The 65,827-nt window shown below is 34.7% G+C and overlaps 9 protein-coding genes, 1 long non-coding RNA gene and 1 other non-coding gene across 17 annotated transcripts; 8 read left to right on the top strand and 3 right to left on the bottom strand.

Moving 5' to 3' along the window:
• Nucleotides 1–5,248: 5,248 nt before the first annotated feature.
• Nucleotides 5,249–11,016, bottom strand: LOC102626139 (sphingosine kinase 1). Its single transcript, XM_006467826.4, has 10 exons — nucleotides 10,404–11,016; nucleotides 9,694–9,816; nucleotides 9,487–9,587; nucleotides 8,784–8,856; nucleotides 7,969–8,055; nucleotides 7,741–7,818; nucleotides 7,499–7,569; nucleotides 6,782–7,069; nucleotides 6,008–6,130; nucleotides 5,249–5,650 (listed from the first exon to the last, which is right to left on the bottom strand). The coding sequence occupies exons 1-10, from the start codon at nucleotides 10,720–10,722 to the stop codon at nucleotides 5,459–5,461; spliced, it is 1,455 nt and encodes a 484-aa protein (XP_006467889.2). The 5' UTR covers nucleotides 10,723–11,016; the 3' UTR covers nucleotides 5,249–5,458.
• A 2,252-nt stretch (nucleotides 11,017–13,268) lies between these two features.
• On the top strand, nucleotides 13,269–15,733 carry LOC102626437 (ribosomal RNA-processing protein 17). Its single transcript, XM_006467827.4, has 4 exons — nucleotides 13,269–13,594; nucleotides 13,695–13,800; nucleotides 14,665–14,788; nucleotides 15,296–15,733. Exons 1-4 carry the CDS (start codon nucleotides 13,476–13,478, stop codon nucleotides 15,544–15,546), a joined length of 600 nt encoding a protein of 199 aa, XP_006467890.2. The 5' UTR covers nucleotides 13,269–13,475; the 3' UTR covers nucleotides 15,547–15,733.
• Nucleotides 15,734–16,787: 1,054 nt separating this feature from the next.
• Nucleotides 16,788–21,957, top strand: LOC102626942 (hypothetical protein). 2 transcript variants are annotated; one of them, XR_003063769.2, is made up of 9 exons: nucleotides 16,788–17,407; nucleotides 18,238–18,313; nucleotides 18,464–18,522; nucleotides 18,872–19,365; nucleotides 19,468–19,628; nucleotides 19,712–19,915; nucleotides 20,315–20,552; nucleotides 20,747–21,383; nucleotides 21,566–21,957. XR_003063769.2 is itself a non-coding variant. In XM_006467829.4 (8 exons), exons 1-8 carry the CDS (start codon nucleotides 17,307–17,309, stop codon nucleotides 21,298–21,300), a joined length of 1,887 nt encoding a protein of 628 aa, XP_006467892.2. In that variant the 5' UTR covers nucleotides 16,789–17,306; the 3' UTR covers nucleotides 21,301–21,957. The 2 variants fall into 2 exon arrangements, 1 of the variants encoding a protein (XP_006467892.2); XM_006467829.4 differs by having other exon boundaries at nucleotides 16,789–17,407; nucleotides 20,747–21,957.
• A 265-nt stretch (nucleotides 21,958–22,222) lies between these two features.
• LOC102627214 (anaphase-promoting complex subunit 4) lies at nucleotides 22,223–29,861 on the bottom strand. Its single transcript, XM_006467830.4, has 19 exons — nucleotides 29,620–29,861; nucleotides 29,390–29,501; nucleotides 29,197–29,288; nucleotides 28,568–28,651; nucleotides 28,090–28,329; nucleotides 27,833–27,913; nucleotides 27,564–27,694; nucleotides 27,195–27,355; nucleotides 27,006–27,106; nucleotides 26,840–26,914; nucleotides 26,242–26,421; nucleotides 25,538–25,620; nucleotides 25,360–25,458; nucleotides 24,697–24,801; nucleotides 23,984–24,116; nucleotides 23,585–23,803; nucleotides 23,346–23,498; nucleotides 22,815–22,896; nucleotides 22,223–22,477 (listed from the first exon to the last, which is right to left on the bottom strand). The coding sequence occupies exons 1-19, from the start codon at nucleotides 29,686–29,688 to the stop codon at nucleotides 22,383–22,385; spliced, it is 2,295 nt and encodes a 764-aa protein (XP_006467893.2). The 5' UTR covers nucleotides 29,689–29,861; the 3' UTR covers nucleotides 22,223–22,382.
• A 19-nt stretch (nucleotides 29,862–29,880) lies between these two features.
• Nucleotides 29,881–29,952, bottom strand: TRNAD-GUC (transfer RNA aspartic acid (anticodon GUC)). Its single transcript has one exon. It is a non-coding gene; the product is annotated as a tRNA-Asp (tRNA).
• Nucleotides 29,953–31,617: 1,665 nt separating this feature from the next.
• LOC102627498 (uncharacterized) lies at nucleotides 31,618–34,126 on the top strand. The gene is made up of 3 exons (XR_369476.4): nucleotides 31,618–32,468; nucleotides 33,280–33,456; nucleotides 33,639–34,126. It is a non-coding gene; the product is annotated as an uncharacterized LOC102627498 (long non-coding RNA).
• Nucleotides 34,127–37,771: 3,645 nt separating this feature from the next.
• Nucleotides 37,772–41,551, top strand: LOC102627707 (bifunctional riboflavin kinase/FMN phosphatase). Of its 2 annotated transcripts, XM_006467831.4 has the most exons (10): nucleotides 37,773–38,090; nucleotides 38,185–38,371; nucleotides 38,803–38,933; nucleotides 39,066–39,135; nucleotides 39,250–39,315; nucleotides 40,053–40,207; nucleotides 40,288–40,383; nucleotides 40,648–40,799; nucleotides 40,915–40,998; nucleotides 41,103–41,551. In XM_006467831.4, the coding sequence occupies exons 1-10, from the start codon at nucleotides 38,021–38,023 to the stop codon at nucleotides 41,241–41,243; spliced, it is 1,152 nt and encodes a 383-aa protein (XP_006467894.2). In that variant the 5' UTR covers nucleotides 37,773–38,020; the 3' UTR covers nucleotides 41,244–41,551. The 2 variants fall into 2 exon arrangements, with proteins under 2 accessions (XP_006467895.2, XP_006467894.2); XM_006467832.4 differs by lacking the exon at nucleotides 39,250–39,315 and having other exon boundaries at nucleotides 37,772–38,090.
• Nucleotides 41,552–42,039: 488 nt separating this feature from the next.
• Nucleotides 42,040–47,607, top strand: LOC102628189 (uncharacterized). The gene is made up of 14 exons (XM_006467833.4): nucleotides 42,040–42,558; nucleotides 42,661–42,723; nucleotides 42,909–42,964; nucleotides 43,191–43,271; nucleotides 43,424–43,497; nucleotides 43,766–43,848; nucleotides 44,178–44,284; nucleotides 44,375–44,517; nucleotides 44,598–44,645; nucleotides 45,366–45,418; nucleotides 46,259–46,343; nucleotides 46,469–46,535; nucleotides 46,677–46,781; nucleotides 47,271–47,607. Exons 1-14 carry the CDS (start codon nucleotides 42,356–42,358, stop codon nucleotides 47,393–47,395), a joined length of 1,293 nt encoding a protein of 430 aa, XP_006467896.2. The 5' UTR covers nucleotides 42,040–42,355; the 3' UTR covers nucleotides 47,396–47,607.
• Nucleotides 47,608–52,344: 4,737 nt separating this feature from the next.
• On the top strand, nucleotides 52,345–53,702 carry LOC102628480 (F-box protein At1g61340). Its single transcript, XM_006467834.4, has 3 exons — nucleotides 52,345–52,889; nucleotides 52,986–53,060; nucleotides 53,148–53,702. Exons 1-3 carry the CDS (start codon nucleotides 52,632–52,634, stop codon nucleotides 53,382–53,384), a joined length of 570 nt encoding a protein of 189 aa, XP_006467897.1. The 5' UTR covers nucleotides 52,345–52,631; the 3' UTR covers nucleotides 53,385–53,702.
• Nucleotides 53,703–54,918: 1,216 nt separating this feature from the next.
• On the top strand, nucleotides 54,919–60,080 carry LOC102628781 (uncharacterized). 5 transcript variants are annotated; one of them, XM_052435151.1, is made up of 10 exons: nucleotides 54,919–55,158; nucleotides 55,568–56,301; nucleotides 56,406–56,594; nucleotides 56,695–56,803; nucleotides 56,926–56,984; nucleotides 57,062–57,236; nucleotides 57,323–57,423; nucleotides 57,608–58,013; nucleotides 58,392–58,485; nucleotides 59,819–60,080. In XM_052435151.1, the coding sequence occupies exons 1-10, from the start codon at nucleotides 54,999–55,001 to the stop codon at nucleotides 59,922–59,924; spliced, it is 2,133 nt and encodes a 710-aa protein (XP_052291111.1). In that variant the 5' UTR covers nucleotides 54,919–54,998; the 3' UTR covers nucleotides 59,925–60,080. The 5 variants fall into 5 exon arrangements, with proteins under 5 accessions (XP_052291111.1, XP_006467898.2, XP_006467900.2 ...); XM_006467835.4 differs by having other exon boundaries at nucleotides 54,920–55,158; nucleotides 55,538–56,301; XM_006467837.4 differs by lacking the exon at nucleotides 59,819–60,080 and adding an exon at nucleotides 58,823–59,399 and having other exon boundaries at nucleotides 54,920–55,158; nucleotides 55,538–56,301.
• Nucleotides 60,081–62,530: 2,450 nt separating this feature from the next.
• On the top strand, nucleotides 62,531–63,938 carry LOC102629429 (uncharacterized). Its single transcript, XM_006467838.3, has one exon. The coding sequence runs from the start codon at nucleotides 62,759–62,761 to the stop codon at nucleotides 63,560–63,562; it is 804 nt and encodes a 267-aa protein (XP_006467901.2). The 5' UTR covers nucleotides 62,531–62,758; the 3' UTR covers nucleotides 63,563–63,938.
• The last annotated feature ends 1,889 nt before the right edge of the window (nucleotides 63,939–65,827 follow it).

Below are 65,827 nucleotides of genomic sequence, written 5' to 3'. Positions count from 1 at the left end.
TTTTGTGGTCACGTGTGGGAAGGTTGTTGGGGCCATAGAGTATGATCTTTGATGCGTGATTGACGGATGAGATTTTGCGATGATTTACGGTATGGAAAGATTTTTCGAATTGCCATAGGAAGAATTGCAGATTTGCGGTTTTAAGGATTCTTGTCGTGGGGGTCAAAAAGCGGTGAGAACTGAGAATTCGAACAGGGGACTTATACTGGACTTACAGCCCATCGACAACTGGTTTGCTTTCAAATTTGTAAGGTATATGCTCCAGCTACAGTGTATTTAATGATTTTATTCTTTTATTAATTAAATATTTAGATTGAAGTAGACATTCATTCTATCTAAGATAGTCCCAATATTTTTTAATATGTTGTAAATGATGGTTTTACTATTTGTTGAGACAAAAATTTAGCATTTCCTCCTCTTGTTTAACCTATACTAATACTAGATATGTGTATTTTGTCTTAAGATAATTATCATAAAAGAAATAAAAATCAATAAATTTTAAGGTTTAGATAAAAGTCATTTATAAGGTATAAATATAATACCTTTGTTTTTAGTCCAAATTTTTTCTATTTATTTACTTCATAATCATCAATATCAATAAATATTTGTCTTCTAATATACATATTAATTAGTGTTTAAAAAAAAGTCAAATCCTCTGTAATTATTTTCTACGTGAAACGTCATTCATCGTATATTCGTATATATGACCGTTAGATAAATTAATTATGGCAAACACTACCTTACAATCAATGTATGGTACATCCCTCACTCATGAACAGTGTATGAGTGGGACCCACTCACTGTTCATGTGAGAGATGTACCATACATTGATTGTAAGGTAGTGGGATCTATTAATTATAGAAGGTAATGATTAAATAAGGGATTTGTTAATGATAAAAAAAAATTGTTATGAATTCTAAAGAGAATAGGGTAATTAAGGTTATTGGGTTAGTGAAAATGCATGGATTGCTATTAAATAATTGTGTGACGTGACGTACGAATCTAGCCATGTGGCGGGGTACGTCCACCGCCACAATTTTCATAATAACTCTAAATATGTAGTATTGTAGTTTTTAAAATAATTATTGTTAGCTTTTCTTTAAAAATAATCAGATATGAAGAGAATCAATTAAACATTTTATAAATTTTACTTTTAAAGATACTGTAAGTTTTAAAAATAGACGCATATGTTTAGTAAATCTTATTATTAAACTGCTGCAAAAATGTAAATGTCTGAATTTGACAAAATGTTGAATAAAATAATTTAAAATATACTTTTATTGTGCATATATAATAATTGATAATAAAGATAAATAGTTTATATTATTAATTTTAATTTTATTTTGTTATCTCAATATAATTTGTAATAATAATTATCTCTTTAAAAATAATAATTTAATTTCCTAATTAATAAGTATAATTTTAATTTTTTATTATATATATAAGGATATATATGAAATTTTATTAATTATAAAACTGATTTTCAAAATCCGATTTTAAAAAACTATTACTTCCTCTCTTTTTAAAATTTGCCGGAGGATGAGGTGATTCTAACAAATGTAATTTATAAGAAAAAAATATGAAACACCAAAATTAGCTTATAACTCAAAATCACTTTTGAATCTCGCATAAGTAATTTCAAACAAGCCTATATAATTATTAGATCATGGCAAGTAAACTTTAGTTTCGAGCACTTATGTATCGTCCATCATGAGGTCTGTTTATTTGCTAATTGTTATACACTGTTTAATTGCTAATTGTTATACTTCATTTTAAGATAAATTTCATGCAAGATGTGACATTTACGTTTGAACGCAATGAAGCTACTCGACTATGAAAACTCCTTAAAGATCTGAATTAAATTAAATTAAATTCAAATTAATAAAATTGTGCAATATATGATACTGTGTATATAAAAGTACCCTCGCTCTTGCATGTATCTAAACACAAGAAAAAAAAAAATTAAAGAAAATGACATAGAAAAATATGGCAGGATATATCACTTATGGAGAAGAACGTAAGAGCTAGGAAAACTCTAGAGAAAATTGTAGAGACAAAACAAGAAAGGCATAGATTGAAGATATTTAGGGCATCAATGAAAACTTCTAAACTTGTTGATAACTCAAAAACGAGCTAGCATCGAGTCTCGGCCACATCTATACATACACATCATTAACTATATATACCCATACAATAACTATGCATTATTTCTTGTAACTATTGTTTGACTTGATTTGATTTCCTAGGAGAAAGCTAACAACTTTAAAATGTAGCGATCTTGGACGGAAAGCCACATGTAGTTAATTATTCTCATAATGATATTGCCACATATAGCATAATTAAGACTTAAGAGATCGATGGGGAATCTCACGCATGGCTCTTTACGGCATGGCGTCGGTGATATTCTTGGAAGATAATTAGAATCTAAGTATGACGTCAAAATTGATTCTTGTTTGTCTTGAAGAATACATTTGGTTATTTTGAGTAATGTTTAATTGTTTATATTGTTTGGATGTTCATAGGAACTTTTTATTGGCGTTGAGAAGATAAACAAGAATAAGATAAGATGAATAGATGATCGTGAGTCACCACGCTTAAGCTTCAGCTCGAATACGTTCTTATCTGGATGTTTAAATTAAAGTATCAATTTAGCATGGTAATCAATTAGTTAATTTGCTCATAAGTAATCTTAATGACATACATCCATGTTGTGTATATACCACATTAATCATTATATCATATAAGTTAATACGGGCCGCTTCAATTTCTTTCCACTTTTTCCTAAACGTGAGATTTATAATAAGACATATTTCATGTCATACAAAAATTAAAATAAAATAACTCAAAGCCATAGAGACAAAAAAATATTCAAAATCTTTAAATCCGGTGAAACATACAGGTAGAGCTGGCAAAACAGGTCATCGGGTCGTGTTCGTGTCGTGTCAGTTTCGTGTCGTGTCAAATTTAGGTTGACCCAAATCCGACCCATTTAATAATCGTGTCAAAATATTGAGACCCAAACCCGACACGGAAAAATAATCGGGTTACCCAATAACCCGTTTAATATCTATATATTGAACAAAAGTTACATAAAATATTTACACACTATCATACATACGTATGTACATAAATACATACATACATACATACATAATTTATCGATATTATAAAATATATATATCTACCAATATATTACACATTTACACTATTGAGGTTTTAATTATATATATATATATACTATTATATATCAATATTATAAAATATACATGTCTATTAATTTTTACACATTTACACTATTGAAACTCTAAATATATGTAAAATTTTATAAATAAAACACTGTGTTTATATTCACCCTTTTAAAGAATAAAAAAAAGAAAATCATCTCTAATATTTGAGTTTTAATTATAAGAATATGTAAATTATTTTAAAATAGAAAATATAATCGGGTCATTGATCGGGTAAATGGGTCAAGAATTTTAACCCAAACCCGACACGGAAAAAAATCGTGTTGACCCGGACCCGACCCATTTAATAATCGTGTTAAATTTGACGACCCATACCCATTTATTTATGTCGTGTTCGTGTCGGGTAATCGGGTCGTGTCAAATTTTACCAGCTCTACATACAGGTGAGCAAAGAAAATCGCTCACAGGTAACAAGAAGGCCAGATCTACTCATAAGGGTGAGTGGGCAATTAACTACACAAGTAAGAAAATTTTTCTTATTAAATATGTATTTGTTATAATGTTTAAAAAGAAAATGTATAAGATTACATTAATAGTTTATAAAATTGCCCCATTAATTTTAAGTATTCTTAAATGATACAAACTAAAACGCTGAGATTTTTTTGAGATTAAGATGCTATAACTTAAATATAGAAAAAAAACTATAATTATGAAATAAAAATTAATAATTTATGGTAAATAATAATTTTGATAAAATTATTAAAGATATAATAGATTTATCATAATACAAGTAAAAAATTATATTAACATAATTTTCAAGACACATCAATTAATATTTACTAAGTATTTTATTACAGCTATTCAACCTCAATTTCAAATACAACTTAACTCTAATAGTGATGTTCACATAATTACTCCTTACGAGCCACTTTCATGGATCCTCTCATAGGTAACAAGACCTTTAATTTAAAAGAGCAGCGTTGTCATGAAAGATTTCGGCCAGAAGAAAGAAACCAACCTAAGCAATATAAGTGAAAACACGATCCCCGACTAATAAATCTATCAAAGATTCAAAGTAGGAAAAAAAATCCTCACGAGAAGGACAGACAAATAGCCTAATAAAAATAGATAGAAAACTCTCATAAAAATTAAAAAAAAGCACACAATAGTCAAGGCCCAAGGGATTCGAACGTAATTAGCAAGTTTATTTCGCCCTTTATAGCATCACGACAGCAATATTTTTGTTGCTGACCTGGCCTCTAAAACGTGTATAATTGGGTTGTGTGACTTCGTAACTTACGACAAACAAAGAGCCTCGAACCTCGTCAACAATCAGAAAGGTCAAGAATCTTTTAGAAGCGCGCCAAAACACGTGTTGTTGCTACGCGTTGCCGGTCCAATTTCATAGCTTCATTCGTTCACAAGGAAGCGTACTCGGCACTCGTCAATCCCTACCCCTAACTTATTAATCATGGACCTGTCTACGTTACAGATTCTGTAACAAACATCTCCCGTCATCCCACCATCCGATTTTCTTTTGTTTAGTTTCTCACTCCACATCCAACCACATCCAACGGCTGATGCTGCAGTCTGTACCTTACAGATTCTGTAACGTAGTTTTGTCCTATTAATCATAAGATATTTGTCGTTTCCGTATTCCGACGATAAGACAAGTCAGCCCAGAAAGTGAGTTGATCCTGTCATGCGTCGTCTTGGAGGATGAATAGTAGCAGGAACAAAGTATGAGGAGAATAGCGTAAGGTTCACATGTTGCCCGACAAATAATATACCTTCAGCAAACCACTAAATTCTATTTAACAATGGATTGAATTAACACTACGCGCACACGGGATCAACTTTTGAGTTTCGAAGTACCAGATTGAGCTAAGAGTGCATTTAAGCTCAATTGAAATCTGACTTTTTAGATTCATGGAGGCAAATAACCTGAGCATTTTGCCCGTAAGGCTTGAGCTAAAAGCTTCAACAATCATTCAGCAACATATCAAATTATTATCAGAACCGACTTCCCAAAAAAAAAAAAAAATGAATTTCATGGACCAAGAGAAAAGAATGCACAATAACTTTTGTTGAAAGTATAGTGAGTAATTCACATTTGCAAAGCCCTTTCAGCAAGTAACTTTCCATAATTTTTCTCCCTTTTCAATTCCCTTATTTCTGTACAGGCAAATTTTAAATAAACAACCCATTAACATTTCTCCTGCATGTTTGATATGCATGTAACTACAAACTTGAATACATACGTAGGTTAATTTCTATACTGGGGAAAATAGAGTAGCTAAACCTTGATCCACAGTTATTTGTAGCTTATCATAGGACATCAGGGACTTCTGATCACACTGGTACGTGCCTTTTCCTCTGGCCAGGACCTCACCATCACAGTCTATGATCCCTTCCCTGTTTGGTTCCTGAGTCAATGCACCAGGCTCCAAGATGAATGCTTTAACCTGTAGTTCATTTGCATAGTTTAGAAAATGCAATGAGATTCATGAACAGAGAATAGAGGATTCTTTAGACCTTGTGAATAATGAAACAGAGAAAGATCTCCTTCGAACGGTGAAGGTTGATAAATCTTGACTCATGAGCATAAACCAAAAGACAAGCAGTTTCATTTTGTTAAAAGAATGTACTCCCTGTTTCTCTTATCGTTATCAATCTTTATATTTTTGGCTGTGATGAGCAATCTTCTCCACCAGGCACCAGCAAGTGATATGGGGATTTCTTTATGAGCTTAAATATTTAAATAGAATAACAAGAAAAGGTGCTGCCACTTCAGTCAACATTCATCATTGCTATGAGCTCACCTTAAGATATGCGACATACGGTGATTCGACATGACCTCCTTTGTTCAAGTTCGACAGCAAACTAAATAAAGCTAACTTTGGGCAGTCCTTGATAATAATCAGGTCCAGATACCCATCTGAGAACTGCACATCAACCAGAAAAAATATTATTAGATATGCCTAGCTAACAGGCACAATATTATACAATGACATCAATGACAATAAATATCACAGTGGTCAGTCAAAACTTATTGTGCAACAGGTGCACCAGTGCTCGTGCACATAATGCAAGCCAAGAACAACACAAGGGAAAACCGGTTTAAAAAATGCTCAAACTGTACCACCTATGGAAGCGCAAGACCAATTCTCCAAATCTCATCAACATAGAAGGCAAAAACATAAGAGGAGAAATGATATATTCAGCTTGACAGTTGCCCAGTCACTATCTCCAGCAATCCAATTTTATCTTTTTCTAAAATTAAATTAATTAAATAAGCATAAACATATGTATGCATGTGTGTGTGTGTATAAAAAATAAAGAAAGAATTATCTCAAGAAAAATAGTGTTCTCAGAAAAAATTGTAGTAAAGAAAGATTGAAATCCAGTCAAGCCTTAAGTTTCACTAAAAATTTCCAATCATCCTAATACACGTACCATGTAAACAAGATTAGCTTGCAGGTTTACAACATTTACAGAAATTAAACCAATGAAGAAATGAAAAAAAAAAAAAAAGGCAAAGAGAGGACTGTATTTCGCAAGGTAGTGTATCCCAGAAGGAATGCAAATGAACTAACCTTTGCGTCCGGAGCAGCCATGGTGTTTTCGCTGCCCCATGGTACATTATGAAGCCACACTGCAACAAATGGTCCATTAATTATCCTCCATTCTAGATTTTTCAAATCAACATCCGGTCCCTGGTAGCCATGCTGCAAAATCTTAATGGGCTGCTGTTGGCTTGGAATTGGATTGCAGATATTCTGTTCACTATAAGTGGACGGTTCCCCGTGATTCTCAAAGCCAGGTGCAGGCACAAAAGAAACCCGTCCGTTATATTGCCTCAGATACAATATCCTTTGTAGAGCCTAAACCAGAAGGGACATAAGTGATTTGATATTGGTTCCTTAACAACAGTTAGTAGCAAAGTAAAATTTGTCTTTTCTTCCACATCTTGTCCAACAAGATAATTAAAGAAAATCACACAATACTAGCATTAAAAAAGTACCTTATCCTAAAGAATTATATGCACCAAATTCCCATTCACTCATCTTCCAGCAGCATTTATCGGGATTAGGATGATACAGTACTAACAATTAAAAATTTCCACACTTACTCCAGTATTTGCAACTTACAAGCAAAATGTTAGATTCAATGATAAAATTAATACTAATATAGAACATAGCATGCACACACAGACATCTGTATATTTGAATACATACAAGTAGGCATATTTTAATTTATATATGTGTCTGAGCATGCATATAGGTAAATACAAGAGAGGAGTAAGAACATACATAGAAATCAATGCGAGCACTCCCCATCCATCTATATTTCTCAGACTCAATATCAATGTCTGCCACAAGACCTAAAAAGAGCGAGAGAATTTGTGAGAAAGTGAATACTAAAGCTCACTGCTATGGTTAAAACCAGAATAGTTAGCCTAAAACTTAAGCCTGCAATAGAACTAAGGTAGATAATATATGAAGAAGCTGTTCAACTACATATCCAGCTGCAATATAAGTAATTATTTACGTACCCCATGCAAGCATCAGGACACTATGAAATCTGGTCTTGCCTTGCAAGATAGTAGCTACATCTAGAAGACGCTTATGACCTGCCGGTAATCAGCTCGAAATTAATAACATTTTATCACGATAAACCACCAACTATTAAATATAAATAGGCACATTTATATGTATTTAAACTCAGGAAGACGGGGAAAAAATCTTAGAATGAAAAAATAAAAATAGACGCCGTCTGTAACCTCGAATAACAGCTAGGATGGCATTGGAAGCTTTACACGGTTCACCAACCAAATCCAGTAGTGATTTGATCATGCCATTTCCCGTGCCTGCATCCAGAAAATCTAGGTGTCATAGATCAAAATATAGTATATACGTCAGCAAAATGCCTAATGTACATGATGAAAGGGGGAAAAAAGAAGAAGAAGAAGAACTCCAATAATTAAACACGGCATGCATTAAGAAAAGAAATTCAAAGTCATCCATAATCATACAAGCACGCAGGAAATGGTAGAAAGGGTTGGACTGAGTGAATAAGAAATAATGACTTCAATGAACAAATATATTTGCCAGGTAAATGGCTCCTGAAAATGATTAAAAAATATTTCAAGCAAAGATCTAGACAAGAAGTGAGTGTTTCACACATAAGAAGAACCAATGCTATATATGGCAGCAATCAGAGACCAAAAGTGTGTTTTCCATTATTGAAGAGATCCTCAATTGCAACACCGCAAAATCTAATGTTGGTATTTTAAATATTGATCACATCTTGAGGAGCACAACCCAATTCTTTCCAACCAGAAAAGGAGCAAGCTTCCAGCTTTTTACTCATCCTATAATCATGAATGTTTATCTCAGAAAGATAAAACCTGTTTCGCTTTTGCTTCGATTGCCTTTATAGGCCCAGAGTCGACAAAATCATAGTCAAATTGGCAATGAACATGGTGCTCTGTTCCATTCAATTCAGATTAACTCCACATACTTTCCAGACTCATCAAACACTCCCACTTTGAGAAGAAATAGCACCAAATTAGAATTAAACATGAAGAACGCAAACCTGCAGGAACCACTCCAAGAGGCACTTTAATTGCATCATTCCAATCCTCTCTCTCAAGCAGTCCATTCACTACCTACTAAAATGTGCCAACACTTATTAGAAAGACAAAGGAATTAAAATGAAGAAAAAACTACCATACTTCAGAAAATGTGATATCGATTCTTCAAGGCAGACAAAAGAATATTATCCCAAAATGGCCATCATATAATAAAGTCAGAGATGCTCTAACTACTTAGGTAAGAAAAGTCACTCAATAATATGCTCTGTGCCACACTCTTTAAGTGATGTAAAATCCATTCAGGCCTTTAGGTAATATACCAAACAAAAATAAGAACAAAACCCACAGGTTCTCTAGAATAAAAGGAAAATACAACAGTATGGTAACGATTTTATCATGATCTTTTGGCCTGACAACCCAAGTCTCAAGACGGGATAAATGATGAATACAATCTGCAGCCAAATTCATAAAGACTAATTTTTTTTTAAACAGAAAATTGTGCTTAATCTCTGAGGGTACCACAAATCAGAGGGAGACATAAAAATGAGGGTCGTTGATATTTTAATTTTTCTTAATACAGAGTATACAAGTTATTACCATTTTTGTATAAACTACATAAGAAAGCACGTTAAACATAAAGGAATAGACAGTGAAATAGAAGCATCCAAGTGAAATAGATGTCGCAGCTAAACATATCTAACTAACCTCAACAAGTATACCATCACCACTGACACAAACTATGCCGTCATACTTGGAAAGATCCAGCACTTTGACAATCTCCTTGGCATGCAGTTGTTGCGTAGTTTCTAAGCATGAGTTAACATATTAAAAAAGTATGAGCTGCAGTCCAAATCTAAGTAAATGTCTCAATTCAGTATCAATTCATATCACATAGAAATCAAAGTCCCAAACCTTGCACTGTAAATTGTATGTTGGCATCCTCCAAGAGCGGTTTCACATCATCAAGAAAAATCTTGGATGCAATTTTCTTCCCACCAAATGGATTCACAAAAATGTATAGCCTCTTCGGCCGACCTATATAACATAATGAAAAAGCTCATAACATGATGGAGTTCGAATAACCAATAGATTCTAAACTATCTTTAATTCTCTATGCTTTTATCTTTCCCTATTTTCACTGCAATAGAAGACAATGTTACTATTGCAATGGAGGAGCTATTAGACAGTCACTAAATGCTCTCAAAGTAACCGAAAGTCCTTTTGAGAAATAAATAAAACCATCACAGCCCTCTTTAGAAGAGCCAAAATGAGATATCTGAACGATATAAATACTTCAAGCGCTTTTAATCAAGTACACTTCTTAAAAGAATTAATTTCAGGCGTTTCCGTATTTTTCAAAAGCAATATCTAGACTGTACGCTCCCTAAACCACCCCACATTTGCCTAGTATATCAGACATAATATTATTACCATATATATGTAAACACATTTAACTGCTAAGTTTAGAAACAAATACCATTGCAGTTAATTTCCTCTGTTTTTCAAATCAAATCCAACAAACAAATTTCACCAAAAAAGAAAAAAAAAACAGCATGATACTCAATACCACATTAACATATTAAACAACGTACAGAATAACAACAACAATAACATGAACTTACCAAAAGAATCAATAAAATCACGAAGTTTTTCGCACCAGAGTCTTTTAGAATCCTCAGACAAAGGCTCGAAAACAAAATCTTTCCTCACGACGCTTCCCGCCCTCCCGCCGCAGCAGATTTCATCTCTTCCATCAACAACCGCCCTGATTCTGATTTTACTACCCTCCACGACAAAACCGAGAACCTGCTTCTCCAGAGTCAAACTCCGTTGATGTCCATCCGTCCACCGAAGCCTCCCGTCTCCAGTCAACGTCATCGCCGTTATCCTGCCGCTAACACGGACCCGGTCCGATAGTGTGTCTTGAACTATTTGATCCATGAGAACGAGAGAAAGAGTTCAGTTCCGTTTCGAGCTTCGATTTTATCGCGTGTTTAAGATCATTTTATTTTAAAATTTTTATTCTTTTCCGTTGCTTTGACCCTCACGCCATATAATAAGAGTTGGTTGGCTTGATTGTTTGATATGATAATTAATTACGAAGCTTGGTTGATGCGTAAACACCACGCGCCTTGACGGCGTTGGCGTTTACCAGGGTCAAAGGAGATGAAGGTGGATGGATTTCTCCAGTTTTGATGGTTTCTTTGTTAAAGGATTTTGAATTTCTGTTAAGTTTGTCCTCTTTATATGCCAAATGAGAGAAACCTGAACGAATGTATACATATATATAGTTATATACACACATGCCAAGTTTGTACTCTTTATAAGCTAAATAAGAGAAAACTGAACAGATATATAATTTGGAACTAACTAAAAAAAATCAATGCAAAATAAATAAATAAAATCATAAAAAATATAAATACATTAGTGTTAGAAAGACTATTGGCCAGCAACACAAAATAAAGAATAAAATGATAAAACAATATATTATAAAATAATTTTATTCATTTCAATTGTGTACAAAATAAAGAGATGAGTTTTCTTTTTATAGTTACATAATCACTCCATGAAATTAATAGAAACATTATGGGTTATAAATCCTCACGAGATAGTGAGAGTTATAGAGAAGTCAAAAGTTACTATTGAGAAATAGTGGGGAGAGTAAGAAATATATGTTATGAATATCCACATTTATTTTTATAAATTCATAACAGTGGAGCTTTTGTTTTGTGAGATATATATATAATTTTAGCCTTTCTTAAAATTTGAGAAAGTTATTAAATCATATGGTTTAATAACATAATAACGTTTTTATATATATGTGTTTGGGAACTTTTTTTTATGAAAATACGTTTTATTATATAATGACAAAAAATGGAGATAAGTTTAAATTTTCTTTTATTTGTGTATTAGGATTTATGAAAATAAGATATAATTTTCTTTTGAAGGTTGTAATCAAAAAATAAAAAATGTATGTTGACTTATGTAATCAGTTATTTACAAGAAGTAACCCCATACCTAACTTTTAAGACTACTATTAAAAAAAAAATTATGAATAAACAACTTTTAAAAATTTAACCAAATGTCATTTTATCAAAACTCATGAAATAATGTGCTTACAATGTTCCAACATTAATTCCAAATGCAGCTTAATGATAAAATCTCTAGAAAATCAAGATGATTTGTGATGACATTAATAAAAATGAATTAAAACATAAGAAGATGCAATTTTAATTGAATTAATCAAAGCAACATTATTCTTTTGACAAATTAAAAAAAATTTAAAAAAAAATCCTTCGACAAAGCACATCAACTCCTTGTATACAATACTCTTCTATTGAAACGAATCAATCATGCCAGCATTTCAATTTGTCGATAATAAATAGTATCGACTTTCGATGAATGATTATTTTTTTAGCATGAATTGTGTTTTTTTTTTTTTTACACCAAATGATTACTTATTTTTTAGGAAAAAATGTTTGTACGGGCTAATCACACCACTTCAATATATGAGATGGGATTATTGTTTTGCACGTTAATATATCGTGTACATTTTATTATAGCGTGCCTTAGTAATTTGCAACACTATATGCTACTAAGAGCATGTGTCCTATGTGCGTCCTATCTAGGAAAAGAATTATGGTTCTCTCTTACTAAAGAGAGATATGACCACCATATCAATAATATGACATGATATAAAGAGGCCAAACTCAATGGAAATTCAAAGAACAATTTTATATTGACTATTCTTAACATTGATAAAAATAATGAAAAGAAACATAACATTTTAAATGAGATTAATCATTTAGAATTTTAATTTTGGTATTGATCTAAGTTATCCCGATCTTCCAAAGATTTCGTATTATATATGCATTTATAACAAGACAATATAAATAAGAATTATTAACTCATTTTTCTTATTCAATAACTGTTAATTATAAAATTGTAAAAAGATTAATACAAAATTAAAATTAACAATGAAGGAGAAAACTATGGTGCAACGATGATACGGTATCACCGTTGCACCGTAGCCGGACCCAACAATGAATCGAAATTTATATTATTATATATGTAGATATTCTTTTTGGGCCTTCAGGGGCCAAGGCCAGTGCACCAGTTGGCTGCCTCCGCCCCCCGGTCGAACAAATTTCGTATTATACTTTGCAAAATAATTTTATATAATTTAATTTTTTTTTTCCAGAGTATGATAAAATGATTATATTCTGTAATTATGATTGTGTAGCATTTTCTTTATTTATTTACTAAAAGGGTTGATATCAATTTTGAGATAATTCAAGCTAGGGAACGATTTTGTGATTTGTTATCGTCTCATCCTCTCAAGTCTCAATCAGACAGACTAAAAGCAATAACTTTAATCCCATTTAATTTTTCTCCTTAATCAGCGAATATTAAAGCTTTAACTCCGCAACTTTCGAGTGCGAAAAGCGCGTTCTCAATAATCGTTCACGGGAATCTGGTTAAGCCCAATTTCGTAATACTTGATGGGAGGTGTATTTAGAAAATGTTTTAAATGTTTTTAGCAGCCTGCAAATTCCAAACTTGATTAGTCCAAAATAGTTCCCTGTAAGCGAACACCCTTACAGAAATTAGACCAGCCTCAATGACCCAAATAACCCGAACCTAATTGTTTAACCGAGACCTGAGACAAGCAATACACTGAAAGCTGAGCTGCGATGGAAGAACACATTGAAGAGGAAACGCTGCAGGTCCCAAAAGTTCGTGGCCGTCACATAAAGAAAAGGGCTCTCAAAAACAAAGCTCTCTCCGTTTCTTTCGACGAGAAGGACCTCAAGTACTAGCGCGATCCCTGCTTTTTCTTTCCATTTATTTTTAGCTGAAAAGGAAGAGCTAGTTCTGTTACAAGTATTATTAATTTTTATTGCTTCGATCAGGGACTACGTGACTGGGTTTCACAAGAGAAAGAAGAAGAGGAGAAAAGAAGCTGAGAAGAATCAAGAGGAGGCGCAAAGGCGTAAGCGTCTTGAAGAACGCAAGAAGGTTCGATTTTTATTTCTCTTGTTTCCCTTTGAATGTCTCCCGTTTATTTCGACGCAGTGATACTAAGTTTGTGGTTGAAGCTAACACTCTCTTAACTCATAACAACGGTTTCGGACCAACAAATGGACCATTTGTTCCAAGTAATATGTTTTCTTATTTCTGTCTTTTTTACTCTGCAGTCTGCATATAGTAGGAGTAAGAGGGAAGTAGTTAGTTTGCATGATGTTGCAATTTGCAAAATTCAATGGATCGTTTTGGTTTCAATTGATATCCTGTGATCTATTGGTGTGTCTTTATTTGATGTTGCCTTGATTTGAGTTTGAAGGTTGTTGAGTATTGGTTACTTGCTGGTATCATACCAAGCTACTCTTCCCCCCCCCCGCCGCCCCCCCCCCCCCCCCACGTGATGTGTCACTGGACATCCAGCCCCCGAAATGGATCTACACACTGGAATATACAATATAGGCTGCCTATGCTAGTGGCTTGAGATAAAAATTGAACTTATGATAACTTATGTTGACTGTGGTCTGAGCTTCTCCCGTGACCTCAATTGAACTTCGTTCTATATTCCTAAGTTTGTGTTTCTTTGCAAATAGCCTAAACATGTCTTGGCCCGGGTTAGACCTGAGACAGCAATAAGGGTTTGGTTTAAATAGTGTAAATTTTGCAAATAACCAATATATCTGTACATTTCTTGTTAAAACATCCTTAAGTCAACTAAACTTGTCCTTTAACCTTAGGACTAAATGCTGGTGGACATCAAAAGCAATTACATATCTATATTGGATTCATGTGTAGTTTGACAAACATTTCCAAGGTATGATTGCCTTAATTATTAACAGCTTTGTCTCATCTTTGTGGCAGAGGAGATTGGAGAGAGAGATTGTGCTATATGGCGGAGCTCCGACACCCGCTGACTCGGCACCTGATGAAGGTGAGGAGTACTGTGAGGATGATGAAGAAAGAGAGCCAGTTGTTCCTATTACAGGTTTTTTTCACAAACTCCAAAAGTGTTATATTCCAAGACGGCCATCTTCATTTAAAATCACCTATATTGGCCAGATATCACAGTCACTGTCTGTTCACTCCACTTACTGATCAATGTACCGTGCAAATACAAATCTTCTGTTTTATTGGATGAGCTTATTTATGAAGTTGCGAAACAATCAGCAGCCTACTTGATTGGAATATCCCCATTGTATATTCTCGTCATACTGTTTTAGCATCACAGCAACGTTGATACTGGCATCTTGTTTCTTTCTGCCTTCTGTAAGCGTTACTAGAAATAGCAGTAGCATTATTCACAGATTTACTGGGTGCTGGATATTTTCCGCATCATATAAATTTTAATTGTATGTTCTGTTATTTTGGGTGCTGCATATGTTGATCTGGACACTTTGGTTGCTCATGTTGATCTGGCATACATTCTTGCATGATGAGCTTAAGCTTTACACTTAGCTAATAATTGGCTCTTGTATTTGTTTATTGGTCAAAGGAACAACAATGTATGACAATGGGGACTTGAAAGTCACAGTAACGACTAGTGAGATCTCTCACGAAGCAGAAAACCTTCCTAGTGAAAAGACACCCGCAGCTGTTCCACATTTTATTGGAGTTGATAAAAAGCACCAAATACCCGTAAGTAAATGTAAATCATTCAAGAAAGTTGCAAAACAAAAATCCCGGAAGCCACAAAGTAAGAGAAACAAAAAGAAAGGGAAGAAAAAGAACCAGAAAAGGCGGTAGGCGGTAGCTGTCTTTGCTTCAACAAGTCGTTTGAGTTGCGGGATCGAAATGTTCTGAAAGTATTATAGAGATTAACAAGTGCAGCCTTGTTAGATGTCTGCATAGCCATGTAGAGTTTTAGTTGGTTACTGGTTGTTGCTAACTTAAAAATATATTTTTGTATCAATGAATTGTTTCTTCTTGGGAACCTTTTGATTTCTTTGACTTACTACTATGGTTTCTTGTTAAAGTGCTGCGAGTTATTGTATGGTTTCTTGTTTATATGCTTTCAATTTCCTGCAGTTATTGAATTTTACAGTTCAGTTTAGTATAATTTTTTAAATAGAACTTATTTAAGTTCTAATAGAGCTTTTACTAATAGAGTGTATACAAGTAGAGCTTTTACTTAAAAATATATTATGATTATTATCAATGAGAGCTTTTATTAAATATTATACAATTACTTCAATAAATAGGTTTTTTAAAATTATGTTATGAAAGAAATGAAATAATATTGTGAAATAAATTAAAAGTATTTTAAATAATTTAATACTTTGAATAAGTTTTATAACCTCCATTTCTAAAAGTTTAAAATTTAAACTTTTACTAGTAGATGTAAGATAATTTATTTAATTCTTAAAAACTCGGTTCAAATAAACTAAACAATGCTAAAAGTTTTGAAAAAAAATTACGGAATTAAAAAAATATTTTTAATTATTAAATAAATTATACTAAACTTGCCCTAAATATATTTACATTTACGTTATGCATACTATATTTTAATTCCTTTCTTTTAATTGCAAATTGGTTGATCACAATCTTTTGGTAGTTTTTTGACTTTAACTCTTGGGAATAAAATTATTTAAAAAAAGAATAAAAAACATGGGAATTAAAATAAGAGGAAAAAGAGAAAACCAATTTGGGCTCCTTTCTCCGGAACCAATGCTGGCATGAAGTCCCCCAGTTTTGACAAATTGATTTGTCGAGGCCATCCTAACCGTCCCCCTTTTTTTTGTCTTCTCTCCCTTGAATTCTAAGGCTATCCTAAATTTGGTTGGCGGTCACTAGTCAGACAGATTATTAAACTTGTCAAAGCCTTCTTATCTGAATAAAAATCTAATTCCTGTTTGAAGAATTATCTAGGTAGTCGGGGTTTGAGATTTGATTATCAATCTTTTTTTTTTTTTTAGTAAATTGATTATTTGTCATTAACTAGTGCTTTCTTCTATAAAACTGAATTCATAATTTTTAATCAAGATAAAATCTACAAAATCCAGGGCACAGTCAGTCCCCACGCTTCATAATCCACGAAGCCCAATCACGCACGTGTCAAAACCTTAAAACAATCAAAAGATTCCCAAACTTCATCATATCGAACGGTCCAGATCAACCAGTCCTGGATCTCAAATCATCACAGCCACCGTCCAGGCGTTCAACGACCATCCTGTTACGAACCCATTCGTTACAGTGCAAAACCGTCACAATAACAGAACTCGACAAAAGAAAAAACACTAAAAACTGAAAAGCGGAGCGAAAATTCGCAGTCGTTTCGTCGAAACTTCTTACATACTCAAAAATTAAAATTCCACACTCTCGGGTTTTACTTTCCCGCTCGCTTTTTCACCTTCCCTTTTCCTTTATTTTTTCCTGTTCCCTCTAAATTTTATTCTCTTTTTGAAGCCGAATCAAATATCAAAGCACTTGAAATCTTGAAGGAAAGGTTTCTGAATTTGTTTTGAGTTCGTTTCCTTGGAGTTTCTGAGACAGTATCGTTTCGGAAGATGCAAACGAGGTACATGGAGAGATCGAATAGTAAGAGAGGTTTGGATTCAAGTTCGGCTGAAGAAGGCCAGCCGGACAGGAAACGACCTGCTTTGGCCAGGTAATTATTATTATTATTTTTCCTTAATAAATAATTTTTTTATTCATTTTTATTAACTTTGGTTGGTTAATTTATTAGTCGGTTAGCGAGTAGAATTCGTTTGAGTTTGTTCGTTGAATCTTGACTTGGATATAAGTAACTTTTAATTTGGTTGAAAATATGCAAGTTTGAAAGAGAATATTCTTAATTTAATTACAGAGAGAACCGAAATCTAGGAACTGATTTTGGCTTCTAACGGACAAGAAGTAATAGTATGAGCATTTTTTTTTTCAAGTTCGTATTCTGAAACTTGATCCTGTAGAGACAGAAAGGTAAATTTGAGTAATTGGTTGACTCTGGTGTCAGTCATATTGATTCTGTGATGAAATGACCTAGGACCTTTGCATTTGTTTGGCATAACTAGGAATAACTGAGGAGCTTTTAAGAATGTTTTTGTTGCTAATCTTGTTGTTGTGGTGATGGTTGCACTTGCAGTGGTTGTCGCTGTATTCAGTGCAAAATGGCTGACTAGGTAATTTAACATAATTTAAGCATGAAAAGGCCAACAACTTCTTATCTTAAGGTGCATGCTTTTCTTAAAATTAGTTATTTAACAAAAAGGCTTTCTGATTTTGTTATGTTTTACTTTTGGTAAAACCACTTGTTTTAGGGTGTTACTGTGTAGGTCCCAAATTTATTATTTCTAGTTGCCAAGTTAAAGAGAATATATTTGAACGTAAAATTTGAATTGTGAATATTTCTGCTCCATTCTTTAGTTCTTTAGTTACTGAATTTCAACTTAATTTACTTAGTGGTTTTGATGGCTAAGTCAGACATTGTTTAATATGCAGCGTAATTGTTGAGGCTCTTAAGGTGGATAGTTTACAGAAGCTTTGCTCGTCATTGGAGCCTATTCTTCGGAGGGTGGTAAGATTGAATACTTTATACTACTTGTAGAGAAGTTTCTGTGCTAGTTGGTCAGAGATGCATCATTAATGAAGTGCTCAATTTTTTATCGGGATGCTTGTGTACAATGCTGGATGGTTCTGCACTTTTATTGTCTTTGACTTTGAACAGGTGAGTGAAGAAGTGGAACGTGCTCTGGCAAAATTAGGCCCTGCTAAGCTTACGGGGAGGTATGAAATCTATTCCTCAGCCTATAACAACGTATTATCAGAACCAAATTCTGTCTCTATCTATCCCTGGACTTTTCTTAGTCCATTGGGGAACCACGGGGCCTTTTCTTGAATTCTTCCGTGCCTAGTTAGTGGGGCTTGATCCCAGTTCAACTGTGCAATGAAACCTCACCAAACATGCTAGTATCCTACACCATGATATTTAAGTTTGCTGAGACATCAGCCATTACCGGAGACTGATAACAAACTAGGACTTAGATCGATGAAAGAGTAGCATTTGTGTACAACTTCTTTGATTCTTGTGCTTGCTGTTATTGCCCTTAAAGTGATGCTTGGTATTCTGATTCAGGTCTTCCCCGAAACGTATCGAAGGACCTGATGGTAGAAACTTACAGCTGCACTTCAGGACTAGGTTGTCGCTTCCTCTCTTTACTGGAGGGAAAGTGGAAGGGGAACAGGGTACCGCAATCCATATCGTCTTGATTGATGCAAACACTGGTCATGTTGTCACAACTGGTCCAGAGTCCTTGGTGAAACTAGATGTTGTGGTTCTTGAAGGTGATTTCAACAATGAAGATGATGATAATTGGACGCAAGAAGAATTTGTGAGTCATGTGGTTAAAGAGCGTGAAGGAAAGAGGCCACTTCTCTCTGGGGATCTGCAAGTGACTTTAAAGGAAGGAGTAGGAACATTAGGGGATCTCACATTTACTGACAATTCAAGCTGGATAAGGAGCAGGAAGTTTAGGCTAGGGCTGAAGGTTGCCTCTGGTTATTGTGAAGGCATTCGCATTCGTGAAGCAAAAACAGATGCCTTCACTGTTAAGGACCATCGAGGAGAATGTGAATTCCTAATTACAGCCTATTCTAGATTTTTCATTTATTGTCTATTCTATTTTTATTTTTTGATGAAGATGATAAATCTGCATTTTTTCCCCTTTACAGTGTATAAGAAACACTACCCACCTGCGCTTAATGATGAGGTTTGGAGATTGGAGAAGATTGGTAAAGATGGATCGTTTCACAAGAGGCTCAATAAAGCTGGAATTTTCACAGTTGAAGACTTCTTACGACTTGTAGTTAGGGATTCACAGAGATTGCGAAATGTAAGAATGTAGTTTCGGTTGTCAAATCAGTGATGAAATCTGCATTTCCTGTTTGTAATTGTTTTACTATCCATTTTTTGTAGATCCTTGGAAGCGGCATGTCCAATAAGATGTGGGATGTTCTTGTGGATCATGCAAAGACTTGTGTGCTCAGTGGGAAACTTTATGTGTATTATCCTGATGATCCAAGGAACGTTGGTGTTGTTTTTAACAATATCTATGAGTTCTGTGGTCTTATTGCTGATGGACAATATCATTCAGCTGATTCTCTATCAGAAAGTCAGAAGGTATATAATCCTGTGGTTTATATTCATAAGTTACCTTGCGTCTGATATGTTGTTGTAACTCACTTTTGGTTCATACTTTAAAAATGAGTCTGCTACGGTCAGCTACTTTTGTTTTTCTGGCTCGTTAAACCACCAAGCTGTAAATCAGGATTATTTACTCATCTATGTGACTGTTCACAAGCTTGTCTTTTATATTAACATTGATAAAAAGTAACTCAAATATTAAAAAACATAAATGAATATTATATGTTGCATACGTTGATGATTTCGTTAAATGCTGAAGTTCTGAACTACATCATCTTCTGTTCCTTCAAAGTGTAAACTTCTGTTAAAGATATGTTTGTGTTCTATTAGAAGGATGATAACTTGAAAAATCTATGAATGATTTGGTTCTTGCAGGTCCACGTGGATACCTTAGTCAAGAAGGCATATGACAATTGGATGCATGTAATAGAGTATGATGGCAAGTCTCTGTTAGGCTTTACACAGAATAAGAGTGTAGATGCTCCTCCAACTGATTTTCAAACAGGTCCACCAAATTATACAAATCCATTTAGCCAACAGCTCGCTCTACCAACCCTGTCAGTTCCGGTTCCTCCAGAGCAGCCTTCTATGGATTCAGGTTTAACAGTTGGAGGTACTATATTTTAAGGGGAAAAAAATTGTTAAATGTAGCACCAACATTACTTGAAATTTGTTTGTGATGGGAAGAGAAAATTGATTATAATGTGGTAGTTATTTTGAAGCTTTCCATTTTGTTTTTCTAAGGCTGAGCTTGCATCTGTTCACTTGTTTGATCACTAAATTGGTGACTGTTCTTTCTCCATGTAGGTTATAATGATGGCATTCCTTCCAGATTCTCACTGCAGTCACAGAATGTAAATATCAATTCTCAATTTGATGGCACTTCATTCCCTCAACAGAACCCACTGGTCAGTGTTCCACAGGAAGCACATATTCCAAGAAGTGAAAATGTTTTGGCCCTTGGTCCACCACAATCATCCTCATTGGTCTCCCAGACTATTGGTACATCAAATCCTGCTCCTTATAGGGGAATTGAGGACTTTTTCTCAGAGGAGGAAATTCGTATGAGGAGTCATGAGATGCTTGAAAATGAAGATATGCAGCAGCATCTGCTTCGTATTTTCAACATGGGAGGTCAAGGGCATCCCTCCTTCAATGTTGCAGAAGATGCATACCCTTATTCCTCTCCATTCATGGCCAATCCGTCTCCAAACTACAGTTTTGATGATGATAGTTCTCGTTCCTCTGGCAAAGCTGTTGTTGGGTGGCTGAAGCTGAAGGCAGCCCTGAGGTGGGGTATTTTCATCAGGAAGAAAGCTGCTGAGAGGCGGGCGCAACTTGTGGAGTTGGATGATTCTTAGCCCTGGCCTTTGCAGCAAAGTTAATCTGGTTTTGGTGTTAATAGGCTACCTCCTCTGCCCTGCTCAATTCTAGTCCAATCAGAGTAAGGACAATGGTCATGGAGTTGGATTATAATCCTGACATCTTGGCATCGTTCTGGTTGTACAGTTCGTGCCTGTATATTAAGATTGTATCTTCTACTAACAGCTTTATCAAGTTCGCTACCCACGAACATCTTATTGGGAAGTTCACAAGACCGATAAAGTTGTGCTCTTTCAATTGCAGATCTATAGCATGGTGCTTTAAAGGGGAAAGCCTTTCCAAAAGCAGGAAAACTTGGCATGGGTCTACCTCATGAAGCCAACTGGGTGGAATTGAGTCCGTTTCACTTCTAAATTTGGCTAATAATCTATTGTATCTGTTTTTCCTTATTGCATTGTGCGAGGCCATAGCCAAAACAATAAATCTCAGTGCTTTGGCCTTGTAACATAGACAAATAATGGTTAGTGGTAGTGCTTATCTTGCTTCCGTTATGAAATTGTATTAAGTTGACTGCTCTCGACTTTCACTACCCTCAAAAAGGTTGTGGTGCAGCAGTATTCCAGAGTTATTCTAGAATTTCTTGTAATATGACTTCCCATCCATTGACAATAAGATACTGCTTTCAAGTTGCTTAACTGCTTTGTATTTGTTCAGAATCGAGCAATGGATCTTCTACAACGTTCCAGTCATTTCGTTCTCCAAATCTAATTACCGTACCTTCGTTGCATTTTAAAAAAAATCCGCCCTATCGTGCAGATGATGTTCTAGTGCCTAGAGAAAAAGCTCTTACGACAGCAGCAGGAGAACCGACCTTTTCTTCAAGCAAACTTGCAATTATTAATTGAACAGGAGGTGGCCGATAACAATACTTAATCCTAATTAAATGCCATGAAAATGAAGTGATTGCAAATAAATGCTTTGAATAACTAATGATTCTAGCATTTACCACTGATTAGCTCATTAAATACCAAGCATAAGTTACAATCAACCAAACCTTTTGTCAGAGTAATAAAATCTCATAAAAACGACTCATAAAGTAACAAAAAATAAAAATTAGCTATCATTCTGTGTCTGAAACTTCATCTTCATCTTCCTCCAGGATGTATACCAAGGCTCGCTTCCTTGTGGCGTAAACAGAAGCAACACCTCTGGATGCTGTAACCATAATATCCACAGAAGTAGTCAAAATATTTGCAAAACAGCTTTGTTTACTTGAATTTACAATAGTTCTCTTTGTTTAACAGGCTAGGCAACATTTGAGACAATTTGGTTCTACAAGGACTGGAATTATATATCTTTAAGATACTGATGATGCATTGAGAGCTAGGAACAGCAAGATCAAGAATATCATGATTTATTATTTACTTATTGCCATCGGTCAGCACAGCATGTACAGAATTGTGGTTTTTTTATCTAAACTGTACCTCATAGGACAAACTGTCCCCAGAAATGATTATAAGGAACTAATAAAAAAAGATTATGTTGCACTTACCACTAACCGCCAAGGGAGCAACTACAGAGTGAGGAATAATGCGAACTTTTGCATTTCCCATTTGCAGATAAAAGACAGAGTCCTAATGGTAAATATTTCCAACTGTAAGTATTTGAACGGGAAAAACTTGGAAATATACAGGCAGCAGGTAAAAAAACTTGTGGAGATTCCATACTTACAGAAAAATGCAAAACAAACACATGATGAGGATTTTCAAAAGCAATAGCATAAATAAAGATTTCATCTTGAAAGAAGTACATTTCATCTGGAAATTAATGCAAATTAATTTACCACCATCTTGACTAATGTGAATTCCGAGAAAGAGAGGCCAGGCACAAGAGAAGTAGTCCAACCATGAGAAGAAGCTCAGGGCTTAAAAATGTAGAGGAAGGACATGCCAAAGTATATAGTTGCACTAATGTTAAGCAGTAAATGATTCAGGGTATTAAAACCATTAAAAATACACACCCCCTTATTATAAGTTATTTACACCAAGACAAATGGAAAATGAAAACCAAACATCATATATACCTTTAGTTGATGCAACTCCCAGTGATCTAGATAAGGTGATCTTGAGACAGATACAAATGGAAGGTCGCTAGTTCGTACAATCATCATACAAGCTTCTCCCGAATTTTCAGAAGAGGTGCATGCTTCATTTAATAGTAAAACAATTTGACCATCCTGTTTTAGGCATAAAAGGTTACAGGACATCCCAAAAAATTGGAACTGAAGGACTGCACTGCCGTATGGTATGTCTTAGGTCCTACCTTATATAGAGACAGGTCCACACAATGATAACCTGAAGGAACAGATAACAACACAGCCTCCAATGAAGTGTAGCCCTTCTTTATACTGCTCATGTCATGCATAAATCCCCTTAATATGCCTATACAATTTGCAATATCTGAGAAAGGCTCATTGGGTACTTGGAAAGATACGTAATCAATAAAATCATGGTCAGAAGCCTGGTGTGGTTGTGAGATGCCCTGCACCAAAATGGAAAAAAACCATTAGAATGCAGGACGCATAATCAAGATTGAAGATATAAAATATACAACATTTACCCAAACATTCTTAACAACAATATGTATAAATCATCTGCTGACCAAGCAAAAGTAGGAGTTAAAGAGTAAAGTTAGAGAAAGAACCTAGTCATGATGAAGTACCTTGTAGTATGACACTGACATAGGAATAAAGACAGACGTTGGTGAAGATGGGAGGGGGAAGAGTGGCAGAAAATCCTCGCAAAGTATCTTCGTTGAAATCGTAGTAAAGGGCATCAGGAAAGCTTCCTTGAAGCTGAAATTGTCCAGTCATTAATAAGAAAAAGAATTAAAACTAAAATGAGGCAAAAACTTTTAATAAAAACTACAATTGCAGATTAACTTATTTTTCCACATTCAAAGGAGCAGCTTTTCGGGGATAGGGGTCAGTGTTCAACAATAAAAATTGCAAATGAAAGGCACTTAATATACCTTTTTTTTTTCTTTTTTTATGGCTCAGAAACAAAATAAGTATATTAGATGTAGGAAATGTAAATAGAGGAGGGACAGGAAGTCCACAAAAGACAAAAATCCTCAAGCCGAAGAACAACAAATCCTATAACAAGGGTGGTGAGTTAACTGGCTGACTGTAAAGTGCAAAATATTATCATGTAATTCACCAAAATTTGTTGACTATGGTGTTAACAACCCCAGAATACATAGTATCTACATAGGATAAACCATAACAAAATCTTGATTACACCTTAACAGTAATTCCATCATTCTTTGTGTTTGGAGCCTCAGAAGTACATTGATGAGTTCACTGTGATAACATCTCTATACTAGGTCAATTGCACTCTAAAACAGATGAGAGAGAAGGAGAGGAAAAGCGATACCTGGACTCCAAAAGTTGAAACTCCTTCAGTAATGTCCTTCGCAGATAGTTGCAGTCCGAAAATCCCCCAAAATTAACTAGATCTCTAACACTTTGCATTGTTTCCCTAAGGATTGAGTGACATAAACGATTCAAAGGATGAATAACAAGTTCACAGTTGTATAAATATTTGTGTGCATATGCACTTATAAGTTACATTGACCAAAATACTGATACACAAATTAGTGCATGCATTAAGATATGAGGGCATATGTAACCCCAAGAAATAGGATCCTGAGACAGTTAATCTCCAATTTGTCAAGGTCAAAAATAAAAAAGCAAATGTGTAGCTTGTTCTGTATTTCATTAGATCTGTCAAGGCAAATCAAACCTTCTAGTCAGATTGACCAATCTCAGAGCATTATAAATTATAGTTGACAGCTTTCTCTCAACAGCCTCACCAGGAAGTTATGGATTAAAATCTAATTAGGTTTCATAATAGCTATCTCCAACATAGGAACGTAAAGGTCTAGCCAGGTTTGGCACGAGCTCCCGGTCCTCTACTCTACATTAATCCCAACTTTGAATTCAAGATGCCAGCAAGAACCTTTCCATGGTCATCTAATACATAAGGTGAAACAAGTAGAATGACGGTAGGATGCTTGTAACAAATGAAAACACTCACAGATCAACGTCAACGTCGTGATCAACTTCAGAAGGCTCTAGTAATTGCCTAACAGGATCTTGATCATATAAAAACTTCAAGAAGATGACAACAAGTTCACTGCAAAAGCAGGAAAGAGTAAAGAGAATATAAATGTCAATAAGGAGATGGAACATCAAGAAAACCTAATAAAACAAACCTATTGTATCTTGGAAGCTGATCACTTGGTTCTTGCATAAGTAGTTTTATGCATTTTAGAAGCCAGTTGAAGAAATTTGAAAACTGAAAAAAAAAAAGACAAATATTAGAGATTCAGATTCACAAAATTCCAAGGGGAGAAACACTTTTTCATTTTAGCCAGTGTCAAGATTTTCATTAATGTTTACTAGCACACATCCAACAAGCAATGCATGTTTCTGTTGGTCAAGAAATACAAAAAGACTGCACTAGAATATGCTAAAACTGTCTCCACCACTTTGAGCCAATCTCTTTCAGTTATTCATTCGCTAGATGTGTCATAATGACTGGGATTATACTGAGTTAAGAAACCAAAAAATTATGCTATTTATAATGAAAGTTTCCATAATTCCAAAAAGAAAGACTGCACAGGTATCCATCAAGAAAATCAAGAATTCATATTTGAACCTATATTTATAGCGACAAGACATAATATGAATCCGGTAAACTTAATCATTTGTGTTATTACTAGTCCAAACATAAGGCTGATTCCCCAACTAAAAAATTAGATATATTGGACGTCAATATTCAATGGAGCACGACAACAGAAAGAGTCTTTAAAATGTTTATACATAAAAAAGAAATGCACATTGAAACATATATGAATGTGAGAATAGATTTGACTACCAAATCCAAATAAAATATCGGACATTAAACTTAGCATACCTGCTGCACCACAGATGAAAGCACCCTCATAAACCGTTCGACTTGTACTAGAAACATACCAGAATTTTCTGTTGCATTATTTATTAGTTTCTCGTCCAACCCAATACCATGAAAGCGTGCTCGCCATCTTGAGAGGCCCCTTAGTTCTCCCATCCTAAATCCAATAATTTCTGCAGCAGGCTGGGAAATGGATATTTATCTTTTAGATTCCACTCAAGCCCTTGATATAAGGTACACAGTAAAACAAAAACATATCAGTCACACAAAATAACTGAGAGACAGCATGCCAGGAATACACATAGAAACAGACCAAAATTTTGATGAGCAATCATGTGCAAAGCTCCAACTCTTAAAGCAAACACAAAGGTATATAGACCTACACTTTTGTGTCTTAAGTATGAGTTTGAATGTGTATAAATGTGTTTAAGAAAATGCATTTAATTGTGACCCTTCATCCTCTAGTTGGGGGTACATACACATATAGTCAATCTATTAACTATTCCACTCAATTCAATAGGATCTTTCAGATTTATAGAACTAGCTTATTAGTAGTTCTCAGATAGCATCATTTTAATAGAAGAGAAAGATATTAGAATACCTGAAGATGATTAAGGACGATAAGCTGAAGTTCTTTCCCAGCACCACAAACTGCTTTTGACACACGCTTGACACCCTGTCATGTAATAAAATTTGACAAATGAAATATACAGTCACAATATCTTCTGAATTCTTTCATGAGAAAATCCAAGGAAGACTGAGCATACTGCTTCACCGAGAGAGTTAGCTAGAAACTGATGAATTGGTGGACTTGTACGAGCACCGCCTAAAAGGCTTAAAAACTCCTCTTGGGGAGATGAGTCAAGACCTATATGGAAAAGGTGATTCAATCAAATGAAGAAAGATATAAAAATACCACCAGTAAACTCCAAGTTAGTGTCACAATCTGAAGTTACCATTGTCAACAATCAAGGTAGAGAGAGAATCAAACTTCTCATGAAAAGTATGTGTGGCATCTGTCCATTGCTTACACATAACTGTCAGTGATTCCCGAATAACCTCAGTCAAATCTTCAATGTTAGAAGCTTGCAGGGCAACCTGATAGAGCTCATCTTTCCTGCAATGTGGGGAAATGCATTGCTTCCAATACATTGCAGAGCATGTCTTTTCAAATTTAACCTTACACCTTCTAATCTCTAGCGGCATTTGATAAGCAGGTAGCATGTAAGGTTTAAATTTAATGAGAAAATATTGAAACAAACATAGTTTTAACACAACATAATCTGATACTAAAAAAATTAGATATCTTTCCCAAGAAATGTTACCTCTTCGAAAATATAGATGTATCAAGCACTAAGCAATGCAAGCCATGCATACCATGTCCGCCCAACTCCTCTTGACTGAGTTGTCCTGAACACAGGACTGTCAAATGAAAAAGGTCCTTTGACAAAGCGACCTAATAACAGCAAACACAAAACAACATAAGCTAGCATCAGGAAGAGTTGAATGTTAACCATTGCAATTGTTATCAACACCATTTTGTAACATTTATACAGCAAGTTTGAAAGGCTATCCATATGAATGATTAAAATACCTTATAAATGGAAGCATTCAGAAGGCGGCAAGTACCCTGCTCATCCGCATTGGGAATAGCAACATGAAATTTGTGTATATTCTGACATTATTTTAGAGAGCGAAAAAATTAACATAGAAGAACAGAGGTAATTAGGTGAAACTGAAAACATAAAACTGAAAAAAAAAAAAAAAGGATTTCTGCAAAAGGAAATAAAAACAAGGAAATTGAATACATCAGCAAATAATAGATCACATCGTCATTAGGTTATTACTTACAATTTTCCCAATTGGAAATATTCCAAAAATATTAAAGCATATGCTTCCATCTTTGTCTCCACTGCACAGAATGCTAAAACGTTGGTGCGACGAATTTGCCAGCTCCCGGAATGAATCTTCACTATCATCCGTGAAGCCAGTATCTCCAGACACCAGCCCAGGCATCTGAGGAATTCTTGGAGCAGGAGGGAAGAAACGAGAAGTGCGGTCTTCATATGTTGGGATGTTACCAAAATCATTCTGACAACAAAAATTAAAAAAGGGAATGGAAATGAAATGAATTTGCCATCGAAAGAAGTGAAATAAGCTATTGATCGGCTATGAAAAGAGGATGTCTTATGAAAAAAGATACAAGCTTAGTCAGAGTCCTTAGGAAAAGTTTAAAAATGCAATACAATTGAGAAAAAAAAAAAAAATCAAAGCCAAGTCATGCAGTTAGCTGAAAATACAAATTGCAGGTAGAAAGATAAAAACAAACCTTACTGAGTTGTGCATCCTCCTCCCAGTTAAGGCACACAACAGCAACGGTATGGGACTTCAAGCTTCTCAATAGCTTTCCATTCTGCTTAACATAGCAAAGACCGGAGGTTTAAAACAAGTGATAACAAAAACAGACCAGATAACTATAGATTTCACTTCTGCACAGAAACAAACAAATTGCAAATATGTAACTGACTTAAAGCATATTTTTTACTTCATCATATCAATGAGATAGATCATTATGGTTATTAATAATTCTGAGACAGTGACTAAGAAGTTGAACGCAAAACTTAGACATATAACTACATGAATTATTTCCCTTAGAAGGTATCTTACTGTACGAAATTTAGAATAAATATTACCACTACGTACTGCCAGAAACTAATGAGGAATCTATTGATTTTTGTTTTTGCATAGTCAAAATAATCAACACGGTAATGTATATAAATTAGCTGCAGCAAATATTAATCAATGCTCCAACCAAGAAAATGATTATTTAATTAAAATGAACAAGTTTTAGCTATACAACAAACTGAACAATTTGTAAAACATTCAGGCTAGCTTAGTTATGTATAGTTTTAAGTCAATGCATAAATTAGAAATCAGTGCCCGCGCTATTCTACTCACTTCGACATCATGCAATGTGATGGTTCCATCTTCAAGCCCAACAGCTATTGCTTTACCATCAGGACGCCAACACAAAGACGTAACGGACTTTCCTAAAATTAAATTAGATAGTAACATATGAAATGATTGCCTATATTAAATATGTACAACTAATATAAGTTGTACGGAAATGAAAATACGGACAATGAATTACCAGGTGAAATAGTCCATAATCTTTGCCAATTGAATCGGTGTAACAAAATTTTCGAGTCTTCAGTAGCCATGGCTAACAAATCCTTCTCTGGATTCCATTCCGCTATTTTGATCTATAGTTAGAAAACAAAACATAAATAAATAGATAACAGAATGTAAATAGTTCTTCTTTTCTTTATTTTTTTTCTAGAAAAAGCAAAATGTAAAATATAAATAAATAGAGAAGAAGACCTGAGAGGCGACCGGTTTGTCGAATTGAAGCTGAAACGGAAGCACGCGCATGGCCTCGTCGGTTTCCATGGCTGAAATTTTACAAATAAAACACACAAATAGTTATGAACACAGTAAGAAGGAAAGCACACCGTTATAGGGAAGTAGCCGAGCAAGAAGAAGGGGAGGAAGAGTATTGAGTGAGAGGTTCGCTGGAGATTTGGCGAATGAAAATGAGGGCAGAGGGCGGGCTTTTTGGTTAAAGGTAAAAATAAAAAAGAGCGCCGTTGCCGGGGATCGAACCCGGGTCACCCGCGTGACAGGCGGGAATACTCACCACTATACTACAACGACTTGCCTGTGAAAGTTATTTTCTAAAATAATTTATCTTTCCACAATATTTTTTAATTCAATGCAAACTAAATTTGAGAAAAGCCTTTTTTTTAATTAAAAAAACATAATCAATAAAAAAAATAATGCTAGAGCATCTCCAAATGTTGTGGTTCTGCTAGAAAATCTTTTCAATTAAATAATGGATAATCCTCGTATCTAATTCTATGCTCTATTATAAACATGATATCTTTTGCAATTTGCTTTGTTTCCCTTTATTCTAACCGATGAATAAAGAAATGCGTGAAAGTATTATTGCATGCCACTGTTCACTTACCCCCTGCCCCCCTTATTTTTATTGTATTTGTACAGCTTGAAAAGTTTGCCAAAAACGATTTCTACTGAATGAACTTGATATGTATTATCTTTTGTCAAAATATTTATCGATAAAAAAAGACACATTTGTGGGCCGAAGGAATCTGAAAAAGTCGAAATTAATTCAGACTAAGAACTGTAACTATCCCAATCCAACAACACGAGTGAGATCTTGTGCCTTAAGGTGATTAAATCTACTTATGCACCTTCATTACATTATTGATGCCATAAAAAAAAAAATCATGGCATCTTACAGTGACCCTTTATTTGTTTGTCTTTCTTGAAGTTGTTCTTGCGCCATAAGCCAAGCAGTACTATATATATAGCCCCTCTAACTCTGAAACCATTAATGGTCCTTATGATTCCGAGTGTTCTTCTTCATGTTATATGAACCAAGTTTTTTGTTGAAGGTTATTTTTTCCTTTTTTTTTTTAAATGAGTAATAGTTTTAAAATAAAAAAAGTTAGGGACAGTAAATCAACATCGGTTTTCGTAAGAAAATATGCATGGGTTTATCACCATTTTTGTTATAATTATGTTAACTGATCAATCTTTTTAATATTTTTCTTTTTTTTTATTTAAATTCAACGGTTTAAGGTGATACATTTTTAATATAATTAATAAATAAAAAATAAACATAATTTAATCTTATTCGCATATTATCATTAAAATTATTAAAAATACACGACACAAGATGTTTAAATGCAATTAGAAGAAAATACTCGTTAAAGCCTTCATTAAAAGCAGTTAAGGTACCAATAAAGTGTTGGCTCCACTGGCAATGGAGTCCCCTTAAGTGGCTTGACTGGGTTTGCTCTCCAGTTCGAGTCGCAGAGAAGTCGTCTTTGTTGGGAGAACATGTGCCTCTCAGTTCGAGCAGGGACTTCTAATCTGGGTTGTGGTACGGGTTTAAAGGTGTCTCCCACAGTCGGGGCTCTCCCTAGAATACCTCGTGGTCAAAACCAAAAAAAAAAAAAAAAAAAGCAGTTATGGTAAACTTAGGTCGAACGTCAAAGCAAAAACATGAGTGAGATCTTAGAAGAGACACTGAAATTGAAAAAGAAGACTAAAAACAAAGATATTATCATTACTTTTTCAGATCATATCATCTAATACGTCCTCTCATTTTTGGAAAAAGATCCTCTCATGATCTGATTTTTCATGAGTTTTTTAAGATCTTGTGCCATATGTCTTTAAATAATAATGTATGAATAAGATTTAATTTTTTTATTTTCTTTATTTTATTAATTACCAATCACTACTTGCATATTTTTCTGGAGGAGATCAGATTAGGAGAGAATCCTGATCCTCATTTTTACCCATCGAAGAGATCATAAGAAATTAAGAACCTGCGGTTTATCTAAACGATGACGCTGCGTTTGGGTTGCAGTTCCTAGTCTCAGCTTCTGCCACGGTTGTTACAAATGCGTTTCTCAATTGAAGTCTTTTATCAACAAAACCCTAAGACGCTTCACTGGTTCTAAAGTTAAAAAGTCCGTCCTTACTTTCAGTTACAATGAGACATTCAGTTGGCAGGTAGAGACATTCAGTTCGGAGGTAGAGGGCTAGATCAGTTTCGCCACATATGGAGGAGCTAAGTCCAGATTTTAGTTATTCTGTTAAATCACACGGTGGTGACCCTAACATTTGCCTCAATATGCATATTCTACTTCGTCGTTTAGAATTTTGAGTACAATGTACTGTGAGTTTCGGCCAATTGGGGGCGTTTCTTGGACTCAATTCAAAGTTTTATCAATTGGCCATGCAGCGTTAAGTAATGAAATCATAGCAGAAGTTCTACTAGAGAGTCCCTTGCTTGAATCCTTGAAATTGCAATCCTGTGATGGGGTTAACGAGATTATTGTTAATTCTTCCAAAATTTGATAGAAATAGTGATAGATGGGTATCAGAAAGTGAAAGAGAATTTCGAGAATACGTTCGTGATTTCAGCTCCTAATATTCATCGTATTACCTTATTTGGGTATGCTTGCAGGAGAATATACAAGTTGATTGGTATGTCATCCCTAGTGGAAGGTAATGTCGTTTTCACACTGGTGGATGAATGCGGGAACAAATTCTGCAAAAGGAATTGCAACATGTTAAAGGAACTTCTTGAAAATCTTCATCATGTTTCCGAACTTACCATTGGCACTTGATGCCTTCAGGTACTTTTGCAACTCTATGTTACATTCTTGCACACCATATGCACAATTTTATTTTTTTTCGTTTTTTTTTTCCTTAAACAATGAGCATACTGTATAAGTTTTGTCTCTATATGCTATATCGATTTTGTTGAATTACCGAAGAAGAAATAAGAAATATTTTATTGTCTCTCTTAGATTAAAATGTTTTACAAAAGATTTAGAGCATTGTTCTTGAACGGGAATAATGATTAAAAAAAAAAAATGTTGATTGAAGCCATTAGAGACTGGAGTAACTGCTTTCCATTCTTTTTTTTAATACCTTGGATTGAATAAAGTTACTAATTATTATGAGGCCAGTATGGCAGTATATATGTTTGCACCAGTAAGCTAGGTTTGAGCATTATTAGATCGATGAAGGAGTTGGATGTAGTGTGTTAAGCGTTTGGGAGTGCCACAGTGCAAGAATCAGAGATTCAGAACATGATCCAGCAACGCAATGACGTGTAATCAAAGTCAGCAGCTTTGCTGAGTCGTTGTGATGATTCAGCAGCTCTCTCAAGACAGCTCTAGATGGCTAAGGGTTAAGAATATTAAGGCATTTGCATAAGACAAACTGCAACTGTCAAAATGAAAGGACAGTTGATATCAACCCTTAGATACAATTGATACTAGCCATTAGATTCTTAGCTACACTGTAATTGTACTGGGCATGGCTTGGAAAACAAGCGTGCACTTTGTATATACATTGAGACATTATTCATCTTTTTGCCTGCTTTGAGTTTCTTGTTTGTGTATTCTTTATGGTTAATTTCTTTACTTGATACGTGCTTAGATTCTATCAAAATGTGAGGAGCAATCTCCATTCTCAAAACTTAAAGAGTTTAAGTGTTTAACAATTGAACCAATGATTACCGACGGGCGGGACCTACCTGCGATTACATGTCCGCTGGAAAGTTCACCTGTGCTGGAGAAATTGACTTTAATCATGAAGCCCTCCGACATCCGTAGGGTGGGTTTCTAAGCTTTTATATTTCTTTTTCTTTGCTATATTTTCCATGAGTGCACTAATTGAACTTGATCAGATTAAGTATTACGTCCGATATAAAACCAGCTACCCCATTTCCACATTTAATAAAATATGAGTTTTTCCACCTCGTTTTTTAACTTGGTTAATTGATCCTCTATTTGTAGTTTGAGCGTGCCCCACATCACATAGTGAAGTCCTGGACATCAAAAGAGAGATTTTGTAAGTGCTTGTCTTTTCATCCTAAGAATATAGAGATCATTGAATCTCAACCAAGATTCGCGGGATCAAATTTCTTTTGTTCGTTGGTGGAGTTTCTGCTCAAGAATGCAAAGGTGCTGGAAAAGATGGCTATTCATGTAGGAAACGATTATTTTGATGGTTCCTGGGAAAAATCTATTACAATGAAGCAGAAATTAAGTGACTTGTTTGATATGAACCATCAGTTGTCAAATTATCCTAGAGCATCTCCAAATGCTTTGTTTCTCTTAAAAAATCCTTTCAAGTAAATTTCACATTTGTCAATCAATTGTAATGCTATTGTCTCACTTAAAAATCTTTGTTGAAATTTTTCATGGCTAATCCTCATATTTACTTTTGTTTACTTAGTTTATGTACTTGCAATTGTCTCTTTTTAAATGTATCAATTCCTCTGGATTTTATTGATCCTACAATATCACATGTCAATGATAAAATTAGTCCAACCATTTGCGCTAAGGATATTGGATTTGAAATTCTGTGATTTTCAGCCAGTTGTTTGTGTTTCTTGGCCTAAACTCAAAGTTTTAACTATAGGTTATGTCAAGCAAAGCAATGAAATCATTGCACAAAGTTTATCAGGCAGTCCCATGCATGCTTGAATTCTCGAGATTGCAGGGTTGCAATGGGATTAATCCGCTTATTGTTATTTCTTCGAACTTTAAAGAATTACTGATAGACGGTCCCAGGGAAAGTTTTTCGTCAACTTGGTTTGTGATGGCAATTTTGACTCCTAATTAATATTGGTTCTACTAACTTATTTGGGAATACGAAAGAAGCAGTGCTCGAAGCACCCAAGACTTTTTCCAAAAGCAAATCCTGTTTGATTGATATACCATTCACAATATATAGAAGCTAATCTCAACTTTGAGATTCAACTTGGTCTTGGTACTTGGTACTTTTAGTTTTTTTTTTTTTTTTTTCATAATTACATCGCACATGCACTTTTTATGCCACAGTAGATAAATGTAAATTTATCCAACTTAAACATATATTTTCTGTGTATTATGTATCCTTCCGTTTGGTTCTTTCTGTTATGTGTATGATAAATCAGTATATATTATACACGTACGATTCAGAAATTTCGCCGGGTGAAACCATGATCTCTTGTTGCTCTGCTTACGCCTTGTTATCTCCGCTAGGTGTGCCAAGGATACTGGTTTGGTGTGGTTTTCATGTTATGACGCAGAATGGTTTAGTTTTATGTTTGTAGTGGCTTAAACCATTTTCGGGACAGTATTGTGTGGAGATGCCAATACCCCAACCTATATCCGTTTGATAGAGGACATCTCAGTCATTGACCCTTACTTATAGAGGGCTTGAACGGGTAGAGGTTAAGAATAAAAATTAGAAATACCCGCGCCCTCTTCCCCTACTTCCTATGTTCCCTTTTATTTTTAAATATTTGCAAATATTTAAAAAGAAAATTATATTAACTATTTAGCTCTAGATAAAAATGCAAAATTTTATTATAAAATATTTTTAAAAATTATTTTCAATTTTAGGTGAATATTAATTACAATTTGATGATTATTAAATTTAATTTTAATCAATGTATTACTAAATATTTGGATTGAAAACAAAAATATCTACTTTGGCATTTCCTTATCCATCTTTCATTCCTTTCAACTGATCCTAATTTGAACATTATTCTATTGTCATTTGTTTCTGATTAGGGTAAGATTTTATATAGTCAAGTAAACGTCTAGTCCATTAAGTGACTAAAATCTCCAAGTAAATGTCTAAGAAAATATCATATTGCCTGGTTTTTTTTACTACTAGGGTGCTAAGTGCTAATGTTTACATTTTAGAGTTTTAATTTTTTACTTTAATATTTATTTGATTTAACTGTTCATTTTAACTTCAAGAACATTAAAAATTAATAACTAGTCAATATTCAAATGGTTTTAGTGAGCGGGTACAAGTATTAGTGTTTTATACCTGTACTCGACCTGTCGAATCAATAGATATAAAAAGTTATACTTGTATCCAATCTTTTATAAAATGAGATAAAATTAGGCCCAAACCCGATCCTAACATAAATGATTGAATTGGGATCAAATGAATTCAGGTTTGGATGGGTTCAATTTGGATGGTATTTCTAATTTGGATTGAATTCTGATTTGAGATCTTTTTGGCAATTTTCACATAAAAATCATGAAATGTATAACTGATTTTATATTTAATTATTTAGATTTAAATTTTATTTATCTCTTTAGTAAGTAGTGCAATCCGATCAGATTGTTTGGATTAACTCATATCCAATCCGATCTAAAGCAAATCCAATCAATGGCACAAATTGTATTTGATCAAATATTGGACATTTGGATCGAATCGGATCTATTCAAACCTGGTTTGATACCCAGCCCTATAAAAAACTATCAATTTTATAACTCCATATATATCCTCGCATATTTTACGTAAACTCAAAATTATCTTTATTCAATTATGAAATAAAATAATAAAATACAAATATTATTTTTTATTTACTAGTTATTATATACATAATAAATACTACTATATATATTTATATGTTTGTTTATACATGCACTTAATTTTCATTCTGTCTAATATGGTCATTTACATTCTTAAAATAATTTAACAATAAGATTGATCAAACAATACAATTTATATAATTCTTTTTATAATTAATTATGTTTATAGTACAGCTAAAATCGGCAAGAGTAGTATTCTTTGAGCTTATTAACGACATAAATATTGATAAATTAATATAACAAATGTCGAAATGCTTTTGTTTATAACTACGATCGTTGGCAGTCTGGCGCAACTCTTCTTAATATAAAACAAAGAAATGGGACAACAGAGAATATACAACTAATGATATTACTTATTATTATTAGTACGGTATCAGCATTTTCAATTAAAATACCGAAAATAAGATTAGCATTGCTTGAGAGTAACGTAAATCCAAAAACAGGCCGTTGATTGTACTTCTATTCATCTGATTTTCGTTGTCTTTCACAAGGAACAACGATCTGATACTTTGACTACTTAATAAATTCACAAAGCATGGACAACGAAGCCTGCACTCCTGGGGGCTTGTTCATAAATTAAATTTGAAGTTGAATTTATTTGCTCTAGATCAGGACCGAAATTTTATATATTCGAAAAAAGGAAAAATGTGAAGTATTCCTTGAGCAATATTATTGCCCAATTGGATGCGTGGTTGATTTATCCACTGCCAAAAGTCACAACTGTATTGAAGGCATATAAACGAATGGAATATGCCAACTAGTTGTTGGCATACAGTTCCTGCATCCAGTTCTTAGTTTCCATACATTTTCTTTTTCAAAGAAAATAAATGTTACGATCTATAGATATACACTCTCGCAAATTTATTGAGAGTTTAAATATATAAAATTTTTAGCATGTAAGCCTAAATACATGTAATTTATGGTATATACGATTCAAAAATTTATCGAACATTAACTTAAAAATCTACCCAAATAATATATATATGTCGAGAAATGTTATCATTAGGCAATAAGCTAGTTGCATAGAATTTGTTACTATTACCCATCAAAATACAATAGGCATCGAACTAATTCTCTTGAACTTGTTGACATCATTATATACTCCTGGTTTTATATATTTAATTTATTGGTCCTTTTTTCGCCGGTTATCTTTTAAACCACCACTATACAAGTTTAACATGGTAGAAAAATAAAAAAGTTACGAAATATTTTTAATTTATTTTTTGAAGATACATAGCTTTAATTTTAATTTAAAATAAAAGATAATTCAAAAAGATTAAACTAAAATAAATATTAGAAATTAAAATTCAAAATTCAATTGTTAGATGGAATTTCTTAAAAGCTTTTATAAATTGTTTATTAGGTATATTCGTCCTTTTCTTTTTCTGAAACTGGTATATTCGTCCTTTTAAAGATGATAATGATTTAGGGCCAGCGCTCCAGCACGAACGGAGTGCCTGACGTGGCTCTGTTTTAGAGGACCAAAAAAAAAAAGGCCGAAAAAAGGGGCAAATAAAGCACAGCACGTTAAGTAAACCGTCAATCCGCTTTGGCCTCTAAATCCGACGCAAGTATAAAAGCCAAAGACTCAAAAAAGGAAAAGAACCAACAATTTCGTTACGAGAATACACGAGCTCCAACACCCATTGCAGTTCTGGATTCTCTTTCTAACTGTAATTTTTCTGCTACTTTCACGTCTCGTATGCTTCTTTACATTTAAAATTTAATATCGAATTCGATTTCTTCCACCATTTTTATCTTCCTATCAGAATCTGTAAATTAGCTAAAAAATTTCAATGGCGCAACCTTTAAAGAAGTTGATGTCATGTGTAATTCTTGATTTGGACGGTACACTTCTTAACACGGGTCAGTTTCTGCTCCTTCAACTCCAATTCGATTACATAATAGTTTTATTTATTTGTTTATTTTACTGTTAATTTGTTTCCAATTTTGATGACAGATGGCATGTTTAGTGAGGTTTTGAAAACGTTTTTGGTGAAGTATGGGAAAGAGTGGGATGGAAGAGAAAAGCATAAAATAGTGGGGAAAACGCCTTTGGAAGAGGCAGCTATTATTGTGGAAGATTATGGGCTGCCTTGTGCCAAGCATGAATTTGTCAATGAGGTTTACTCCATGTTCAGTGATCAGTAATTAACTAATCCTTAGCCTGGATTTTTCTAGCGTTTTCTGTTGTCTTGATCATTTGTTAAGTTGTTTTATAAACTTTTCTTTCCTTAGTATTAAGGGTGTGTTTGAGATTTGAGGTGTTGTGGCTTTTAATCCACAACTGCTTCTGTAGTCAAGTATAAGTGGTGAATGATTTATTATGATTTATTGATAATCTTTAGCTATCAAGTAAATGTAAGTGTTTTCCAAAAACACTCTGCAAAAGCTGCAGTGTTTGAGACATCTAGCTTGTCTAGAAAATTTTATAATCAATGACGCATTCATAAATGGCGGAGATTTACTGATAGGGAAGGGAAGTGAAGTTAGCTTTTAATTTGCTGCTCTAACAATTTATTTATTTATTTATTTTGTCGAAGCTTTTTAAATGTCTTTTTTACAATGATCCTTATAGCTTGTGCAAGGTTAAAGCTCTTCCAGGTGCCAATCGGTTGATCAAACATTTGAGCTGTCATGGTGTGCCTATGGCATTGGCTTCAAACTCTCATCGGGCAACCATAGAATCAAAAATTTCTTATCAGCATGGTAGGTTTCTTAGAAATTCTATATGTATTTATTTCTAACATTTATAATTATCAGGTTGTCCAGCAGGCATGAGTATGTTGTTTTTTGTTTGTCATGTATGATCTTGTATGCTCATAATATTCCTGTCCTCAGGCTGGAATGAATCCTTCTCTGTCATTGTCGGCAGTGATGAAGTAAGAACAGGAAAACCATCACCTGATATGTGAGTTTTATCAGCATATACTTTGTTCTTGCCATCTTCTGTATATCTTTTATCGAAATTGAAAATGTCTATGTGCTTCTCAAACTCTTAACATTTTTATTTTTTCTATTTAAGATTCCTGGAAGCTGCTAAAAGGCTTAATATGGAACCTTCCAGCTCTCTGGTTATTGAAGATTCTGTGTACGTGAGTCTTTAAGTCCTAAGATCAGATTTCTTTGTTTATTCAAGCATTGGGCCTCTGTCTACTGCTCTTCAAAGAATGAAATTTAACCTTTTGATTGTTCACTAGCCTGGCATGCTTAATTTTTGTTTGCTTAAGAGACAGGAAAATACCATTTCTAGCTGTTACTTCGATATAAATATAAGATGGCTCTTGGGAATCTACAGCCTAACAACTGTGAAATGCTGCTTTCTTATATTCTGTTGACATACCTACTGTTGCTTGAAAAGTTATGTGGATTCTTACTAACACGGCTATAGGAACACATAGGTTATATTTTTAAAGTTGCAAAACACAATACAGGTGATTGGCAGCTACAGTTTGGAATTTTTATTTGCTCTTCTCTTGAAAGACAAGGACTCTTATGTTAGGTTGCATTTATAAGTTAGAAGATAGCACAGAGAAATGATTACTGTCTGAAACCATAATCAATTCAGCCTCGACTTTCCATGACATCTGTGAAGCTTTCTTTTTCCTGTTTTCATATATACCATTAAATTTCTATGTTACTTTTTGCTGTGATTGATTGACAGATAATGTTTTGTAAACTCCATACAATTTATACCAGTCATTTGTTGCTTTCTCAAAATAAATAAATATGATAAAAAATGCAGCAAAATCTTTTTCTCTGGTTAAGACCCACCCACACACAGACAGAATTCAGTTATTGATATTGCATAGGCTTTGGCCTTCTCAGGATAGGTGTAGTGGCCGGTAAGGCTGCTGGAATGGAAGTGGTAGCTGTACCATCACTCCCAAAGCAAACTCATCGTTACACAGCAGCAGATGAAGTGATCAACTCTCTACTTGATTTGCGACCTGAAAAGTGGGGCTTACCCCCATTTCAAGATTGTAAACCCTGCCCTAAATAGTTTCAAATTCTATTCAGTATTTTGCTTGAAATTGTAAATAACATTGATTGGTAAATGCAGGGATAGAAGGAACCCTACCATCAGAACCATGGTATATCGGTGGTCCTGTAGTTAAGGGACTTGGCCGTGGCTCAAAGGTACTTGGTATCCCTACAGGTGTGTGAGAATCAGCTAGATCTCATTTTCTATTGCCTAGACCTTAGAACATCTTTTGGAACGAATTCTCATTATCCTTTATGTAGCTAAAGCTTGTAAATAGATCCATCAGTTCTAATTCATGTACATCAGTTGTAGTTACTCTTAATGTGACCTTGGGGTTCCTCTTATGATTGCTTTTGTTTCATTCTTCTTTTCTCCTATTTTTCCTCTTGATTCTTTTACTGCATTTCAATTTCTAACAAGTGGATTATGTGTTGTCAGCTAATTTGTCTACAGAGGGTTATTCAGATGTCCTTTCAGAACATCCCTCGGGGGTCTATTTTGGTTGGGCTGGATTATCAACACGAGGTGTTTATAAAATGGTTATGAGTATTGGCTGGAATCCATATTTCGACAATGCTGAAAAGACTATAGTAAGTTTAACATGACTTGGATAGTAGCATTTACAAGTTCCCCCACCAAACCTCCCATGCTCCCCCATCCTTCTTCCCCACACCATTTTTATTCCTAAATCTGTTTGTAATGCAGGAGCCATGGTTGCTTCATGAATTTGATGAAGATTTCTATGATGAGGAATTGCATCTTGTTATTGTTGGCTATATTCGTCCTGAGGTATCATCGACAATGATCGCAGTACATTTTACAACCTTTTGTCCCTAGCTCATAATCCTGTCCATGCCATTCTATCTTTAAACAATTTGCTTGGAATGTAACAGGCTAACTTCCCATCTCTTGAGACCTTGATAGCAAAGATTCATGAGGACAGAAAAGTTGCGGAGAGAGCACTTGATCTGCCTTTGTACTCGAAGTACAGGGATGACCCGTATTTGAAAATCACTTCGTCAAAAGGCCAGTGAGCAGTGATGCGGATGATCCTCTCTGGGAGCGGTTGCTCATTTGAGGCATGACCGAGTACTGACCATTGAGAGTGCCAGAATTTGATAACCATTTTCAGAAGATCTAATGCCAGTCCCATCAACAATCCCTGGAAAAGCAAATTAGTTGTAATCACTCAAGTTTCTTTAATCATACTCCTATTCGAGGAACTAAGAAAGCAATTAATGTGAGTTTATTCATTGATTACTGTTTGGTGGTTCCATTCATCTTGATAAGACAGGAAATGTCATTTGGCATTAAAAAAATATAAAATTATTGTCTTGAACCAGACTGAACTTTAAGAGACTCTCCTTTCTCCATCAATATTATCAGTCTATTAATATCCTTTTATACTTTGATTTTTTCAGTTTATTTTTTTCAGGTTACATTTTGATTAATATATTACAAAAATGAAGTAAATGTTTCAGATTTTATTTTCTTTTCCTTGGGATATTTTTAAATATAAGCATTTTTCCTTGGCAATTAAATACTTTGTTATATATATATATATTAAAAAAATAAATATTTTTTTCTCCATTGGGAATTAGAATAGTATGTTTTTCACACAGAAAGTGAACTAGGTGATTTGAATAAAAACGAACAAAATAAATATGGCTTATGTTAATATATTTGCAATTTAGAGGACATATGGTGCGTTTAATATTGAGGTTGGGTAAGTTACAGTATTAAAATATTTAGTAAAGACTAGCTGCTGTAACTTGAAATATATGTTAATATGATTTTTCACTTGTATAATAAAAATATATTATATTTTTAATAATTTTATTAAAATTATTATTTAAAATTTATATTTATTACATTTTATTATTTTTTATTTTATAATTACAATATTTTTCACTGTAACTTTAAATTATAGCACCTTAATTTCAAACAGTACCTTAATTTAAGAAAAATAAGACTTAATCTTAAATGGTGAAAGATGTAGGCACCATCTGTAATTGTTCTGAACTGAAAGGTCATAATAGAAACCTTACTTGAGGGGAGGGGGTGTGTGTGGGGGTGGAGGAGTATATTCGGTCATAGCCTCCATAGCCTAGACTTTTGGCGCTAACATCGCAATCTCAAAACACGAATGGGAGAAGAAGAAGAACAACAAACACTGCAGCAGCAGCAGATATATTCAGATACTGAAGTTACAGAAGCTGCACAAGAGAACCAGCAAGAGTACACGTGGCCTTTAATTAGGTTCGATGTTCCTCCACACAGAACCTACCATTTCTATAACCAGTTCAGGACCTCTTCAATCCCTAACAATTTCCTCAAAGGCATCAAATGGTACATGTTTCTGCTTTTCCTCATTGCTTTCTTTAATTTGTATTATTTTATTAACTTTGCGTAATGAATTTATTTATTTATTTACTTGCTTACTTTTGGTAGGTCGCCGGATGGTTCAAGTTTCCTTACGAGTTCTGAAGACAAAACGCTTCGCATTTTCTCATTGTAAGCTTTTCTTTACTCTAGGTGCTTACAGTTTCATAAAAAATTCAGGACAGTTTTTGCTTTCAATGTTAATAAAATTGATAATTATTACTAAAATGATACTACGTAACAAATTGTATGTTTTGATGGTGTTATATTTGACTGAGTTATAATGGATAACTATTTTTTTTTTTTTTTGTAATTAGGCCAGAAAATGGAATCAGCTATGACGTTAATGCCTGTTCTTTGGCTAAAGATCAAGGTTAGTTTGTTCCTCAAAAACCTACCACGAATGGGACAACAGAGTACTTGAATATTACAGTCTCTTGATCTATATTTGGGAGAAATGAGAATCTTGTCTAATTGAAGCTGAAATTGTGCTAATTTCAGGCTGATATACTCTGTTGTGCTTAAGTTTGTTCAGCCTCACCTCTGGTGATATATTTTCAAGTTATAATTTTACTTATGGTGTTACTCTAATGCTTCAGATTCTTATGAGGCAAGCCTTGTTGTGACGGAAGGAGAGTCTGTTTATGACTTCTGTTGGTTCCCACACATGTCTGCTTCAGGTGGTTTAACTATATCCATGGAAGGACGATTTGCACAAATGTGCATCTGTGTGCTTTGTACATTGGGCTTTTGATTATGCTGGAAGTGATTTGAATCTGTTGATGAGATTTGTTGAAGTGGATATTAACATCAGAATTGGTTGGCATTTCAGATCCAACTAGTTGTGTGTTTGCTTCCACCACTCGTGACCACCCAATTCATCTTTGGGATGCTACTACTGGTCTGGTATTGATTTTTTTATTTCAACCTATTTGTATGCTTTCTATAAATGATATTTGTGGTTTTTTTGCACTCTTTGTAAAGCTAGGCAATGACATTGTAGTACCTAAAGGCTACACTGGTTCTATCATTATGACAGCATTATAGTTCTCACCATTTGTATATGGTGAATGGTCATTTTCAAAGTCTTCACATGATTATCATGAATATTGTAGATTGCTTTGTTGCTATATTTATGATTGATGTGTTACTATACTTGGTCATGGGCTGACAGTTACGTTGCACATACCGGGCTTATGATGCTGTAGATGAAATCACTGCTGCCTTTTCAGTTGCATTCAATCCCACTGGTACTAAGTAAGTGAAAAATTCTGTTGAAAGGCCATAATTTTCTCGATAGCAACTATTCCATTTTTTTTTTAAATCATAAACTTTTTATTTTTTAGACCCTGACATAAGCAGCATGCAGAAGCCTGTTCTGTTTTAATCAATCTTTCAATATTTTAAAGATGAACTGTGATGAGATGCAACAATAACTATTGATTTCTTCAGTTGTAATGTCTGTGCTTTGTATTAACCTTGTGCTTAACTAGATTACTCATTAACATAAACATTGTTCCAAGGTCCTCATTAATTGACTATCCAATAAATTTACTGTTTAGCTGTATTCTTGTTTTGACTTGCAGGATATTTGCTGGATACAACAAATCTGTCCGAGTATTTGATGTACACCGCCCTGGTAGGGATTTTGAAAAGTATTCAACACTTAAGGGAAATAAAGAAGGCCAAGCAGGTAATATTCTGTGGTTATGTACCTAAGCTGGGTCATTGGACGAGTCTTAGTGGCTAAGTGTATTGTCCATATTTTATATATTATATACAGGTATAATGTCTGCAATTGCTTTCAGTCCAACCCATACCGGGATGCTTGCTATCGGTTCCTATAGCCAGACTTCAGCAATTTACAGGGAAGACAACATGGAACTCTTATATGTTTTACATGGTCAAGAAGGTGGGGTTACACATGTAAGTAAGCTTTCATCTGCATACACTTGATTCTGACTACCCTCTAATTAACAGTAATGAAAGATTTTTTTACTTTCCAGGTCCAGTTCTCAAGAGATGGAAATTATCTTTACACTGGAGGCCGAAAGGTATTACCCAAATTCATCATTTCTATGCAGGTTATGTAGAATCAGTGTAACAAGGAAAGATCTGCTCTTTTATTCCATTTTCCTAACTTTTGGTTTGGGTAGAAGGGATTCAAGTTGATCATAGGATTTTCTCTTAGATACACTTTCACTAGAATTATATGATAAATTCTCACTCTACATTCATGTCTTGAATCGCCTGTTGAAAGTAGACTGATGAAAAATGTTTGAAGAATGAGAACTTTGGTTACTGATAAACAATGTAGGACGATAGATAATATGCTGCAATTAAGTAAATTCACAGTTGTGCCAAGGAAAGTTGGATGTTGTCTGGCAATGATCTTTAAAATGGGAAATTTATCTTATGTGATAGTTTCATTTAGTCCAGGACTGGTAGAATTTTCCATAGAAGGTTGAGTAACTTTACCTAGTTTTTCACGTATGTTGTAATTACTCCAAATTTTAGTACATATAGCTGCAGTAAAACATGATCCTCCCCAACATTCAAAGCAATCATTGCCATTGATCTTTAAGGGTCTTATCTTTATTAGGGTGCACCCATGCTGCTCTCTTTGTTGGCATTTTCTTTCATGAGCTATTGGATAGCTTAATACTGATGCCTTTTCTCTTAAACTAGGCACTTTAAATATGCTTAGGTATCGATTATATGGATTTTCTTCTATACTTGCAATTGACAATACTCTATATCTGAACTTTTTGAAGGATCCTTACATACTGTGCTGGGATCTGCGAAAAGCTGTTCAAGTTGTATATAAGTAAGTATTTGTTCTTATTTTTTAAAAAGGATAGGTTATACAGAAGCAACTGAAGAATAGTCACAACTTTAAGAATATCTAAAAACTGAATTTTAAAACATAAGCAGTTAGAAATTCATTTGTTATTGCAACTGATATCCCTGGTTAGTAAAGCACCTCACTTGGACTTGTTTGTTTGACCAGTAGTTCTTTTAGGGCTGATGCCAAAAGCCTTAAGATCTAATCCTGCTCACACGAAAGTTGGAATGCAGTTTGATTTAAATTTGAGGAAGGTGGGGTAGGGTGTATGAATACGTGAAACAATACAGAGCACCTCATCGTTTTCACTTTTACAATAGGAAAATTATATACTCATATATGCTTTTAGTTCTTTTCTTTCAAATGTGAATGAAGCACAACCACCCCTGTAAGGAGAAAGTGCATGTGAGGCGACCGACACTCCAAATGCTTTTTGCTGCGGTTTTAACCTCCCACCCAAAGAGCATCCTCAAGGATAACTGAAGCAACTTGCAATAGATTATAGAAGTTGTGCAAACGGAAGCACACAATACAATAGCAGATATAAATTGGACTTGGATGCATAAAGCATTAATGACAGTAAATCAAGATAATTTTATGTCCTTAACATAATCACTCTAAAATGATTTGGTATAATCTCTTAATATTTATCAAGTGAGTAAGAAGGCATTGGCCCTTCACTTCCTTAGTGTGAATGCTTCTGTCTTCCATAAGTAGCTGACAGTTTCCCTTAGTGTAATTTTGATTTTATCAAAAAAGACGATATTTAAGTGCCCCCAAATTTTGTATGTATCTTCTAATTTTCATGTACCTTGGGATCAGGCTATACAGATCATCAGAACATACTAACCAGCGTATATTGTTTGATATTGAGCCCTCTGGCAGACATCTTGGGACAGGTGGTCAGGTATAAATTTTGCTTCTATTTATTTTCTGTGGTGGAGTAGAAGAGTAGCCCATATCAGGCTTTCAGGCTGTGTCAGCTATCAACAATGATTGATTGACTTTTTGTTTTACATCTCTATGTTCCAGGATGGTTTAGTTCATATATATGATCTGCAAACCGGAAAGTGGATATCAGGCTTTCAGGCTGCAGCAGGTATTGGAACCTTATCATTTAATGATAGCTTAATTCTCAGTTCTTTATGTCTTCATTTAATGATAGCTTAATTCTCAGTTGCTTATGTCTTCAGTTTCTTCGATTGCTAATCTGTTTTCTTCCATTTTTACCACCTTGCAGATACTGTTAATGGTTTCTCATTTCATCCTTTTCTACCAATGGCTGCCTCTTCATCAGGACATCGAAGATTTCCTGTTGATGATTTTGAGGATTTGCATTTGAGTGGTATTGCCTTATGTCAGTCTTGATCGTGTTTTTTTTTTTTTTTTGGTCCAAAAGGTGACTTGGACAAAACAACATACACACAGACTAAACAACAATATTATATAGTGCTTTAGTTCTCATTTGATTGTATAGCGTATTCCATTCTATATACATCTCCCTTCCTCTCTACAAGGACTCGGTGGTGCCTTAGGTTTTACATATATGAAAGCATTAAAGAATAGGATTGAGATAGTATTTTTGAAACAGTCAAAATTGATGAAATAGCCAAGTATGACTTACGGAAGTTTCAAGTTCATACTTTGGTGAATTGCAGAACCGGGTTGGTGAAAAGCTGCATATCTTGTTATTGAATTGCAGAAATTCTGTCCTAGAATCACAGAATTTAAAATATGTTCATTGCGTTAAACACCTGTTTTATATGATATCCATAACTGATTGTTTTTTGCATCGGTAGATTATCTGATCAATATTTTCTTCTATATTGTGTAGGTGATGAAAATTGTGTCTCTGTATGGAGTTTCTTGTATGCTTCAATGATGGAGAATGCTGATGGCATCAATGGGTGTGAGTTTAACTGTCAATCTGAACATGAAAATCTCAACCAGGATTCTTGAGTCAATCACAACATGTACAATGAAGTAGACATTCTTTGCATGATTTTTTCTTATTATTTGAGCTTCATTTTTAACCTTATTGTTCTGCACTCTGTATATTGTCTCTTTTTATCAGTTGCCAACCGTCCATCGAGCTGAAATTAAATAGAAATTGTAAATCCGGTATCTAGTTTATTCTATTTGGAGGCTTGAACCTCCAGTGTTCGTTATAATGGTCTTGTTCTGTCCTGAATATATTATTTTGGGTTTTGGACTGAAACTAAAACCGAATGGCTGAAACAACATTCATCGGCTGTCAAAGCAACAATATATGCGTTACGTTTCTTGGAATCAGTCACGGAAGGACAAGTTAAAAATAAAATTTAGCGGGAACATGAATGAGTTACATTAGCCATTCTCTCTGCCGTTTTGGACAGTTAGTAAGGGAATCAATTTTGAATCAATTTTAAACTGCATTCTTTCTACTTCGCTGATTTCCTCTAAAAATCCTGAATTAGTTGCAAGCTTTTAAATTCGTAAATTAAATTCACTCGTCCAACACTTTTCATTTGAAACAAAATCTGAACACATAAGAAAGGAAAGAGTGCTTAAAATGTTATGTAGAGTGAAACAAACTAAAAAGTATGAATTGACTTGGCATTATAGTTAAGGCTATGGCTATTTTAGAGCTGTTGTAAGGTACAGTATGAATTACAGCCATACACGTCAGTATAAATTACAGTCATACACGTAAAGTAATAAATAATAAAAAAATTTATTATAATTTTAATCGTGTGGTCATGAAAGTGTGTTCCATCTTAAAACAGTTTCAACATAACCAGATCCTATAACTAAACATAACCGCCACCTCAACAGTCAACCCTCCTTACACTTCTACTCAAATACTCAAATGCTTCATTATATGTTTTAGAAAGGCTTGAAATTAATCCAAGCCAGATTAAACCTGGATAATAAACAACAAGCTAACACCAAAAATAAAAATAAATAAATAAACCATTAAAACCCTAAAGCCGCCTCTCTTAATGGCATGGATACTCATCAGAAGCAAGCACTGTTACTATCATCCCAAGAGAGAATCAAGATTGTGAAAATTAAACCAATTGCGAATCTTCCATATTACGTTCTTGATTATATTTTCTCTTTCTTGCCCATGAAAGTAATTGCACAACTGGGAATTTTGTCATCGAGATTCCAAAATTCTTGGACGCTCCGTACGAAACTGCATGTCGATCAAGATTTTGCCAGACGCCGCAGCCAAACGATTTCAAAATTGTTATTAATGATATTATCAAACGTCATGCAGCTCCAGTCATTCAAAGTTTTCGATTGTATTTTGATCCAACTGGAGTAGGAGATGCTGTCGAAAAATGGATCGAAAACTTAACTACAAAAGGAGTTGAATAGCTTAATTTGGATTTTGTTCAAGCCAGTAACCCATTTGAGCTTTCTTCACATCTTCTTAGCATTGAATCCTAAAGCTATGTTACTGTACATTTCATCTTCCAGCAAAGCTTCAAGGTTTGAATCTCTTGAACACTCTCGTTCTTAAATACTTGACATTACATCAGCAGCTATAGAAACAGTACTGTTTAACAATTGCTTGCTTCTTGAGTCTATGGACATAACTAAATGTCGTGCAATGACCCATTTGAAGATTTATGCTCAAAATCGAAACAAGTTCTAGGGTTTTAAGAGTGGAAGACTACGCTTTCATTTCTCGGATAAGTACCGATGCTCCGACTCTTCGATTATTTCATTACCGTGGACACACAGTTTTCTGCAAACTCGTGCATGTTTTTGCAACTTAATAATGTGATTCTTAATTTCTTATCTTTTAGAATCATTCGAAGGGAAAATCCTGTACGGGTCTATGAACTCTTTAATGTCAATTTTTTTCATTACTTAATCCTATTATGTTTTTTTCATTTAACTTATATATTTTCTCATTTAATTTTAATTTAATAAATAATTTAATTAAAAATAAAACGGATCCTAATAATTTCTTAATTTAATTTAATTTCTATATTTTTTTAATTAATCCTATTATGTTTTTTCATTTAACTTATAGAGGCTGCTACCTTACAACTATTATTTTTGGAGAGCAGCTCAAAATCTGTTGCCAAACAGCTGAGAATTTATGAAAGAAGAAAGTGAAACAGGACCCATGGTGTCAGAGATGTGGTTGTAAAGGGAAAAATATTTTTGATGGAGTGCTGAGCATCACAAAAGGTGTGGAAACTTACAAAATTTAAAGAAAATGTGAAACACCTTGCCAATCAAGACATGTTGAGCCTTGAGCGTGTTACATGTATTGACAAATACAAGAAATATCATAGATTTGGAATTAATGGTGGCAATATGCCGGACAATTTGGCACTTCAAGAATCTCTTTATTTTTCTTCTTCTACATTTCTCGAGGTATACGTGCAATTCAATTTTACCTTAAATATTCTATATTGCAACTAACTAACATTAAAATGTTGGCACGGGTTATGTAAACTTGTGTTTTAAGGTAACATATTAAAATTTTGACAGTATCTCTAATGCATCGAGTTCTGTAAAAAGTGTCAACGCATTCTTTAGACTTTATGCACGTACTAATCAAAGCTTTTTCGTAGATACAGCATCTGTAACATACACACCCAAAGCAAATAGCACACGTGTCCTGACTTACAGAGAGAAAGCAATGCAAATGCAAGGTTAGGGGGTTGGCTGACTCAGCATCTCTAAGGTACAGATGCTGTAACTTAGCCAGCTCCTTTAAGCAGACAGCTTTCCTTCACTTGGCGGGTGTGTGAGTATTTCTAAAGGGCTTAATGCTAATTGCAGCTGAACGAATTTTCTTTTGCAAGTAGACACTGTTGGGAATCACATCACAAAGAACTTCTTGAAAAGCAATTACGCCAACACACTGTAATTACCCTTAAGTTGATCAAATTAACAGGTTTCAAGTTCCAGAAGCATGAACTTGAGTTGGTGAAATATCTTCTACAAAAAGCAAAATTCTTGGACACTTTTAGTTCTAGTCACTCCAAAGAATAATGGCCCTCTAAATGATTGTAACGCTGATGTTTAACGTTACGACCGGATCTTTTCTTCCTTGAAAGCGTCTGCGAATGCCCAGATCAAATTGTTTGACTATCTCGATGACAAGAGTAGCATCCTAAGATTATTTGGTTCTGATGAAAATCATTTTAAGCTTGTGGATTCAGTACTGAAACCTCTTAAAGCATTCTCCACATGATCTAGAAAAAGACGAGTTGCACAAATATCATCATATTAAAGAATGTTCACAGGTACATACGTTCGGTTTTGGATCACATGCCATGTTGCACCATTCATTGGAGACAAAGGGATGAAATTTATTAAACTATTTATGATAAAGTTTATTTCCTTGGATAGATGTCATTAAATTCAGACGTGATACATTTCTCCTTCACTGAGTTGTCGATTTGTGTCTCCTTAATTAAACTCTCTTCTTTCGTCATCTAGCTTTCAGTTAATTGTAATTAGACATACTTTACAAGCTACTTAATCTGAGAGAAGTATTCTGTTTAACTTGAACATGACATTTATGGCCCACCGCCCACATGGGACAACAAAGTATGCAATAATAATTAGTTGTTCTATTTTGAAGATTACCACTTAATTCATGGCATTAGACAAGCCAGTAATAATAAATTTGTATTAATTTAACAATTATCATCAACAAGATTACCGGTGCCCACTGCCCAGTCACCCTAAATCCATTGGATTCCTCATTTGTGTGTATAATATATTTGTTCTTTTAAGACTGACATTGATCTCAACTAGCAAGTCTTAATAGTAATTAATTCAATTCAAATTATAATTACTTTTAAATATTCCAAGGATTCCTTACTCTTACGTGATTCTATCTTCTTGAAGATTACAGGATTGAAATTGATCCAAACAAGATAGGATAATCATCAATTAAGTATGGAAGATAAATGCTGCAATTTGAAAATAATATTTTCAATACAGTGACCATCAATAATGTAACTATGAGATAAAACAATTTCACAAATCATGTTACCACCTTTTAAACAATTTAATGCAATGTGCCAATACAAGATCCAAGATTTACCTAACAATTATAACCTCTTCAATTTTTTTTTTTTTTTTTTGTATGATCAATGATGGATTATATAATTTATAGACTTGTACGAAGGTAATTGCTTGTAAGTTCAAACCTTCTAAGTTGTTCAACTACAAAATAAAGAAAAAAAAATTAAATTAAAATTAAAGACAAGAATGTGAAACAACGAAGTCAAATAAAACACGCAAAAAGGAAATTAATTAATTTATTAAAAATTTAGGCCGTGGTGTTGACGTGTTGTTGACCAGTGAATGGATTGACATCGTGTAAAAACCATCAAAGCGTCCAACAACAACAACAAGGAAAATGCCACTAACAGCCGTCAGCCGTCTATTTAGAATCTTCGGTCAAACGATGTATGGTCCGGCATTCGATCAACGCCTCTCCTTCTCCTGCGTGTGGTTCACTCCCAGATCTCACCGTTGGATATGCCATTTTCCCCATATAATTCCACGTTTTGAAATTCTAAATCCCAGTGACTCGTGAAAGTCACCGCACCGTCACTCTAGCATCTCAGCCACGCGCTAAAAAAGGAAGACGTGTTCAGGAAGCAGACGGGCAAAGCCGACTTGACCGACCATCACCATATCATCACCACTGTGCAACCCACAAGTTGCTTCTTACTGGTCTCATTTACCGCCACGTGTTCATTCAAACGGCTAGTTTTGCTCCCACTAATTTAACCGCCATCAGATAAACAATTAAATAAAACACACGAGTGGATGAAACAAAGATCTTTTCTAAGAGATTTCCAGTAATTTCTCGCGTTATCAGCGTGGATATTTATTATTATTATTCTCTTTTTTTTTTTACTGCTTTTTTCTTTTTAAATAAATTATTTTATTTTTTCCACAATATATATAAAAAAGAGATTAGAGATGTTTCACATTTTAAAGAACTCTGTAGTTGAAAGTCGGTTCTTGTTTCCATTTAGGCCATAAACAGAAACAGCAGCAGTAACAGTTACCTCAAATTTAGGATTCACAATCCAATTCAAAAGTTTTGTCATATCTCATCTTACCATATATCTGTTTTTCAAAACTGTGTCGTTGATCCCTTGAAACAATCAATATTTTTTTCACTTTCCGGGGAAGCAGAGTGTTAACAACTAAAAGAAGTATGGCACTGGGGCAAAACTGCAGTTCATTGAAATCAAGGCGAGGTGTTGCCAGTACTGGAGAGGGATTAGGGTTGGGGTTTGTGAGGTACACTCGAGGGTTGGGGAGGAAGAGGATTTTGATTGCGAATGGTGAGGAAACGTCGTCGTTTGATTCAGCAACCAAGTCTTCGTCGTTGAAGAGGCAATGCAGTGAGAAAATGATTGATTTTAACTGTGATGAAAAGTCACGACTTGAAGCCTTGCCTCAAGATATCCTTGTAAGGATCAAAATGCAAGCTTTTTGGATTTGCATTAAAGCATATTTAGTAACTTTTCTGGTTTATTAATCAAAGTTTCGGTTTTTGTATTTGCAGATTAGGATTCTTTGCGGTGTTAATCACGAAGATTTGAAGCAGCTTTTTCATGTATCTAGGCCAATCAGAGAAGCTGTAAGTATAATGATTAACAATTTTTCTTTTTTAGGGATTTAAAGCTTTTGTTTTGATGACTGATCGATTCTGATTTGTGATTAACAGACTCTGATTGCAAAGCAATGGCACTTCGCGTACAATACACCAAGAAAGACGCGGGTGTTTAAAACATCGATTGATTATGAGGATCCAATCGAGAATGCTGAAGTCGAAGCACCCAATGCTCCAAGGCAAATGCGTGCTTACAAGTCACGGCTGACTAGCCAAAAGCTTGCTGATATTTCAGTGGCTTTATTTGCTTCACCGAAGAAAAATCTTTTCATGGAAGAAGAAGAAGAATAATAATAATAGTAATAGTTTTCTCTTTATGGAGTTCTTTGTTGTATATAGATTGGATTTGTTGTTGTAGATTTAGATGCATAGTTTGGCAAATGATTACGGATCTGTTGTACATGGGGAGAATCTTTACAGGCCAAGTTTCTTCAAAGCTTGGATTGAAGATTGGGTTTGGCTTGTTTTGTATTTTTTTAGTGTACATTAGAGGTTTACTCTTGTTGAAGGGCAATACCGGCCCTCTGAGATTTGATAAATTGAGATGATTTTTAGCAGTGTACAGTTGAATTTACTCCATAATAATATAATATAATTGTTCCTCGTTTACTTATTGGAAATGTTTCTTTGTTTGTTTATTTGCTGAATTGCTTGAAGGGAACAAGTGAATGTATTGTTTGTGAGAGACCGATTGGTGGCACTGAAACCCAGGAGCTGTGCCTGGTGGTGGTGATGACTTATTTCTGAAGCAATTGTGGCGTGACTATCGCAATAACAAATGGAATCATTCAAGGGATTGAGAAAATTTAGCTGGCATTACAATGGGGGAATGTTTGGAAAGTTCGTTTAATTGAGCTGCGGGGTGAGGAAACTGAATCCAAGTAAGGTCCCAATTAGGAACAGCTATTAATGAGCTGCGTTGTGTCTTTGATTGCAAATGTGCCAGGCTTTCCCGTTTCTGTTAGCTATGGGAAGTGGTTGTGAGTTGTAACACCAGCTATGCACAAGATTAGCCTTAATTTCAGCTGTTAAAAAGTGCTTTTAAGATTGTGTACCCTCGAAAGGAAAGCTCTCATGGATTTTCCATATATATATTCTAGGCAAATCTTGTTAAAATGATTATATATTTTCAGTTTCCAGTTAATTCTCATTGATTGAATTCATGGTTGGCAGTTACAGTGAGCAGTGTGTTGATTGAGATTTGATTATGTGGGGAATTTTAACAACTATAAATTAGAAGCGACTAATTTTGACATTTCCATTACAAAACGGGATGAATAATTTCTTTCAAGAGAAAAACTATTTAAGTGATGGGAATTACATGGGATATCATTATGAATGTGTTACATGATTTTAAGTCTTCTTTTATCTTAATTTTTAAATAGCTTCAAAATCTAGGAATCTTCTTATCTTTTTTTTTTAAAAAAAAAAACTTCGCTTCCCACCTCAAATAAGAGATTTAAAAAATTTATAAATTAATCAATTGTCAGCAATCATATAATATCTTTGATCATCCATTGAAAAATAAAATATTTTGTTCTTGAATATTTTAACAGAAAATGATATTTCATTAAACAAATATTTCACTTAAGATAATGATCTTATTATTCAAATGGTTCATCATCGAGGTCTTTTAATTTTAATCCAAGAGTAAGGATATATGCGCCTTGGGCCACCTCTTGACACTTGTAGGTAGCGCTAAAAGAATATTTAGGGGTGCTTTTAGTAATCAATTTCAGACGTGGGCCTATAGAGCATTAGACTAGCCCAGCTCAGTTCTGGAGTCGGCGTAAATTAAATATTAACAAACTCACTTTATTTCCAAATAAAAAAATAAAAATATTTGCCGGGCTAACTGTAATTCGCGCTCTCATTTTGTAGCTGAAATTCACTCGAGACGATACAATGGCGACTGCAAAACGCGAGCTTGAGCTCCCAGATGGAGACAAACCCGAGTCAGTGGTGAAGAAGGCAAAAGTCGATGATCCGGTTTCGGATTCCTCAGCCTCAGGACCCCATTCACAGAAGCAGCGCGTGGTGCTCAATCCTGCTGACTGCGACTTAGGTATCTTTCGTTTCTAAACTCTATAAATCCACTAATAATTAAGAAACATTGCTTAAAGCTAATAATTGTTTGTAATAGTTGTGCAATTGAGTGTTATGTGCTGAGAAATTGCAAGTACAAGACAGGAAATAAATATTTAAACTTGTGAATGTCAGGTAAAAATAGAATCAAAATGGAATCTTGTTCATGCCTTTCTTTGATCGTCTCCCCTGTTTTCTCTTAGTGTGCATATGCATGTCATTTGTGTGTATGGATCTTACAATCCCTTGTTTTAGTTGAACAAAAAGGGTTGAAAGTATTGGTTTACATGTCACAACTTTGGTGCGGATATCCTTATCCTCTTATGGTTGCATATATTGCTGATAACTTATTTTTCCAGATTTTGACATTGAAGACAATGGTCTTAAAGGTTCTGGACTTCATCAAGAGGGATTCGCATATTGTTGGTCTGGTGCTCGTGCCAATGTTGGAATAAATGGAGGCAAGTATTGTTTTGGCTGCAAGATCGTTTCAACCCAGCCAGTCGACATGGAAGACACTCCCCCTGACCAGCAGCATGTTTGCCGTGTTGGCACCTCGAGAGGGGATGATCCAGTGGGAAAACTAGGAGAAACCGAAAAGAGCTTTGGGTTTGGGGGCACAGGAAAATTTTCTCATGGTGGGAATTTTTTAAATTTTCGAGAAAAATTTGGAGTTGGAGATACAATAATATGTGCTATAGATCTTGAAAGTAAGCCATTGGCTACAATAGGATTTGCCAAGAATGGGAAATGGTTGGGCACAGCAAAGCAATTTGATGCAGGTTCCAACGGTCTTGGAGTGGTGGATTCAGCAGTGAAGGAACGGCAATGTGAATCAGCAGTGTTTCCTCATATTCTATTGAAAAATGTTGTGGTTGTCATGCAGTTTAGTGTTGAACAGGGACTAATTCCCGTAGAAGGCTATAAGTCTTGGGTTTCAGCTCTTGATGATGGCAATTCAGTATTGGGGCCTACTTTTTGTAACATGAAGGACTGTGAAGTAATGATGATGGTGGGTTTACCTGCGTCAGGGAAGACTACTTGGGCAGAGAAATGGGTGAAAGACCATCCTGAGAAGCGTTATATATTGCTTGGCACAAATCTGATCCTTGAACAGATGAAGGTTTTTGTTTTCTCCTGTCCATTTTAACAATTTTGTTTGGATTTTAAAATGGTGCTCTTCACTGTGTGTAATTCTCCTTTACAGAAGCAATATTATTTTTACAGGTTCCTGGGCTCCTGCGAAAGCATAATTATAGTGAAAGATTCCAGTGCCTTATGGGTCGAGCTAATGCGATATTTGATGTCCTATTATCTAGGGCGTCAAGGACACCTCGCAATTTTATTATTGATCAAACGAATGTTTTCAAAAGTGCACGCAAACGTAAATTGAGGCTGTTTGTAAACTTCCGCAAGGTAGTTGCACACTGTTGTCTTTGCCTATGAGAGACTTATATGCTCTAAAACTATTTTGAAGTGTCACTAATTTATCATTAGATGATTTGTCTCAAATCAGATTGCTGTTGTGGTATTTCCAAAACCTGAAGACCTAAAGATTCGGTCTGTCAAAAGATTTAAAGAAATGGGAAAGGAGGTACCAGCTGATGCAGTGAACAATATGTTAGGTTTTCCTCTGCATCGACTTTCATTTAAAGTTGTTATCTGGTTTTTGTTTTCACAAATTGCTTTATACTTCTCATGCTTATAATCTATGGTACGATCATGGCTATTGTTATCTATGTGGCAGCAAATTATGTTTTGCCTGTGAATAAGGATACTCCTGGTTCAGATGAACTTTTTGATCAGGTAATTCTTCAGGAACTCATACCTTCATTACAGGCCTCATTGGTCAAAATATCTAATGCTTTGGACTCCTTTATAAGGTTATGTTTGTTGAGCTTGACAGAGAAGAGGCTCAGCGGCATTTGGATGAGATGAAGGGTACTCTTGGTTCTGTTTCTAATCCAAATTTACAGACCAATTACGCACCTTATTCCCATGAAAATTTTGTCAAGTCATTATGCACACCTCCGCTGAATAACCAGGAACCTTTATCAGGTTTTGCACCTAGTCTTATGTGAGTTTGAAATGAGATAGCGTTCGCTTATGTCTTTGATTTGATCTTATGTTTCCTCTTGATCCAGTTGGTGGTGGACTTTCCCCACAAGTGAACTGCACTGACAATTGGCAAAGCACTTATCTACCTCCCCAACAAGTGAACTATGGCTACCAAATGCCTAACCGAGTGAGTCTTGCCTGTTTTATCCTGGATTTGTATATTTATCGACATCCACAATTTATCATTGTTTCTGCAAAAGTTGCTGTCAGCTCTTGTATTGTTCTTGTCTTTTTTGCATTTGTTTTTTTCTTTTTACCTATTGGAGAAATAATAAGCTGGTGATCAGTAGTTGACTGGTTAAAATATGCAGGTGAACGCAGCGTATCAGGCATCTGGATCTTATTCACAGGCATATCAAGGGTATCAAAATTCTCTGATACCTAGAGCTTCCGCTCCTTCTGGAACTTATTTAAGTAATGAAAGAGGATCTGTGCCTGTAGGCAACAGTCGTTACCGTGAGAGTTATGGTCCCTCAACTGGAGGTAGAATTAACCCTTATCAAGGCTATGGAGTTGTTGAACCTTACAGTAGACCTGTTCCTCTGACTGATCCTCGTAGGACTGGTATGGTTGAACCATCTCCAATGGGAAGCGCCAGGACTTCGTTCACACACAATGCTTCTGCTGGACAATTTAGGCCTGCTAGAGGTCCGCAAAATGATCTTCAGGCTCCAAGAGCACCCATGCTTCCTCCAAGTCCTCTTCCTTCCACACATGGTAGGTACTCTGACTCATTAGCTCATGGATACGTGTATCTGTAACAGCATAATTTCAAATATTGAAGTTGGTGGCTTCCTAATGTTAGATCTTCTACTTACCTATTTCCACTAAATAAAGGTAATGATTAGTTGCATTAAATTTGACACTCTCTTGATATGTCCACCAGTAGCTGAGAAGATTCTTTAGATGTATTTATCATGTACGGCCTGCTGCTGGCAGTGACAGCATGGTTGTGCACCACTGCTGTCTTGAAACCAATTTATCGTTTTAATTAATAAGACATCCCTTTTTAAAATTGTTGTTCAGAGAGGCAAATATTGATGTTTATTATATAATCAACTGATTGTGTGTGCACTCCGTTGTTCTACAATTCAGGTTTGCCTTATCAGACTCCAATGGCGAGACCTTCACATGAGAATTTTCCTACCTATATGCAGCATCCTGGAAGAAATGCCACCCCTTATCCCAGGTACCACTGATTGTTCAATCTCTATAAATGAAGTTCTGATTTCATCCATGTGGGTGTGGTAAAAGTGGACTTGATGAAATCAGAACTAAGGTTTTTATGAACTGCTTTCATGACCACAACTGAAGGCATATTCAGGTTAAATTATCTATTGCTAATATGATCTTCCACTGACGAAAATGAAAATTAACATGATCTTCTCCTCCTCCTCCCTCTTTCCTTTCTTGCTGTGTTGATTTTTACGTTTGGATCATCTCATGCTATTTCTCTTGTATATGAATTAAATTGGAATAATTGTTTGCATTTAGTAAACTCTGTCCCAAATCTTGATGTGTAGCAGTACCATCCTCGTCCGCAAATTCTGCTGCTACTAGACTTCGAGTCGATCGTAACGGCCCGACCCAATTGTCTGGGTGGCGGTTTGATAACGTAATTAGGTTTGCCCAGCCACGTGATGAGCACCAGAAAGTTTCCCTTTTACCAAGCAACACGTCGTGGCTTTCACTTTGATCCCCACCAACATCTCCCACCTTCTCTGTTTCTCTAGCATGATATATAGAGTGAATTTTAGGTCAGACATTGAATGGACGGTCCAGATTCGTTGTCCGCCACAAACGATATAAATAACACCGATCATCCACCCAATCTTTATAGCGCCCATCGTTTCCCGCCATCAAACAGCTGATGCGTCCATTTCAATGAATTCTGCATTAGGGTGCAAATGTATTTAGAATAAACAAGAGAATTCGATCGAACAGAAAGCTAGTAAACAGTGCAATGCATGCGTGATGAAGTGCCGCTTACCACTAGGAATGTGTGAGTGAGTGTGAGTTCAGAGTATTCATTCAAACCACCCTTTGATAGTTTTGACTATTCTCTCTTTTTGTGAAAATTCGACAAGTCCTATCGTTTTATCTTATCAAGATTGAAAAACTCTGCTTTAACCCATACGTAACGTATGCATGTATATGATTTAAAAGATCTTAAAAGGAAAAGAGAGGGCTCAATATACATATCAAGAACCTCTCGTTAAAGTGCAATGTTCGTTCACAAATATTCAATCATACCTCTGGACTAATTTCTTGGAAATGAAGCAAACAAGCAATGGTGGGCCTGAAAAATTTTAATATTCTATAATTGGGGAGAGAGAAGAAGGAAGCTAGCTTTTGTTTGTAATTTGCTTCCTTGCTAAAATCACTGGTCGCTCAGTATCATCATACCAAACTCGGAGGAGGAAGTTAACGAATCGAAAAGCAAGTGCTTTGCATTTTTATTTACTCTTTTCCAACTGAACTTTTGAAGAGAATGCTTCTGATGGGACACTGTTTTTATACAGAGCACGTGCATGGGGAAGCAAAAGAGGAGATGAATGCTACGTATCACATCCCTGTTTAATATGCTGCTTGTTGGTCCAACTAGCTAATTTGTTGTGCTTATTTTAATTGTTGTGGGCAACTAGGCGTGCAGCACCGCTTTTATGAACTACCCATTAATTGTATCCAGGAGCAATAAGTCTCATACATTTTCTTTCTCTTGGCTTCGATCAATTTGAAAATGATTTCTAAAATTAAATAAAAAGAGAAATGGGTTTCTTTTTAGTTATATATAAGACCTTTTAAAAATTGTATCTAATGATTTCAAGTCGTGTCGGTGACAATCAGTGAAGTTTTTACTAGGGCTGGGCAAACAGTTCGGTTTTTTTCGAACCGAACCGAACCGAAAAAATTTAATTCGGTTCGGTTCGGTTCTAAGGTAAAAAATCAAATGGTTTGAAATTACAAGAACTGATTGGTTTACATTCGGTTCGATTCAAAACCGAACCGAACCGAAGAACCAATCGGTTCTTGCCAATTATTTACAAATTAATTTAATCAAAATTCAAAATAAAAAATATAAAAATGCTAAATCACAAAATTGTAAACTCACAAAATTTTATTTTTCTTGTTGTGAACTTATATTTTGTAAAATGCAAGTGAAAATTGTAAAATGCAGTGAGATTAGGTGAAAATTATAAAATGCAGTAAGACATTTGGTTAAAACTGTAAAACACATGAATATGTGCGAACCGAACCAAACCAAATCGAACCAAATTTTAGAACCGAACGGAACCGAACCGAAATATTTCGGTTCAGTTCTAAAATTCCGTTCGTGTTCGGTTTGAGTTTTTAAGAACCGATTGGTTCCGGTTTGGTTCGGTTCGGAGCCCAAACTGAACCGAACCGGAAAATGCCCACCACTAATTTTTACGAAGGCTTGTATGAAGCATATGAACCATAAATATAAAGATAAGTCATGAGACATTTTAAATTGAGAACTTGATCTTGAATGGCCCATGTACCCTCCAGTGCTGCTGCTTTCTTTGCAACGTTCGAAATTTTATTCATTCATTCGGCTTGTTGACCGAGTTAAGCCATTATCTTCTAATTCAATCTGTGCCGAGCAACAGACTTCATCCAATGGAGATATAGATATTTATTCGAATGAATAAGGATAGAGAGCCACCTCCAACTGATTCTACCCCAATTTTACGTAAAGACCAAATATAAATTAAATTATTTTAATAAATAGTCTTAAAATTTAAATTAATGATAAAATTGTCCATAATTTTCTCTTAGTAAAGTGAAGTATGGTCCATTGGTGGGGTGTGTATAGTGTTTTACAACGATGCTACTTCTTATGATCGTTACAATCCTTTTATATATATTTCTGTGACGTATCAGATAGTACACGAAAAGATTAGTGACTTACAGGATCACCACATGTTAATGCCATCCACAGAGAAAAAAAAAAAAGGCAACATTTCACTGCATCACAAAGCCATGTTTTATGACACTCAAAAAGAAATGATAGCTCTAACTCCAAGCAAATGAAAAAGAGAGACGGCCAAGAAAAAGGAATTTGTGTAGCAAAAAAGTGAAAAATTAAAGAGAAGAGAGAAATAAAAGGAAAGGAAGAAATAATAATTCTGTGACAGATTAGAGACGATCGATGGTGACCCCAGAACCAATATCTCCTCACCAGTGCTTTTGTTTGCAACATTTTCTCTCAGTACTTGCTATTACATTAGGCTATGACTTGTCTGTTTGCGTTAGTCATTTCGAGCTTTAATTTAGAGGCGTAACTGGCGAAAGCTATGTTTGCCTGCCGATATATATAAAGATATCTTCTTGAAATGATTTCCAGATATTTTTAGATAATTTTCGTGGAAACTAATCAAGGGTTATATTGCCATATCGTTCTAAAAGCATCAAGTCAATTCCTCATAATTTCAATCAGAAAACTCATCATTTTTTTTTAACCTTTTGCTATGTATCTTCTACAGACCTGAGTTTGCATATCTTTGCCTATTAATTACTGCTTTGAACTACAATTTAGTCCAATGAATTAACATGTCGGTGATTTTGTGCAGCCATTTTAGACTTATATCAATATGGTTATTGATAAAGTTGAACGAAGTTACAAAATTTTGAGGACTTTTGAAAACGTAACCTTTTGCGAGATTAGGAACAAAAACACATTGTTGCGGATCATTGTATACTTCAAATTTACTAAATTTTTTCGGTAGCTTTTGTCACTCAAATTTAATCATTTATTAATTAGTTGGATGATGAAAAGTGAGTATGTGTGTGTATCTCTCAAGTCACTCATGGGAGACTTGTAGTCTCTTTGGAGCTATTATTGGAACAATATTAACTTGAAAGTTAATGTAGCATGAATAAGAATATGTCCATCATTTAACTAGAGAATAATTTACGTAATACGCGCCTACTTTTGCATCTTCCGTTTCTTTCAATTATGACTGAAAATTTTCAGCAAAAAACTCCCAACTATTATTTCTTTGTCCACGTATATTTAATGAAATAATGTTTTCAAAGGGAAATAAAATAAAAAATAAAAAAATTCAATTTACCTAAATTTTGTTACCATTTATGATCTAGTAATTAATGTATTAATTCATTTATGTCTGGATTTATCCAAATAATAATTTTACATTAAATAAGGCCTTGGGTTCTTCAGCCAAATGGATTAATGAACCGTTCCAAAATTACAATCATTATTCCAAGCCTTGCACTTACGCATCCTTAAAAACCAGAAGTCATAAAAAGCCTATAAACCGCACATCCAAAAATCTCACCAAAACCTCTCTTTATATTTCCCTTTTAAAAGGCGTCTAGTCCCATCTCTTATTTTGCTCCTCCACTTTCTTGACCCAAATCGCCCTTTTACTTCCAATCTCTCCTTCTAAAATTTCCTTTGGATTTCTGCAGCTGATTCCATGGAAGAAAACGAAAATGAAAATGAAAATGAAAATTCACGCAAGCTGAATCCCATTTCAATGAAAATCATCATGTCTTCCCATGCAGATCCTCTATTTTCAAGCATTGTAACTTTGTACATTCTAATTCTCCTCTATTCTCCCCACATAATTTTCTCGAAAATCATCCTCTCGCCGGTTCTCATAATCACTTTCACTCTCCTACTCACACTCCTCCGTCTTGGTGCAACACAAAGAAACGAAAGAGCAGAAAATACTGAAAGCAATTGCACTGATAGTAATTCAGAAGCAGCTGATCACGAGACCACATCGAGTACTTCTTCTTATATTCCACACCAAGATCACAAAGGGGTCACATGCACCGATTCCAACTTTGGCCCGAACCCGTGTTTTGAAAACTCATTTGTTGAATGGAACGTGAGGGCTCCGTTGGAAGTAATATACGAAGCATACGAAGGCGAAGAAGACGACGAAGAGACTGTCAAGGATCCAGATAGCAAGGGTCCGTTTTGTGTTGACAAGTACGCATCTTTGTCTTTGTATTACCCGGAGACCGATTCTGATACTTCATCGGACGGCTGTGACCGAGACCGGGGATCGCCGGAGAGCGTTTGCTATAGATGGGAAGATGAAGATAGAGAAGGGCTAATAGAGATAGCTCTTGACAATAACAACAGTCGTAACAACAAGAGAGAAAGGTTGGATTTTGAGAATTTTCATGGCGAAGAAGAGAATAATTTGATAGAAATTGATATTTCTCCGGCGAGAGATGGAGAGAAATTTAGATTTCCAGGTGAGTGTTAGGGCTCGGTGAAAATTGGGGTTGATTAAAAGTTAGAAGTTGTTATGGGTAAATTTTTTTTGGATAAAGTGTTGGATTTGGGGTTTCGGCTTTGGTTTTGCTTAACCCTTGTATGATACCAATGTTCAAAGTGCAATTAATCACTAAACCCAAAGATTTAAATGTGTGGTGTGTATTGACTAATATACCATCTTTTTGAGAGAGTTCACCAATGTTGGGGGACACGTGGCATTATGGGTGGAGTGAAAGTGAGGTTTTCCAATTGGGTTGAAAGTCGTATCAGCGGCCTCTTACTCCCCCCCACACACAGTTCATGAACATTTGGGTCGATGGGGATGTGACATACCAAAAAGATGAATATGTAGCATAATTGTAGCGTATTCTTTCGATCTTTATTTCATTCAGTGCATCTGTGCGTGGCGAATCATATGTTAACTGATGTTTCCGAATTGACAGTTAGTTGCATAAGGTACCGAACATGAACACATCAACATTACTGTAGGTTAAAAATGATGCATTGTATAAATATAATTCTAATCTTTTTAATGTGCTTTGATGTTACATATAAGTTTGGCGACAATTTCTGTAAAATAAGAGAAATATTTCTCTTATGAAAAAGTTATGTAGCCAATAAGAAAAGGAGAAAAAAAAAATTATTCCAGCACACTGCCGTGATGGAAGGAGTTTTTTTTTTTTTTTTTTTTTTTTCGTGTTGCTATGGTTGAAAAGGGGAAAAGTGGAATTTTATTGGGATTTTTTCTTTTATTATTTTTTTATTGTTATGCTATCATTTTTGTCTTCCTTCTCTCTTCTTGTTAGCTGAATGGCATTTCTCTTCTCTTACACTTTTGCTTCGCTTACCTGCAAGAAACTATCGTTCAAATGTTATACCTCCTGCAAAAAACCTGAGCATGCTTTTCTATTCGGGCCTAAAAAATTTAATTAGTTTGTATGTTTAAATAATTTTAAATTTTATCTTAATGAAATTAGGCTTAAAAATATAGACTTTAAATATTTAAAATTTTAAATATATATAATGGGTGGACCAAGTAAAGATAAATTTTTAAATTAATATATATTTTATTTTTTTCATAAAATTTTGGATTCCAAACCAGATCCCAAGCTTATTATTAGGTGAAGTCAAAATCCGGTCCAGCCTCATTCCTGGACCAAGTAACTCCGGGTCACATTATCCTAGACATGGTTCGGTTCAAGTGGGTATTTTTCAAAGGAAAATGTTATTTTCCCCGGGTCAAACCCCGAATTATTTCAAAACGGCGTCATTTTGGTGTTTTTTTTTTTTTAGTTGCATGAAACGTAGTCGTTTCACTTAGTAAAAAGAAAACAAACTAAAGCATTTTCCTAAGGCAGAGAAACGAAGACAAAGTGTAGAGAAACGAAGACAAAGTGCAGAGAAACAGCTATTCTTAGCTCTTCCTCTTCGATTTTTCAGCAGCTGTTAATATTTTCTGACATAAGACTAAGTTTCGGCATTTGCACAAGCTAAGGTACGAATCTTAAAATTTTCGAAGTAGTTGAAGACGTTTGGACCACATGTTAAAAAAGAAAATTAAAGAAAGAAAGAAAGAATACAAAAGAAGAAGAAGCATCACAGTCAAATGTTATAATTGTAGCTGTAACTTAATTATTTCCCTTGAGCTGTAATTTTCTCACTTCCCTTCCTTTTTTTTTTTTTACCGCTCCTGGCTTTCTTCTTAGAAGGAACAGGAGAAAAAGCCCTTATGTAGTGTTATTAGCTTGTCAGTCTTTTTGTACAGCTGAAGCAGAATCCAAAGAACAAAGAGAGGTAAAAGCACTTTGTAACTACAATGGTTTGTTTGTAAACTCATTCCAGGGGTGTAAAATGAAATATGTTGGGAGTTTTGGGTGGCTTTCTTGGAACAGAGAAAGGGAAGGTTGAAAAAAAAAATTGTCCATTTCGGTTAGAAAGTATCATTGTAACAGTTGTTCAGATAAGGAAAACGAAGAGGACAAAACAAATGGCAGAAAACGAATGGCAAATTTTCCTGGTGAAACGAAGAGGAGAAAACGAAGAGGGGAAGATGAAAACGAAGAGGAGAAGACGAAAATGAAGAACGAAGAGGGGAAAACGAAGAGGAGAGCTTTTGCTAGGGTGAAATGATAGCGTTTCAAATACAAGAGGAAACAGCGTTGTTTTGCTTTAGTTTTCGAGATTTGACCCGGAGCAGAACTCTTTTTCAAATTTAATTTTACATCCCTGCCTTGGCCTCTCCCACTTCTAATGT

This window comes from Citrus sinensis, chromosome 2, assembly GCF_022201045.2.
Source record: "Citrus sinensis cultivar Valencia sweet orange chromosome 2, DVS_A1.0, whole genome shotgun sequence".
Taxonomy (NCBI): Eukaryota; Viridiplantae; Streptophyta; class Magnoliopsida; order Sapindales; family Rutaceae; genus Citrus; species Citrus sinensis.
Note: the sequence above shows the minus strand (reverse complement) of the source record. Positions and strands in the feature narration are given on the sequence as shown.

Bases quoted from the DNA above. Each gene is read 5' to 3' on its own strand.
- LOC102626139 (XM_006467826.4), bottom strand. From the start codon at position 10,722: ATGGATCAAATAGTTCAAGACACACTATCGGACCGGGTCCGTGTTAGC. The intron at 7,819-7,968 runs GTTACAGACGGC...GATTACCGGCAG, and splicing joins CATCCTAGCTGTTATTCGAG to GTCATAAGCGTCTTCTAGAT. The intron at 5,651-6,007 runs GTGAGCTCATAG...AATGAACTACAG, and splicing joins CGTATGTCGCATATCTTAAG to GTTAAAGCATTCATCTTGGA.
- LOC102626437 (XM_006467827.4), top strand. From the start codon at position 13,476: ATGGAAGAACACATTGAAGAGGAAACGCTGCAGGTCCCAAAAGTTCGT. The intron at 13,595-13,694 runs GTACTAGCGCGA...TGCTTCGATCAG, and splicing joins TTCGACGAGAAGGACCTCAA to GGACTACGTGACTGGGTTTC. The intron at 13,801-14,664 runs GTTCGATTTTTA...TCTTTGTGGCAG, and splicing joins GTCTTGAAGAACGCAAGAAG to AGGAGATTGGAGAGAGAGAT.
- LOC102626942 (XM_006467829.4), top strand. From the start codon at position 17,307: ATGCAAACGAGGTACATGGAGAGATCGAATAGTAAGAGAGGTTTGGAT. The intron at 18,314-18,463 runs GTAAGATTGAAT...GACTTTGAACAG, and splicing joins AGCCTATTCTTCGGAGGGTG to GTGAGTGAAGAAGTGGAACG. The intron at 19,366-19,467 runs GTGAATTCCTAA...TCCCCTTTACAG, and splicing joins TAAGGACCATCGAGGAGAAT to TGTATAAGAAACACTACCCA.
- LOC102627214 (XM_006467830.4), bottom strand. From the start codon at position 29,688: ATGGAAACCGACGAGGCCATGCGCGTGCTTCCGTTTCAGCTTCAATTC. The intron at 25,459-25,537 runs GTTTGTTTTATT...CTGCTTTTGCAG, and splicing joins CAGCTTCCAAGATACAATAG to TGAACTTGTTGTCATCTTCT. The intron at 23,804-23,983 runs GTACTTCATCAT...ATTTTGGTGCAG, and splicing joins TGTCAGTGTCATACTACAAG to GGCATCTCACAACCACACCA.
- LOC102627707 (XM_006467831.4), top strand. From the start codon at position 38,021: ATGGCGCAACCTTTAAAGAAGTTGATGTCATGTGTAATTCTTGATTTG. The intron at 38,372-38,802 runs GTAATTAACTAA...TGATCCTTATAG, and splicing joins TACTCCATGTTCAGTGATCA to CTTGTGCAAGGTTAAAGCTC. The intron at 39,316-40,052 runs GTACGTGAGTCT...TGGCCTTCTCAG, and splicing joins CTGGTTATTGAAGATTCTGT to GATAGGTGTAGTGGCCGGTA.
- LOC102628189 (XM_006467833.4), top strand. From the start codon at position 42,356: ATGGGAGAAGAAGAAGAACAACAAACACTGCAGCAGCAGCAGATATAT. The intron at 44,518-44,597 runs GTAAGTAAGCTT...TTTACTTTCCAG, and splicing joins AAGAAGGTGGGGTTACACAT to GTCCAGTTCTCAAGAGATGG. The intron at 46,782-47,270 runs GTATTGCCTTAT...TATATTGTGTAG, and splicing joins TGAGGATTTGCATTTGAGTG to GTGATGAAAATTGTGTCTCT.
- LOC102628480 (XM_006467834.4), top strand. From the start codon at position 52,632: ATGGCACTGGGGCAAAACTGCAGTTCATTGAAATCAAGGCGAGGTGTT. The intron at 52,890-52,985 runs GTAAGGATCAAA...TTGTATTTGCAG, and splicing joins CCTTGCCTCAAGATATCCTT to ATTAGGATTCTTTGCGGTGT. The intron at 53,061-53,147 runs GTAAGTATAATG...TGTGATTAACAG, and splicing joins CTAGGCCAATCAGAGAAGCT to ACTCTGATTGCAAAGCAATG.
- LOC102628781 (XM_006467835.4), top strand. From the start codon at position 54,999: ATGGCGACTGCAAAACGCGAGCTTGAGCTCCCAGATGGAGACAAACCC. The intron at 56,595-56,694 runs GTAGTTGCACAC...GTCTCAAATCAG, and splicing joins TGTTTGTAAACTTCCGCAAG to ATTGCTGTTGTGGTATTTCC. The intron at 58,486-59,818 runs GTACCACTGATT...GTTTTTATACAG, and splicing joins AATGCCACCCCTTATCCCAG to AGCACGTGCATGGGGAAGCA.
- LOC102629429 (XM_006467838.3), top strand. From the start codon at position 62,759: ATGGAAGAAAACGAAAATGAAAATGAAAATGAAAATTCACGCAAGCTG.